The 72,089-nt window shown below is 37.7% G+C and overlaps 2 protein-coding genes and 1 non-coding gene across 3 annotated transcripts; all 3 read right to left on the reverse strand.

Moving 5' to 3' along the window:
* Positions 1-16,494: 16,494 nt before the first annotated feature.
* On the reverse strand, positions 16,495-18,842 carry LOC141635035 (uncharacterized). The gene is made up of 2 exons (XM_074446694.1): positions 18,600-18,842; positions 16,495-17,133 (listed from the first exon to the last, which is right to left on the reverse strand). The coding sequence occupies exons 1-2, from the start codon at positions 18,840-18,842 to the stop codon at positions 16,495-16,497; spliced, it is 882 nt and encodes a 293-aa protein (XP_074302795.1).
* Positions 18,843-19,867: 1,025 nt separating this feature from the next.
* LOC141635051 (uncharacterized) lies at positions 19,868-24,058 on the reverse strand. The gene is made up of 2 exons (XM_074446695.1): positions 23,891-24,058; positions 19,868-20,554 (listed from the first exon to the last, which is right to left on the reverse strand). Exons 1-2 carry the CDS (start codon positions 24,056-24,058, stop codon positions 19,868-19,870), a joined length of 855 nt encoding a protein of 284 aa, XP_074302796.1.
* A 20,452-nt stretch (positions 24,059-44,510) lies between these two features.
* Positions 44,511-44,617, reverse strand: LOC141645600 (small nucleolar RNA R71). The gene has a single exon (XR_012545078.1). It is a non-coding gene; the product is annotated as a small nucleolar RNA R71 (small nucleolar RNA).
* Between the last annotated feature and the right edge of the window lie 27,472 nt (positions 44,618-72,089).

Below are 72,089 nucleotides of genomic sequence, written 5' to 3' on the forward strand. Positions count from 1 at the left end.
GACATGTAACATATAGACAATTGACAAAAATAATATGGACACCATATTATGTAAAGTGCCGAAAATAAGAGGAGGAATAGACTTAATATTGTGTTTGTATTTTAATAAGAAAACATAATGATTAAAAAGAAGTCTAGCCATGCAAGCCTATGAACATTGTTAAGAGCAACAAGTCCATGCATTGGCTTCCCTTTCCTTCTCCTCTTACACGGTTTTGGGAAGAAAAAATGCATCATTGTTTTTCTTATATTTTTTACCCAATAATATACAAAATGTTGTAGATTATTATTCATTCTATTCCATCATCAAATATAGAGATTTCTAGTGAGATAAAATCCTCTCTTCTTCTCTCATAATAACCGAAATATATAAGAGTTTTATATTTATTTTTGGTTCAATTTTCTACATTGATTAATATTATAACTAGTATTGTAATATTAATTAAAATTAAGAGGAGCCTTGGGTATTAAGCATAGGGAGAGATCTTACACTTAGATCTTCATTCTTCCATTGGAATAAGCTCAAGAACAAAAGAGAAAGGTGATCTCTTTTGTGCCCTAATAACCGAAATTCACTATGTAAGGACATGATTTCTCCTCTATTTATATTATTGTTTGCTTGCATAAGATCCGTTTTAATTTTATGACAAATTAGTTTAGATATATATGAGTATGTCAATATGTATAAAGATCTACATTTCTTTCAATCGGTATCAAGAGCCACGGTTGTTTGCATGCAAATTGGTTAAAAGTTTTTCCGAGTTATATGAATAACAAAATAAAACTTGTAAAATTTGTGTTATTATGATATATCACGAAATAATTACATGCATGTTAATATTTCTGGTCCTAAAGTGTTTTAGGATATTTTGGTTAATTTTTCGGATTTTTATTGTTCATATTTTAGAATAATGGCATTTAAATGTGATTTTATGAGTAAAAATGTCATTTTTGGTCGAAAATTAGCTATACTTCGAATTTTCACTTGGTTTTTGGATATGTTGTTACATATATTATTTTGAGATAACCTGCAAATTTTCATAATTTTTGGACTTGTTATGCTCGAAAAATGAATTTTTCATCATTAAATTCGGATTTAAGAGAAAAATAGGTTAATATGAGTTAAATTTCGAATCTGGTCATAGAAAATTAATATGTTGTCACATGAAATTTTACAAGATGTGTGTAAAATAATTGGCTATAAAGAAGTCTTTTAGCATGATTTATGAATTTTTGAAGAAAAATGGCATAAATAGTGACATTATTAGTTGAAAATTAATAAAACATAATCTATGACTTAGGAAAAACGTCTAATGTTGCATTTTATTATAATTTTTCAGATCTAAAATTGAAAAGTTAATGAAAATAATTTTTCCTTGTTTTTATGATTATTTTATTAAATATCGATAAACCGCAACATTGTTTTTCCGGAAAAATTTCGAAATTTTTAACCTAAGATTTTGAAAATTATGAGTGTCATGGAATTTTTCCAGAATGTTCATGAATTTAAATTTCAAATTTTGAATTTATTTGAAATTTTGTGATTTATTTGAAGTCTAATAGCTTAATTTTTGTAATTTTGGTCCATTTATGAACAATTTAAGTAAATAAAAGTTAATTATGGTCAAATTATTAGTGAAGACTATATTTTGAGTCCTAAGAGGTTAGGGTAATTAACTTATGCATAAATATGAGTTTATGTATTTTTGTGATTATAAAATGTTGAAATCACGCAAATCCGTAAAAATCGAGTAATATACGATATTGGCTAATTAAAAGGCGATTTAGCATAAAATTGAGCATGTTCATACATAATATAATGCTGCATTTTCTTTATGATTGTCATAATTTTAATTTATGTAATTTTGAATTATGTAATTTTACTTAGTATGGCCTTAGATTTTAATTGGTATTTCCCGAAATGTATGGGAATATCGATTCGGTTGTAATTTTTATTGTGATCTCGTATCACCGTTTTGTAATTTAATAGATTTATTTTATTTTAGTTACAAATGTATAATAGGAAATTATGTAATTTATTATGTAATTTTATTCATTCCGGAGTTCCTAAAGATGGATTTCTTCAAGAATGGCGATACATAAAGACGGTGTTACCTCGAGATGCGTGCCACAACCGAAGTTCAAGGGACCAATGGAGTTGGTTTCCGAATATGTAATAGATTAATAGTTTTTCTATTTTAGGAAAGGCCATACTAGGATTTATTTATTTTTATGCTTGCATTTTATTTTATGTCACATGCATCGCTAAATCGCCATAACTAAACATGCATTGTCTTTTTATCGAGTTTATCGACCGTGTCAATTCAAATTATCGTAGTTCACCGCTTTAGTTCACTTAAAACGTGATAGATAATAAATTGACATGACCTCTCGCTAAAACTATCAATTGAGACATAGCCTTACCAAATAGTAGAAACCATGAAAACCTATTTCGTGAGGGAGTGCACTCGGCCACACCGGGGTACAAACCTTGTTACGTAGGGGAAGTGGGTGATGAATGTTAATCCACCGAATTCATGTTGATGAGGGATGTATCGGCCCCACCGTGCCCAAGTTAATGTGGGTTTGGATAATGGACACATTTATTCGAAATTTGGATTGAACTCAACAAAAGTATTTGATAAGGGATGTATCGGCCCCACCGTGCCCTTGTCGATGTGTTTTGGGCTATAGATAATTGTTAATGTAATATTATCGACCAAGAGTTCTAAAAGTAGAATCGATTAAACGTTAATCCACCGAGTTATATTGATAAAGGATGTATCGGCCCCACCGTGCCTAAGTCGATATGAATTTGGGTCTTGGAATCATTTATCTAGTTGGGTAGAGGTCACTAGAAAAATGCATAAAACTTGTTTAAATCATACATTTTTACGAGTATAATTAAAAACGACATTTGTTTTACTCCTTATATTTTGTTTTGTAGACCACTTCTTATTCATAACAAATGGCAACACCAACTCCTAATGCTACACCACTCGCTACTTCATCTTGGCTCCGATCCTTCATGGATCGATGTAAACTTGAAAAGAATGGGTCAAATTTCTCCGAGTGGGATGCCCAACTCAAATTAGCCGCCGAAGGTGACGACAAGCTTCGTTACCTTACCGAGGCCTCTCCACCCGAACCCTCCACTAGGTCCACCGCGGCCACTAGGGAAGCCTATGAGGCTTACCAAAAGGAGTCCGCCGCAATGAAAAATGTATTAATATTTGCGATGGAGGCGGAACTCCAAATGAGAGCCTTCAAAATGGGCAATGCTAATGAGATTTACTCCAAACTTGTGACCATGTTTTCACAAACTCCGCGGATCGTCCAATATGAGGCGGCCGCGGCATTCTTTGATCTCGACTTCAAAGAGGGCCAAAAGGTTAGCCCTCATGTGCTCAAACTCATGGAGCTTGTCGAGACCTTGAAAATTCAAAAGGTTGAAATCCCCAAAGAACTCATCGTAGATAGGATTCTACACTCCTTGTCCAAAGTCAAGGCATATGTACAATTCCGGGTGAATTTCAACATGCAAGACAAGGATGTGTCTCTTGAGGAGTTGCACAAGTTACTTGTGCAAGCCGAGAGGGACATGGGGTTAAATGTGAACCCTCCCAAGGATGTGCTTAACATAAGCACAAAGAGTAAGGGGAAGTTCAAGAAGAATGGGAGAAAGGGCAAGAAGCAAGCTCCCACATTCACCAAAGCTAAGTCTTGTGAAGCTAGCACCTCCAAAGTCAAGAAGGGTCCTCTTGATAAGTGCCATTATTGTAATGGCATGGGACATTGGAAAAGGAATTGTTCCAAGTACCTTGGTGATATCAAAGCTGGAAAGATCACTCCAAAGAGGTAAATGACTAACCTTCTTTTATGTTTCTAAATTCAACTATGGTATTATGATGCAAAGTTGTGATAATGTATCTCCCTTTTTATTGTAAATAGGGCCGCCACCAAGCAAAGACAAAGGAAAAGAAAAGCAAGCATAAGAAACCATGAAGAAGCTAAGGATAGCTTTTATGGAGCTTTGTTTTTCATTGTCTTATTTTAAGTTATGTTTTGAATTTTAGAACTTTAAGTTTCCGTGTTCGACATGGAAAGGTATTTTGGATAATGGTTTGTATTTTGGATGATAGTGACTTGGTTTGCAACCCAAGTCACCCGTTTTATCATTTATCCTTTATGTTCTAAAATTTCATCTTTAAATGCTTGCGTTTTGAAACATAAAATTATTCACTTAAAAGTGATCCAATAGACAATTATAATGACGGGTTTCATTATATGTCCACATGCTTAAGGCTTGTGTATGATCATTTATAAAGTGATTTTGAGTCTATGAACTCTCTTAAGGTATGTCAATCACCAAGTACACATATGAATTAAAATTAGTCTACCTATGAGGTAGTTCTCCTTATAATTCAACATCATTAATTTGTGACTCATATGCTATCTTTGAATGATTAGTGTATTTATTCTAAAGATAGAGTGGGAGAAAAATGAGTAACACGACACACAAGACAAGATTAAAATTGTGTACTTGTGTAAATGAAGATCTACGCAAGAGAGAATGATTTGAATAAAGGTATATCTAATTACATAGTATGTCAAATAGATGAGATCTATAGTCTCAAGTTAGTTCTATGTGACTAAAGAGACCAAGTGTAGTTATCATAAGAGAATTTTCTCAAGTTAACTACACGAGGAGACCAAAAGAAAGTTTTGGAAGATTAATGACTAATGAAAAGTCTTAACGAGTTTTTGACTAAGTTTATGAAGCATTTGACCAATAGTTTCAATCATGAGTTTTACTTAAGAGCCTAAATGAATCAAAGTAACATACTAGTTATGATCAAGATTAAGTTGCAAAGATTGATATTCCGATATCTTCAATAGCCAACGTTTTAACCACGCAAATGTCATTGCTTAACCTCGCTAGGAAATGGTTAATCCTCCTTCCGAAAGAGTATTCCGAAGGAAGTATTCTAAATTTTGTTTATATTTGAATAATGACATTACTACACTTCATTATGACATAAGTGTGTTAAAGATTTAAAATCTCTTTCCGTAAGGTTAAGGTGAGACCACTTCAAAATAGGCATTTTGAAAGGATATGATGGGAACATATATGGTTTTATCCTAGTAACTTGGCAAGGCAATTTATATTCTTGAAAAATTTTGATTGAGAAGTCAATTTCGAAATATGTTGAATTGAGTGGGAGTTAGGATATTCTCATGTGAAGACATGGAATTTAGTGGGAGTTATCATCTTTTGAATCTTTACGACTCATTACTCATTAAAGAATGACGAGCTAATACCTTCCTTCATAAAGGAAGATTTGAGTTTTCAATTCTGGATGAAAATGGACAATGATGAATCCAATTATATCATGGGATGCTGGATTAGTATTAAAGAGATACACATCGTATCAACATATACATAGGTTATTCATATGAATGAAAATGGGATTACCATTAGCAGTCATGGTAGTTCATTGAACCTGAGAACTGTTGATCTCATGATTATTAGTTACTAATGTTTCCGCCATTAGAATAATCATGCACATGTCCAATTTTGAATCATATGCATAAGAGCATGATAATTGGTTGGTGAGCCATAATAGAAACGTCATGAATTCTCGAGTAGAATCCGATGAGCGATTTCAGTGATTGACGGAATGTTCCATTGTGTGTTAAGAGGTTGCACATATTGTAGAAAATCCGAGCACATATGAGGATTTATGAGAATCCCAAATATTTCAAGCCTAGAAAGAGAAATGAGAAGTTTTGGAAAGATGCTTGGTTGAATAAGAAGTTATTCAAAAACAATCTTTCCTAGTTAAGCTAGGACTTGTGAGAAGTGCTAAGCTAATAATCTTGTCAATTGTTACAAGATTCTACAAAACATATACCTAGTGCATTGTGTGTGGATGGAATACTTGATCGGTACAAGTTGTATTATTCATCGCAAATTCGTTCGTTATGAGATGATCGATAAGAAAGTTCTTTCAAGTTAAAGAACCAAAACCAAGGTCGAGAACCTTGATGTGTACTTGGTAAAATTCATGGTATGAGAACATGAATGTGAAGGAAATTGCAAGTGTAAGAAGTTTGAACACATGGACACATGAGATGTTAAACTTCTATTGCAGTCAATAAGTGTTTACACTTATGATAAGCATCACAAGGTTGTAATATGATATTGACTACCCGAGTGTGATGTCGACATTTGTCGTTTGAGTTATTATTAACTCACTTTGAACATTGTTATATCCAAACGGGTTGTAGAGACAATTGAACCCCGTTATGAACATGGATTAACATTGTTTTTGCCCATAGTTACTTATATGAGGTGACGTCTCGAAGTGACTAGACTGTTAGGAACATTTTGTCGGGCCTAATGACCGCTTATAGAGTTCTGGCAAATTTATATAGCCTGGTCGTGGCGAGAGCTACTATAGTATTCAAAATGAGTCGATTCTTTTGACTAAAGGCTATTTACCTAAGATGGCACAGTTTCAGATTAACTTTGATTTGTGTTACTACGACCTTCGTAAATGGGGTCAAATGGGCATATTTTGGGTTATGATGGCTGTGGCTAGTCGAAGGGAATGAGTGCGATAGGAATTGTCCATCCCTAGTCAGGGTTATAACAATATCTCAGGGCCACTCGAGGAGTAATGAACTGGAAATGCGTGGCCACGCTCGGAAGATATCCAGAGTGGATAAATCCGGTCAATCAGTTATTCTCCAGATCGAGGAAACCACTCTGGATATGATCACTTGCAAGTACGACCTGAAAGACACCTTGCATTGAGTGGGAGATAGTAATAGGACAAGAGAATTGGTGACGCACACTTGTCGAGGACAAGTGGGAGATTGTTGGAATATGTGTCCTCCGACAATAATGCAATCACGACTGTTGATCATGATGATCACATGTTTAAGTCTCATTAAAATGAATACAATTGGGAAGTAATATTGTTACTGTCAACTGGTCAACATATATCGGTAATGATTGGCTTACTAGAGTTTGACATTACTGTCGTGTGACGGTGGTGATCAGTTGACCCCCTAGGTCATACCTAAAGGGCGACACTCTTAATTGATTATTTAATTAATCGTATAATGTTACGAGTTAATTAAATTACTTGAAAATTGACGGACGATTTTGGAAGTAAAATTTACGTATCATATTGAAATGTGATTAAATATGATACGGTCTGAGTAATTGAATTGTGTCATTACTCGGATGAAATAATTGTTTAATGTAACAATTAAATTGAATGAATTGTTATAAATACAATCAGTTGTAATTTATAATTGGTAAAATATTTTGGTACAAGTAATTATGATATTACTAAGTCGGTTTTGTATATGACGTGTTTTTATTAATACGTTGATTTTTAATAAGTTAAAAATACATAACAAATATATGTGACATGTGACATGCAACATATAGACAATTGACAAAAATAATATGGACACCATATTATGTAAAGTGCCGAAAATAAGAGGAGGAATAGACTTAATATTGTGTTTGTATTTTAATAAGAAAACATAATGATTAAAAAGAAGTCTAGCCATGCAAGCCTATGAACATTGTTAAGAGCAACAAGTCCATGCATTGGCTTCCCTTTCCTTCTCCTCTTACACGGTTTTGGGAAGAAAAAAATGCATCATTGTTTTTCTTATATTTTTTACCCAATAATATACAAAATGTTGTAGATTATTATTCATTCTATTCCATCATCAAATATAGAGATTTCTAGTGAGATAAAATCCTCTCTTCTTCTCTCATAATAACCGAAATATATAAGAGTTTTATATTTATTTTTGGTTCAATTTTCTACATTGATTAATATTATAACTAGTATTGTAATATTAATTAAAATTAAGAGGAGCCTTGGGTATTAAGCATAGGGAGAGATCTTACACTTAGATCTTCATTCTTCCATTGGAATAAGCTCAAGAACAAAAGAGAAAGGTGATCTCTTTTGTGCCCTAATAACCGAAATTCACTATGTAAGGACATGATTTCTCCTCTATTTATATTATTGTTTGCTTGCATAAGATCCGTTTTAATTTTATGACAAATTAGTTTAGATATATATGAGTATGTCAATATGTATAAAGATCTACATTTCTTTCACCTAATAGGTCAGCAGCGCGCATTCCAACACCTTTGAAGGAAATACGAGTCATTTTACCGATGAGACATGATTCACACGTGCCAAATGATTGAAAATCAAAGGCCGAGATAGCTCCATTCTTGATGAGCTGTTTAACGCGTTTCTCATTAATGTGTCCCATACGGCAGTGCCATAGATATGTTTGATCTTTGTCACCATCCTTTAACTTTTTATTCATTACGTGTAATATTTCGGTGGTCTGATCTAAAACATAAATTCCATTCATGGAGACTGCCTTGCCGTAAATCATATCGTGTAATGAGAAAATGCAAGTATTATTCTCTATTACAAATGAAAAACCAAGTTTGTCAAGTGCAGAAACTGAAATAATGTTTTTGGAAAGACTAGGTACATAATAGCAGTCATATAATGATAACTCAAATCCGCTAGGAAGCTGGATCACATATGTCCCCCTCGAGACGGCAGCCACTCGTGCTCCATTCCCGACACGCAGGTCCACCTCACCCTTTACGAGGGGTTCGATGTTTCGGAGCCCCTGCACATGATTACACAGATGAGAACCACAACCAGTATCAAGTACCCAAGTTCCGTAACTTGCGTGGTTAATCTCAATCATATGAATAAAAGTAGAAGAAGAAGAAGACATACCAACAGGTTTAACACGACCTGCCTTTAAGTCCTCATGGTATACGGGACATGTACGCCACCAATGCCCAGTCTTGTGGCAATGGTGACACTCCATGTTACCATCCTTGCTCTTTGTCGCGCCTGATGAGTTGCTCGACTCACCAGGACCACTCTTACCTGAACCCGACTTCTTAAACTTCGCCTTACCTACTGGTAGGTCTGCTTTAGCTTTTCCCTTACCCTTGCCTTTGTTTGACACAACGAGAACATCCTGTTTCATGCTCCCACTGAACTTCATGTCCTTCTCGGTCTGTACGAGAAGGGAGTGCAGTTCATGGGGAGTTTTCTTCAAATCATTCATATAGTAATTCGCTCTAAAGAGCGCAAAACCATCGTGGAGTGAATGAAGCATGCGGTCGATCACAATGTTCTCGCTGATCTTACAATTAAAGGTCTCCAGCTTCTCGACATTCTCAATCATGCTGAGAATGTGTGGGCTAACTGGTTGGCCCTTCTGGAGTCTCGCATCAAAGAAGCGAGTGGTATGCTCATAGGTCACGACTCTCGGTGCTTTCGAGAATTCCTTAGTGAGCGTGGTGAAAATCTTGTTTGCACCATGGGCTATGAAGCGTTTCTGCAAATTAGGTTCCATTGCAAAAATGAGCACGTTTTTAATCGCACCCGCTTCCATACAGAAATCATTAAACTTGGTGATTTCAGCAGCTCTAGCCGTGGGACCTGGGTTTGCCGGGATGGGCTCTAATAGATATTTGAGCTTCCCGTCAGCAGCGGCAGCATTCCGTAATGCCGCCTCCCAGTCCGCGAAGTTTGATCCATCATTCTTCAGTCGAGTAGACTGATTCATCTGATTCATGAAGATCCGAAGCCAGGACTCACGGTCCAATGTGGCACTTGGCATTGGGTTATCAGTAGAACCAGCCATTTGTTTTTAGCAGTTTAAAAGTTCGTGTTCTACACTGAAAAAGAAAGAAAAACAAAAACGAAATAAGCAACTCATCGAGGTGATTTAAGTCTATTTAATTTATATTAACGTGTAGACTCAAGCACTTGCATAATTGATCTCCCTCAAGAACAATACAAGTGATCCCAAGACTCAACTTCTGTAAATTGATAAGCCAACTGTTTAGCTAATTCTTCCGTAAGAACTCTTGGTCGATAGATTTCCGTAAATCCTATCTATAGTCCACCATGATCACAGGATCGTACGAGTGACCATAGTGTTGAGATAAAATAGGTCAATCGGTTCCAACTTACCCGACGTAGAAGGGGTCATATTATGCCTACCGACGAAGAAGGGACTCATTGGAGTTTGACCTATAAAGACCGTTCTCAATTTCGGTTTATACGAGGAAGATCCCATCAACTAAATTATAATTCATATTAAGTGAACGAATAACTAGCGTCTGCGTGAATGAATTAATTTGGGTGATGGCTTAATAACATGTGACATAAGAATGTCAAAGAAAACTAACTCGTGACCTCTATATGTGTTAGTTTTCATGCAATAAATAGGTGGTTTGGTTTTAGGCGGAATATGATGCATATTATCGTTAAAAAAAAATAAATAAGAAGAATGCAATACGTAAATAAAAATTTCCTAGTGTGGCCTATCCTAATAAAAAGGACATAAAACAACTTTGGAATCCACCGTTGGACCCGAGAAGCTTGTCTTGATGTTCCATCTTGATCCATGTAGCGGGAGTGAGCATCCGGTCTCCATCTTTGGTCTTCTCAAAAATTACAATTAAAATTACAAAATATAAACCTATTTACATTCTAATTAAAAACTGTAATTACAAGTGAAAAATCCAAAACGGAGATACGAGATCTCAAAATACAACCAAGACCGTGTTCCATCATTACGGTAACACGTTCTACTAAGGCCACACTAAGTTACAACTATTTGTAAAATAAATAAATACGTAATATAAAGCATTCACAGCATTCAAATCAACGATAAAAGAAAATGCATCAACTAAATTAAATTTATTCGTGACATAATTCCGTAATTATGTTAAATTATCCAAACCACCTTTTAATGATTAAAATTCATGTGATAAAACCGCTTCTATCAATTTAATTTTAATCTAATACAATCCGTTACTTTAAATACGCTTTAAAATAACTTAATGGTACGTGTGTGAACCGTTTCACAATCATAGCGAGTGTACAATATCCGTATAATGTACATTTTATGGCCAAAAGAGAATTTTTTTTAGACAAAAAGAGTAAAATTCAAAGCTGCCAAAACAAAATCCCTCGATCCAGGGACAAAAGTGCTCGATCGAGGAACTAAAGGGCTCGATCGACTGAACTGCTAGTCGATCGAGAGGTGTGCTAATCGGGAAGTACTCGATCGACGTAAGGCGGTGGTCGATCGAGGACTTTATCAAGAATCGCTCGATCGAGTACGAGGACTCTCGATCGATCGAGCGGGGGGTTTTAAAGTGGTCGATCGAGTACAAAGCAAGGACTCGATCGAGTAACAACAAGACAGAAAAAGCTCTCGATCGAGTAGAAATCCACTCGATCGAGACCAAACAAGTTCTGAAAACCAAAACCCTCGTGAAAACAGATTTTACGATACAAAACCAATTTCAATTTGATCTAAAACGCATAAAATCAATTCAACAATTGACAAAACTTGACATGTTGCTATAATCTCCGTATAAAATAACAACATGTAAAAGAACAAATCGAAAAACAAACCAAAACATCCGTGTAAATACATGTCACGGTTTCAAAAGATTTCAGCCGTGTAAACTGGACACGGTTTTCGAGACAAGGAAAAAAACGCAGCAACAAAAAATTTCGTGATAAAAAAAAAACTTGCTGCCTCACGGTTTTCAAGCAAAAATTATCAATCCAATTCCGTTTAATGAAAAACACATAGAAAATTTACGTGGCCTCGCTCTGATACCACTTGTAAGGTTATATCCGTATAAGACCCTTTGAATTTAAGGATTATAACGTAAATTTAATACGTGATTATAGTCATAAAACGAAAACATGAGAAAGACAATAAAGCATTAGAAATAACCTCCGGTCCTAGTGCAATTCGGCAATGAGAGATCAAAGTAGACCTCCTCCTAATTGTTGAACACAAGATCGTCTGAGAAATGCCCGTGTGCTAGAAATGCTCTCTAATTGACTTGCAATATCGAGAGAGCTATTGTGAGGTTTTTCTGATGTGAGATCTAGAGATTTCAGAGAAAAATGTTCTGAAAACCCTAATTTTTTTGAGAAAAATGATTAGGTCACACAAGAAAGAGAAGGCTCTCCTTTTTGTTCTTCTAATTCGGCCAAGCCGAGTCCATGGGGAGGAAATGGGCTTTTCCATTTCCTCTTCATTTTAACTCGTAGTCCGAACCAAAATGACTAAATGTATATGACGCGGTTTTTATAAATCGTCATCGGTTATCGGCTATTAAAACATCAACTAATAACACGGGTTAGTTGAGGTATTAATACATGTCCGACAAAGACGATATTGTATAATTTATTCAATATACATTAATTAAATATAATCGTTTATATTTAATTTACGAATTAACTGTTCAATTCGCCTTAGCCCATTTTATTTAATCCGTATTAAATATAATATCTCAACATCACATTTTTGACTAATTACTAGTCAAATGACTCGGACTAACTGGTTAGTCAAAATTGGCATCTACATGACTGTATTTTCATACTGTCACGTCTCTCAAACGCATCCTATAGGTGTGACTTTTAGGGACCAGTTGATCACCGCCATCTGTATGACAATAACGTCAAACTTATCTAGCAAGCCAACCGTTATTGATAAACGTGGATCAACTGATAATAATACCAAAAGTATGCCCTTTGATCCTTTTAGAGATTTATAAGTCCTTGCACTAACTGTTAAGGACACCAACCCCAACAATTTACATATGATTAAGGTCATAAAAACAATAAACCATAGATGAGACGGAATTAAGATGAATTAATTACATGGATAAACGATTAATGGATAAAACTAATTAAACAAATTATTTAGGTTAAATACGATGGATACGATGAACTAACGATGAATATGATAAATAACAGGTGAGAATATATCAATGATCGAATTCCAGAGACTCAATATGAATGAATCGAACCTCCAAAACCCGGATTGAATTTAATGACGAAAACCCGCAAATATCGATTACTTGGGATTTCAGTCGAATTTAACAATGAATTATACGTATTAATGATGAATAATATACATGTGAAATTATTATGCTATTATGTCAAGAATTAAAGAACAAACGAAAACAAATAACAAAAGTTGACGAATTACAGAGGACGAAGGAAGAAGAAAGGAAGCAGGAACTACGGCAGCCTCATGAAGAGGCACAGCAGGCACTGCGCTCCTTCGAAGAGGCGCAGCAGTTGCTGCGTCCTTTCTCGACAGTCACCTTCTGTTAATCCGTAAAAAAGGTTTTAAACGAGGTTTTATAAATCGGTTTTAATAAGTATTTTCGACATGAACCTTACACTAATGATACAATAAGAAAATAACAATAAATAAAAGAGAGATTATACACCCTCAGACTTACATGTTTGACGAAACGAGATGAACTAAGTTATCGATTAGTGATGCTCGACGCGAATGTAACGAAAGTGCCCTCGTAAGAGGAAAACGATTAGATTAATTAAGTTGATTGTTGTGGAGTTGGTCAAATTGGTCGGTCATGCAAATGAGGCTGGTACTCAGAAGGATCCGAGCTTACGTGGTCGAATGTTCAAGCACGTAGGCGCCAAAAGTAAGAACAAAGGTCTAGAATGCAAAGGGAGAAGAGAAGGGCGGACACTCGCGTGAGAAATATGAGGAGCGAAGGCTCCTATTTATACTAATCACGTGAAGGAATAGGGTTTTCGGAGATACTTTGGAAGTGAATCTCGGAAAGATATGAAAAAGATGCGAAAAATACGCAAAAAAGGACATGGGAAGAGGCTCAACAAGCACTGCGTCTCTTGGAAGAGGCGCAACACCTGTTGCGTCTGTTCCCAAGTGGTTTCCTCCTGCGGAAGAAAGATTTTCGTGTTTAAATTATGGAATAAAGAGATAATTTGGTTTTCCTTAATATTTTGTGTGAATATTACGGGAAATTGTTTTCCAAAGAATAAAGATTGTGAAATATTTATTAAAATATGGAATAGAAATATCCGGAACATTCCAGAATATTCCGACTCGGGATTTAGCGGTTATTAGAAAATGAAGACGGTTTTAGGCCCGGACTCCAAATGTACTCTAATTACTTTCAAAACGACCGTATCGGCACGTAGATGACAAATAAGAGGTAGACATTAATATTTGAGCAATCACTTGACGACAAACTTACGAACTGTCACAAATCGTTCCGCGTACCAAACATGCGGCCCAATCATCACCGGGTGGCTTGCGGGAGGTGCAGAAATGAGGTATCTACAATATGTTAAGTATTTAAATATTACCTGAATGTTTTGAGGATGTTTGCAGCACCTGATTGGAATTTTGATCCTCTTGATGAGGAGTCTGTTGCGAGCATAGAGGCTTTCCTGGCTCTTCCTGAGGAAGAGAGAACTTGGCCTGGTAGTTTGGGAAGAGATTTGTTGTCCCGGTATATGAGGCATAAGCTAAGTGTAATTAAGGCGCCTAAAGGCAAGCTTACCTCTTCTGCTCTTTCCTGTACGTCCTCTTTGTATTCTTATGCAGATTGTTTTCTTTCTACTATTCGTTTCCTGTTGTTTATGCGTGTTTATTTTTGTCTATCCAGTATATAGATCTTCTACTATACTGGCTAGCTTTAGTGCTGCTGATTTGAAGGTTGGGGTTGCTAAAATTTCTGAGCAATCTAGGACCTAGGAGGCTACTGGTAGTGGGAGTGATAAGACTCTCAACATTCTAGTTTCTGATGCTCAAGTTCATAAGGAGCCGCCCCAGCTTGTGCCTCCTGAAGTCGTCCAGGCGTCCAAAAGGAGAAAAGAGGCTGTTATTACTGAAGAGGCGGAAGAAGAAGGGGAACCTATTCAGGCTCAGCCGATTAAGAGCATCAGGGGAGTGCCTGCTCAGTTTGGTGATATGGAAGCTCCCCTGGCACAGATAAATGATTTTTCTGCCAATATAAGCGGCCAGCTGTTAGCTGATGATGTTGTTGAATCTTCTACCAAGGTTGTGGCTCACCCGTCCTCTCTTATGGCGAATGTTGGTGCTCTTACCTCTCAGGCCAAAGAGGATTGTTGTAAAGGGGTTATATATATATATTTTTTTTTTTGTATTGCCATTTGCTTTAAGTTTGGTCAATAAGTTTCACTTTTCCCTCCTCAGGGTTTGGATGCTGGGTTGATCAGTGCTTGCCAACTTAAGGATGCCCGGGCCAAGATTAGTAGCTTGGCGGAGAAGTTGGACATGGTTAACCACGAGTTGCATTTGTCCAGGGGTAATGAGTCAGTACTTCAGTCCCAGCTTAGGTCAGCCAGGGAGGCATCTAGGGCTACTCAGGCTTGCGAGGTGGCAGTAAAAAATGCTGAGAGGGCAGCCAGGAAAGAGCTCGAAGTTATAAAAGAGGAGCTTGAAACTGTAAAAAGAGAATTGGTTGCTGAGAAGCAGGCTATGCAGGATCAGCTGAAGAAAAATGAAGATCTTGGTGCTGAAAAGGAGTTGGTGGAGGCACGACTTGCTGATACTACCCAATATTTCTTTGGTAAAGGTCGGGTTGATGGTATGAGAGATCCTGAGTCTGATAGGGCTAGGTGGGACCCGGATCAGGACGATACAGCTTTGGATACCAAATATCCTGACTTAGCCAACTTGGGGCATGAAGAGGAAGTGGGTTCTCCTCCTTCTAAGGAGAAGTCTGTTGATCAGGAAATGGTGGAGGGCTGTGGATCAGTTTCTGATTCGAAACCCGTTTAGATTTCTATTTTTGGTTTGACCCATCCAGGGGGGGTGTCCCTGAGATGAATATTTATTACTCTTGAATATTTTGGTAAGTAGGTCCCATCCAGGGGGTAGTCCCTGGATTGAATATTTTGGTGGTTGGTCAGCTATGTCTGATTAACCTTTAAATAATCAGTATTTTGTAATTTTCTGGTATTTGTGTTTTGTGTTTTTGGGATGTGTTTGGGTAAGGTGTTCTTGTAGTGCTTGTATTTGTACTGGATCAGGCCAGTTAATCGGCTGGATCAAGCCAGGTTCCTTGCGCTGGATGTGGCCAGGTTCTTATGCTGGATCAGGCCAGGCTTTTATGTTATGGGTGGGGTATTTACCTGTCTGGAGGGCTTACGACCCATGCCTGTCTGGAGGCCTTATGACCCATTTATGACAAACAAATTAGGGAGAGTATTCCCTAGCTTGTTTATTCAGACTGAGCTCAGTATTTTAAGGCCTATTTTGCAACTGAAAGTTGGGTGTTTTTTGCATATGAGTAATGTATATGCTAGTGGAGTGGCCCTCAATCTTGAAAATTTGTTTAAGTTAAGTGTGAACTAGATGAATCCACTGTTTAAGTAAACAAATATTCGAGATTCTATTTGGTAAAAGAAAAATGAGAGAATTTCATATTAACAAATAATCAGGCGTATAACAAGAAGAAACATGTAGGATATTTATTCATATAACGGCAAGTATCATACATGTAATTGCATATCAGGCCGGGCAAAAAGGTAAAGTAAAGATTTTTACCTGGGCTGAGTAATGCATTTTATATATGAAATAATTTTAAGTGTGCAATATTCCAGGCTCTTGGGATCATCTCGCCATCCAGGGTTTGTAGCCTGTAAGCGCCCTGACCGACGATTGAGTCGATCAGGTAGAGACCTTTCCAGGTTGGAGCCAGTTTGCCTGCGTTTTTCTCTTTAATATTCTCAAAGACTTTTCTGAGAACAAGGTCTCCTATTCTGAATACTCTGGCTTTAACAGTCTTGTTGTAACTTTTGGCCTTTGTTTGCTGATAGGCTGCCATTCTAATGTTGGATGCATCTCTTAATTCTTCTGTTAAGTTCAGACTATCCTCCATCAGGGGAGCGGTGTCTGCTACTGTGTTCAGGCTACATCTGGCTGATGGAATATCAATCTCTGCTAGGATCACTGCTTCACATCCATAGACCAGGGAGTACGGGGTTTGGCCTGTAGATGTTTTAGGCGTAGTCCGGTCAGCCCAGAGGACCAAGGGGAGTTCTTCAGCCCATCTGCCTTTTTTTCTTTTTAGCTTTTTCTTCAGGTAACTAATTATTACTTTGTTGCTGGATGCCTGACCATTAGCTTTTGGATAGCCTGGTGTGGATGTTACCAGGTTAATATTCCATTGTGCGCAAAAAGCCGTTGTTCTTTTTCCCACAAACTATGTGCCATTGTCACACACTATTTCTGAGGGTATCCCATATCTACATATGATGTTGTGTTTGATGAATGATATGACATATTTCTCTTTGACTTGCCTGTATGAATTTGCTTCTATCCATTTGGAGAAGCAGTCAGTCACTGCTAGCATGAAGACTTTCTGTCCAGGTGCTTGAGGTAATTTTCCTACTATATCCATGCCCCATTTCATGAACGGCCAGAGGACAGAGATTGAATGTAGTTCCTCAGACGGCTGATGGATGTATGGTCCATGAATTTGGCAGGCTTTGCATTTAGAACTGAATTCCAGGCAGTCGGCCCTCAGTGTAGGCCAAAAGTAGCCTTTTCTGAGTACCTTGCTTGCTAAACTTCTGCCACCTTTATGGTTGCCACAATGTCCTTCGTGGATTTCTGATAGTATCTGTTCAGCTTCTTGTGGTTCCAGGCATCTGAGGTATGGTCCAGCCTGTGATTTCTTAAAAAGCACATTGTTAATGATGGTGTATGAAGCAACTTTAATCTTAAGTGCTCTGGCATCTTGTTTGTTTATGGGTAGAATTCCTTGTTGAAGCCAATCGTAATAGGGTTTTGTCCATGAGTTAGCAACATATATTGGAAAGGTTTCATCTTGTTTATTTATTGCAGGTTCCAAAAAATGTATGATGGGGATTTATCAAAATCAGGGGGACTGAAATTAGATCCTAGGCCGGCTAGGGCATCGGCCTGGGTATTCAAGTCCCTGGGTATTTGATCAATATTAAAATTACGAAATTTACTTTTTAAATTTTGGACAACTTCTAAATAGAGCATCATTTTTTAGTCCTTTGCGGTATAAACTCCATTTACTTGATTTGAAATGAGAAGGGAATCAGTACGTACCTTTAAATTTTGTACACCAAGGTCAATACATACCTTTAACCCAGCTATTAGGGCTTCATATTCAACTTCATTGTTGGTGGCTTCAAATGCACAACTTATAGCCTGTACTATCTTATCCCCCTGTGGCGATTTTAGTACTACGCCCAGAATAGTACCCCTCATATTGGCTGCACCGTCGACAAACAAGGTCCATTCTAGGTCTGTCTGGTCATTAGGCAGTCTGTTTACTTCTTTTATTAGGTTAGGTTCATGGGCGGGACTGAAATCAGCCACAAAATCTGCTAATGCTTGTGACTTAATTGCTGTCCTGGGTTTAAAGATTATGTTGTAGGTGCTGAGCTGGACTAACCATTTGCACATTCGTCCGGACAGTTCTGGTTTTCTAAGTACAAATTTAATAGGGAGGTTGGTCCTGACTATTATAGGATGGCTTTCAAAATAGGGCCTTAATTTAGTACAACTCAGAATTAAAGCTAAAACATACTTTTCAAGTAGACCATACCTCATTTCTGCATCTAGTAGACTTTTACTTACGTAATAGACAGGGTGTTGTTGTCCGTCCATTTCTTTGACAAGGACTGCACTGACCGCAATCTCAGTGACTGACAAGTATACCGTCAGGGGTTCATCTTTGACTGGCTTTTCCAGCAAAGGTGGAGAAGATAGATATGCTTTCAGCTCTTCAAAGGCTGACTGGTGGTCAGGAGTCCACTGGAAGTCTTTATTTTTCCTGAGCAGGTTGTAAAACGATTTCCACCTTTCTGATGATCTTGAAATGAACCTGTTCAGGGCAGCTACTCTTCCTGTTAATTTTTGTATATCCTTGACCATTTTTGGTGGTTCCAGCTCCAGGATATAGCTTTGATCTGTTCAGGACTAGCTTCTATTCCTCTTTTGGTCACCATATAACCCAAGAACTTGCCCGATGAGACTCCGAAATGGGACTTTTGTGGATTTAGCTTCATGTTGAATTTTTCCAGTATTTGGATGCCACTTCCAGGTCTTTGACATGGTCTTCTGTTTTTTTTTATTTGACTACCATGTCATCAATGTAGACTTCCATGGTGTCTCCAATTTGATCTTTTGAACATCATGTTGACTAATCTTTGATAAGTTGCACCTGTATTTTTCAATCCAAAAGGCATGGCAGTATAGCAATATACTCCTCTTTTGGTAATGAAGGCTGTACTTTCCTAATCCGGGGGATGCATCTTTATTTGATTGAATCCACTTGAAGCATCCATGAATGTTAACATCTCGTGGCCTGCGGTGGCATCTACCATTGCATTAATATGCGGCAGGGGAAATGGATATTTTGGGCAGGCCTTGTTCAAGTCGGTGTAGTCCACGCAGACTCTCCATTTGCCATTCTTCCTTCGGACAACTACCACATTGGCTATCCACTCGGGGTACATTACTTCCCTGATCATTCCCATGTCCAATAGCTTCTCGACTTCTTGATTGATGATTTCATTTCTTTCTGCAGCAAATTTTCTTCTTTTTTGTTGTACATGCTTAAATGATTTGACAATATTTAACTTATGAGTTATAATATCAGCTTCTATACCAGTCATGTCAAAATGTGACCAAGTAAAACAAGACATCTTAGTTTTGAGAAAGCTGACCAGATTGGGCCTGACTGAGTCAGGTGCGTCGGATCCCACGAGTACCTTCCTGTCAGGGTATTCTTAGTCTAGAGTGACCTCTCCTGTTTCCATCTGTGATTGGGCTATATACTCATTCCTGACAGGGGACTTTAGTTGCTATGCAAGGGACTTACCTGACTTTGAAGGTTTCAAAGCCTGAGTGAACCATTCCTGAGCTGCTTTCTGTTCTCCCCTGATGGTGGTTATCCCTCATTCAGTCGGTATCTTTACGCATTGGTGATATGTTGATAGGATGTCTTTGACGTTGTGGATCCATGGTCTACCCAGGATTACGTTGTATGAGGATAGACAATCCATTACTCTGAATCTTTCATAGGAAGCTATGCCTTCTACATAGGTTGGCAAGTTAATTTCTCCCAGGGTGTTCTTTGTTTCTCCGCTGAACCCAATCAGGACACTAGATTTCTTGATGATTTTTTCCTCATCTATTTTCATGGCTTTAAGGACGTCCAGCATCACTAAGTTGATTGAACTGCCTCCGTCTATCAGGATTATTGACACCTTAGCTGTACCAATTTGCATGGTAATAACCAGGCTGTCATGGTGCAGGTCTGGTACTCCCTTAAAGTCTGAGTCATTAAAGGTAACATCGGGTAATAATTTAGAGCTAGAAGGGGGTTGAAGTTTAGACTCCCTGGCAATTCTCTTAGCGGCTGAGCTGGTTAAGCCACAGATTTCTGAGCCTCTGTTTATGAATTTGACTTCGTAGATGGGGGGAGGAGGAGGAGGATCCCTGCTGTTTCCCGGATCTCTCTTGCCTGTTCCTTCATCTTTGCCTCTGGGCTGTTGGATTAGATCTTTCAGATAACCTTTCTTTAGGAGGTAAGCCACTTGTTTCCTGAGCTGAATGCACTCTTCTATGGTATGTCCCATGTCCTGGTGAAAGTCACACCATCTTCAAGGATCTTTCCTGGGGTTGTGTGGACGCGGGCCCACGGGAGTCGCTCGGGAGAAAAGCGAGCAAGCTTTGCATTTGTGGAGTCGCCACCAATTTATTGTGTAAAATTGGAAACCGTTCGAATACCTCATGTCATATCAAGACATAAACTAGTGACATGAACACCAAGAACTTGTTACCCTTAGCATTCTATGTGTAGAATAACTCTCGTGGATGCCAATGAACACGGATGTTCTCAGAGATCTGGAGTAAGGGGTGAGGGTACGTATTAGGAAGCTCTTTTGATCGAACACCTAATCCCGCCCACCTCGATAGCGACCTCTGCTAATGATTAGGGAAAATCATCTATACTTGATATGTTGAAGGTTATATACATGCAATGCAACATCCATTAGATTAATCTTAGCATGTGAGAATTAACTAAGTTGGTAAACACGTAATTTAACATGCATTAAGTCGAGGTAGGAATTTAGGTTAATTGCATGTGAGAGCATACAAACAATATGATAATAAAGAAATACAATAAAGAAAATTACAACGGGTTAATTGATTTACGTCGAAAATACACTTAAAATGGATAGTTTTAGAAAAGAAAGGAAAAATAAATAAACGAACAGATTATTGGGTGATAATACGAGTAATAGTTAATTAACACGTAAACTAATAAACTAGGTCGAGGCAACAACGGAAGTTCAGAGGCAGAACTCAACCCGGAACAGGTGCAGCAGAGCTGCGTCCTTTGGAAGAGGCGCAGTGCTCACTGCGTCTGTTCATGAGTTGAATTCTGGCTGTAAAGCCGAAATCGCATATCGTTAATATTCATTGGTGATTTAAATGATCGATTAATAATTTTTGACTCGGACAAAAGTAGTTTAATGAATTATTTACATGCAAATGGTCATAAAAACAATAAAACATGAGATAAAACTAACCAGAACAAATTAATTGCAAGATTAATTACAAGGTTAATTACAAATCAAACTAGCTACTATAAATTAATTAGGTTATTAACGCTAAACTACTGATGACAATGACGATAACAGATGAAAATATACCAAAGATGAATTTTAGAGACTTGATATTGATGAATCAAATCTCTAAAACCCGGATTGATTTTAATGACGAAAACCCGCAAATATGAATTACTTGGGATTTAAGTCGGGAATTAAAAGATGATAAATTACTAATAAATTATATGCTAAAAATTATCATGTTAATGAAATAAGAACAAGCAAAGACGAAGATAAAATAAACAGACGAATTAAACAAAAGACGAAGGAAGAAGAAGGAAAGCAGGAACTGCGGCAGCCTCAGGAAGAGGCGCAGCAGGTGTTGCGTCCCTTCGAAGAGGCGCAACAGTTACTGCGTTCCTTCTCGACATCTGTCTCCCGTTAATCCGTAAAAAAGGGTTTGAATAAAGGTTTTGTACGTCGGTTTTGAATATATTTTCGACGTAAACCTTACAATAATGATTACAAAAATAAAGTACAATAGTAAAAGATGGGATTTATACCCTCAGACTTACATGTTTGACGAAACGAGATTGACTAAGTTAACGTTTAGTGATGCTCGACTCGAATGTACGGCGAAAGTGCCCTCTAAGAGGAAATTAAACAAGATTGATTAAGTTGATTGATGTGGAGTTGGTCAAATTGGTCGGTCATGCAAAACGAGGCTGGTACTCAGAAGGATTCGAGCAAACGTGGTCGAAAGTTCAAGCACGTAGACGCCAAAAAGCAAGAGCGTGGTCTTAGAATGCAAAGGGAGAAGAGAAGGGCGGACACTCGCGTGAGAAATATGAGGAACGAAGGTCCTTATTTATACTAATCACGGAATTAGGGTTTAGGAAAGGAGAGAAAGATCCGGAAACAACCTACTTAGAGTAAACACGGAAACTCGGACAAAAAGAAAGCCTGGAGAAAAGGCGCAGCAGGTGTTGTGTTCCTTGGAAGAGACGCAGCACTTGCTGCGTCCTTTCCCCAACGGTTTCCTCCTGCGCAAGAAAGCGCGTTTGACAGCCTGTCGTATTTTAGGCCTAACTTTCTCTACAAGACTCGGAATAAGGTGATTTTGGTGGTGTTGGAAAGATAAGAGAAATATATAGAACTTTCTATGAAATAGGCCTGACCCAAAAAAGTCGTTATCACCTCGTAAAACGGGCCTAAATATCGGGTTATCATTTTAGTTAAATGAAATGCACATTTTGTAATGTAAACTTTAAGTTTAGCCCAAAGAAGTGACATGGGACTCAAAATGAGACATAATCTCAACATTTATGACATCCTAAGCTAAGGTAGACAAGCGCATTGCCTTTGACTCGGGATTTGACGGTTTTAGGAAATGAAGACGGTTTTTGACCAGGACTCCAAATGAACTCTAATTACTGCCAAGACGACCGTAATGACACCTAGATGACGACCATGGGGTAGACACAAGTATTTGAGCTATAAATTAACGATAAACTTACGAAATGTCATAAATCGTTCCGTGTACCAAACATGCGGCCCAATCATCACCGGGTGTTTGGCGGGAGGTACAGAAATGAGGTATCTAGAGGATGTCCGATTTCTTAGGCCATCTAACTGTGTCTCCCAGGTTTTCCAGGCGTTTTATCAACCCTGCAGTATTTATAGAGAAGTTATATTCAAGAATAGTTGGTAGGTTAGAAATAGACCTGTCAAACGGGTCGGGCGGGTCGTGTCGGGTCCCGGGTCGGGTCAGAATACAGGTCGGGTCGAATGCGGGTCGGGTCAGATACGGGTCGGGTTATATGGGCCACGGGTCGGGTTAGGGTCAGAACACGGTTCAAGAAATAATTTATAATGTCTTTTTTAAATGATTTTTTTAATTTAAAAAATATTTTTTTAATTTAAAAAATATTTTTTTAAAAATGTAAATCATATTTAAAATTAATACTTTAATCATATTCAACGTTTACATTAATTATATTGACATGATTATTAAAATAAAGTTTTTTTAATAATTATTTTATTATTAAATATTATAAAAGTTATATAAAACTAACTTTTTAGTTGTTTTTGTAATTTTCAGTAATAAAAAAAATACTTTTTTAATTATTTTTTTCAAATATAATATATAAATATTAATATTTTAATAAAATTCTTGATTTACCTTTGACCCAACGGGTCGACCCGTTCGGGTCGGGTCTCGATCCTAAAATAACGGGTCATTTCGGGTTCGGGTCAAACGGGTCGCGGGTCGAAAAAACCGGGTTTGTAACCCTAAAAACGGGTCGGGTCGGGTCGAGTTTTCGGGCCGGGTCGAATTTTGACAGGTGTAGTTAGAAAGGTTACCTTTGCATTCCTGTGCCACGTTGACTTCAGACTGTTCAGGTCTAGAATAAGGTGCTGATCTGGACTTGTTTCCTTTTTGGTAGGAGCTTTTCCTGTTAGTGTTGCCATAGCTTTGCTTTCCTCCGCACGAGTTTGTTCTGAAATTGAGGTCTTCTTCCAGTCTGACATGCTCTAGGCAATGGACTGAACGGTGGCAAAAGTTGGGCAGGCCTTCTTGGTTAGATCGGCGTAGATGTCACTATCAAGCAGAACTCCTTGCCTGAAAGCTTCTACTGCTGTTTCCTCGTCGCATCTGGGGATGGCCACCTTCTCTTTGACAAATCTGGCCAGAAATTCTTTGAGGGGCTCATCTGGAAGCTGCTTTACTTTGAACAGGTTGCTGGGTCTCTTAGCCATGTCTCTGCTGCTTGCGAACTGTTGATCGAAGGCATTGACCAAGTCTGCGAAGTTCTTGATACTACCATTTGGGAGGTTGGTGAACCACTGCAACGCTGCTCCAGTCAAGGTAGTGCCAAAGCCTTTACACATGCAAACCTGCTTGAGTTCACTGGTATTGAGGCTGCTAACATTTTCTATTTGAATATGGCAACGTGGTTTTGTGAATCAGAGGTCCCATCATAAGTTCTCATAGATGGAACGATGAATTTCTTGGGGAGATCAATCTTTGCAATTTCATCTGCAAAGGGTGAGTCAACAAAGCTATCAATTTCCACTTCGGCTACAGGATATGGCACTCCGGGTATATTCTCTATCTTGATGTGGAGCTTCTGGATTTCTTGGAGCATGGCCATCATTATTGTTGCCTCAGTCTTATTTGATTCATTCTCAGAGGTGATGCGTGGATTAGAGGAGGCATCTTTCTCCGGGGTTCCAAAACTAGAGAAATCTAGATGATAGATGAAAATGGAGTTCCTGGCTCAACTCTGGTTTTGGAGCATGAAGCCTGATTCTCCAATTTCTTTTTCAGGCTGGACTCTGATTCTTTGAGCCTAGTGATCTCGGCCTCTGCCTGGGCTGCTTTTTCTTGTATTGTTTCCAATTCCTTGATTTTAGCCAAGGCAGCGGCTAATTGTTGTTCTGGGGTGAGTTCCACCATTTTATCGTGTGAATATTTAAATGGAAGATGATAAAGATATTTTTTTTTTGAAGACTAATGAACTAGATGCCCTACGGTGGGCGCCAATTGTTTTAGCAGGATTTTCCCTGGAAGGATCCGGCATGATTGTTGAGTAATAAGGGTATCTAGTTCTGTAAATTAGGAATAAAAGTATATATGAATGATAGGAAGAAATTAAGTATAAATAATGTTATTGTATTTCTTTGTTAGGCTGATTACAAGTTTGGCGTATACAGTTGAATATTTAGGAAAAAATAGGAAGTAAATTGTATATGAATGATGAATAAATTATCTCCTTTACAATTGTTAGATCATGCTATTTATTGTCTTCAAATATTAACGTTGGATGCAGCCTCAACGTTCCTCTTGACCGTTGGAGCTGCTAGCTGAAAAATAGGGCACATTTCCTATTAATCCGCTTGACTTAGTCTTACTCAACAAACTTTGGCTTGTCCTCTTTTGCACGATCTGGTACGTGAGAATAAGATGTTCTTGTAGTTTGACTTGGTCTTCCATGAGAATAGGACATGGGCATTTGCCTTTATGTAACCGTTTGTTGCTTGACAATTTGGTCTAGCCTGCTTGAGAGTTCTGCCAGGCTATTCTATGTTTTCCTTCCTTGCCATCAGGTCTTTCTTCCAAGGTTTAGTAGCTTGCTTACCCTGTAATATTTTTTACCTGTCAAACAATAATCAGATTTGTCCGGACCTTGGTTGCCCCAGTCAGCCTAATTATTCCAGGCTAGACTAAGATCGGTCCAGGCTAATTTGGGCTTAACAATAATAAACATGAACAATGATTAAGGAAATATTAATATGTAATTTTGTGGAATGATTGAGATTAATCTATTCAAATCTACTCCTAATGAAAGTTTAATCTAATCTAAAGAAGTTTAATCTAATCTAAGAGAACTTGGTTCAATTGATTATTACAAATGGAGTATATATAGTGGTACATCATTAGGTTAAGCAAGGGTAGATTAGTAAATAACAATGCTAAGTGTTGAATAGAGAATTACAAGTCCTGAGGGAAATGCGCGGATCCTAGGTTTGGGATGCTCATCCTGAGCTCGGGATGCACGGATCCTTGGGCAGTACCTTCTGAAATGGCAAAGCAGCTAGGGATTTGCGGATCCTGGGACAGCTTGTCTATTTGAACTCGGATTGTAAAACGGACGTCATTTCCTCATCCGGACTCCTACTGGAGTGATTCAAAAGCCTAAACCACTTGATTTTTCGAACCTGATTCATCTAGAATACTTTCAGAACCAATGGAGTAACTCTTGGTTTGGTTCCGAGCAATTTCTTCTTGTAATCGCTTCCTTCTCGTCATCCTTGCTTTTAAGCCCATGATCCTTCTATATACTCTTTATTCCTACATCCTTGGTCATCATTCTTGCCTCTTCTTCATACTAGTCCATCCAAAATCGTCAACAAGCTTCCAAATATGCATGGGAGACGGGAATTCCGTCTCATTATCTTCTTTCCTACAAGACATATACAATGCAATAGGAAAGCAAAATAGGAAGGAATTGACGGACAAAATGGTCATGAAATGCTATATTAGTATGCAAAATGGGTTCAATTAGGGGACTAAATGTGCGCAAATAAGGGTCACAACATGTGTGTTTTTATTGTGCCGCTAAATTTGAACATGTTTTATCCTCCCTTGATGATGTCAAGAGGGGGAAGTAGTTTAAACCATGCTTATGTGTGATCTTTTAACTCTAGGCTAACGTTCACCGTAATTATGTCTTAGCTACCATGGTTAGATATTTTACTTTAGCCAAGCATGTTGCACCCTTCGAATACCTTGATCATGTTTATAAATTATGTATATGTTGAAATGACCAAAGACCGACTAACCATGGGCTAAGGGGAAATATCACACATGTTTGAACTTGTCATCATCAAAGGGAGAATTTGTTAGAACACATTTGATTTATGATGCCAAGTCCCTTTGTTATTTGATTGTTTGCTTTTAGTTAAAAATGCTTAGTTATTGAAGCAATTATATGGACTCTCAATGATGGCTCAAGATGATCAAGATAAAGCAATCAAGAAGTCAAGACAATGATATTATCCTAGCCTTAGTCGAAAATTGTAAGAGTAAGTGTAAGATTCTCATTCTAGTCTAGTTATGGCAAAACCATGCAACAATACGCTGTACTGTAGTTTCTGATACTACCGTAAGGAGAAAGTTTTTATACGAAATGTTTAAGTGTCAAAATCTTTACAAATTTCATATTTTCAAAGATTTTACATTTGAATAATCCCAGCTTAAAAACAAATCTAAAAAATAAATTTGCAAGTTTCACATGTTGACTCCTCTAAAGTTGTGCCTTTACTTTTTACATAAACGGAAAGTTGATTTAGTTAAGTACTAAAGCACTCTTCCATTTGTGGTAAGTTGTCGCTTGTCAAATGTGTTGAAGTATTAAAACCTAAATAAGAAGCAAAGCAACCTGGTTGTTGCACTCACACGCAAAACCTAATACTTACAATCAAATAAGGCTAGTTATTTTTGTATGATTAATTAATTTTAAAGTATTTTCACCTCAAGATCACTTCTTCTACTATAAATAGAAAGCCTTAGCATCATTTATTTTTCAAGACTTTTTAAAGCATTTATAGTAAAACCTTGCAAATCATTTATGCATTTAAAACTTTGTTCTTTAAGTATTTGCAAAACATTTTTCAGATTTTAAAGTCTTCATTTATTTTTCGAAAAGTTGTAAACCTCCAAGTATCAGTTCGCTGTACTGTGACATAATGAGTTTGTTCCATGATTCTCGTGTTAAGTCTTAAATGTGATCTCCATGTTCATCAAGTGAACTCTCGAGATTCAAAGATTCTGTAACACCTTGAGATAGAACCCATAAACTCTTGAAGCGGAGTAGCTTTAAGTTTGAGTGCAACCGGAGTAGGTTGGCAAGTTATTTTCATTGTAAAGGGTTTAGTAAGTTTGAGTAAATTTCTAAACAAGCAATAAAATAACAGTTGGACGTAGGTCTCGGAGTAGAGGCTGAACCAATTTTTAAAATGTCGTTTGTTTGTTCATTTACTTTTATGTTCTTTCACTTTGCTATTTTTCGCTTATATCTAGCCAAGTTCTGTGTCACAGTCAGCTATACTGTGACATAAAAAGGTTGTACCATCTTGTGAACTTACATTCTATTAAGTTTCTCAGGGTTTGTATTTCAAGGTTTGTATTTCAAGGTTCTTTACTTTAGTTATCAATTAACTAAGTTAAGAACAAAATTTTTAAAAAGGTACACCTAATTCACCCCCTCCCCCTCTTAAGTGTTTATCGTTTCTAACTCTTCAATATGGACGGCTTGTTGGATGACTATCTGAAGCTATTTGGGGCAAACCGACTCGGAGCTAGTGGTTTTCAGTTACAAGGGATATTTGGAACTTGGAAGAGAGTATGATTCATATGAAGACTAATAGGATGATGTTGAAACTCGGGATGGAGATAGTTGATGCTCTTTTGGTGGGTATCAAATTCGGCCTAAATCAGATAGGGTTAAAAGGAGAAAAGAATCATCCAGGATTAGAAATAGTGGCTACGTTTTTACACAAGACTTGCTATTCTTGGTTATATAGGCTTATCTGAATATACTGAGAAAAACTCCGAAATCATGTAAATTAATCTTTTTTAAGAGTTCATCACTTGATGCTGTGGTGCGACTTCAGAGATGAAGTGAATGTTTTTAAATGGGAAATCGGAAGTTGACTTTGTTCATCATGTACCAATATAAGTTGAAAGATTGGCAAACAATATAATAATGGAGTACCCTTTCTTGAGCTATTGATGTCCTGTTCTATTTGGAAAAGTAGCCCGCTTTGGAGCATTTTGCATATATATGAGGGATTCCTCGTAAAAGATAGTTAGGAAAGACTTCTCTATAGATAAACATATTGAAGGAAGGCTCTTTATGTATATGTTTCCGCCAACACAAAAACTTAGGAGAGACCGCCTCTCAATAAATTAGTGAGAGAGGGCCCAATTAGTGATCTATTGGATCCGAATAATACCATATTATATTATAACATATTAATTCTTATTAATTTAATTTGTTAATTATTGCTAAATAACCCCCTAATTTTGCCAGTTACAAACTAGTTGAAAGACCTTCCTAATCTTGCTCCTCTAGCATATCTCCAATTTCCTAAAAACACTATAGAATATTTTTCCAAATCTTTCACATTCTTCTCCATATACATCTACTGTGAACTTCCATTTTAAATTTTTTATTCAATTTACAAGCAACACGGTTCATCATTTGTAATGGAAATCGATCAAGGTTTGTTTGTTATTTTGTCTACTTTGTATTATTGTGTATACTTTGTATTATTTGTAATGGAAATCGATCATTTCAGGCAACAATTTTTTTAAATTTAATAAAGCATTAAATTTCGATGGAGTAGATGAGATCCATAAAGAAACGGCGATGACTATGGAAGAATATGATAATTCGATAGAAGTAGAAGGTATTAATGAATGATTTATTTGTTAGGTTTAAAACATGTATTTAAAACTAATTTGTTTTCCTTGTAATTTGTAGCACTTGTGATGATGAAAAATATTGAAGATGATTCGATAGCGTCTAAGGAAGGTGATATCGCAATAATGGAGGATGATGATTAAGAATTATTTCGCCATATTTGGAATCAATTTTGTACCATTATTTCCTTATTACTTACCTACGTTCGTTATCTTTAATCACTTGTGTACCGTTGTTCCATTGTTACGTACCATTGTTCCCTTGTTATGGTTCTTTAACCTGAGTACTTTTTATCATGATGTAGGAGTGGTTGCAGATGGAATAGACATTAGTGGTTCATTAGCCGGGGCAAAACCTTTGAAGTGAGAAGGATTATACAAATTGTATGTCCAACATTCAAAATGTGTTGGATTCAGGGTAAAGAAATGGTTCACGCTTACAAACAAAGCTGTACCACAATTAGTATCGGAAAAATATTCCGCATGCTCATGTCAGGGGGATACAAATTCGGGTAAAAAATAAAAATCAATGAATAAAGATAAATAATCTACTACAAATGAAAGGAAACGCAAACAACGGACTACGCTAATAACTAAGAATGGATACGAAGCGAATATGAGAGCCAAGTTTAATATGGATTTCCATATATACGAAGTTATGACGCATGTAGTAGCTCATAATCATCCATTAACACCCGCAGAATGGCATCACCACCATCGCTCTGAAAGAGCAATACCGCCGGAGGAGGGTGAGGTTATACGAATTATGACTGAAACTAGACTTCCTCCTACTGCTCAATATTGAGATTTGGCTGCCACTTGCAGCGACAAACAAGACTAGTGGAAGAGGAGTTCGTTCAACTTCAGCTTATAGTGTAGTAGCATATACTCCTCCTCCACCTTTAGTATAGATTTGTTTGAGTCTCTTATAATCTACTTTGAACAACTTTCCCTATTTTTCCCAATATTCTACTTTGTGTGAACCAACTTAATAATTATAAGTCTAATTTAATATCCAATACACCGCTTATACTATAATCTAAGGTGCGAAACTTACATGCATCATAAGATAATTCATGTGTATACTTATATTGTACACACGATAATACAAGAGTATACTTTCGCTAATTTTACATAAGTTACAAAAAGTGGTACGTAATTTACATAAAGACGGTACAGTTACAAATATCAATAACAACTAACACTAGAAACAAGCAAGGGCTTATTATGGTACATTTCTTTGAAATGTGAGTACAATATTAGTGTTTAATTTCGATAAGTTTAATACATGCCCACCATGTTGTACGAATTACAATATTTGTCATGCGAACATTAACTAGTATGTTACGTGGAAATGCCAACAATGTTGTATCTAATTTCAAAGCTACGTGTCATAAGTACACCTTATTGTTACTTTTAAATATTATAATTACACATAAAATCTCATTGTCACATAGTACGAAACTAATATAAACTGGTACTGCTAATATTCTTTGACCGGTACAAAATTATCTTTCCGACATAAGCACAAAAATTACGCGAAGAAATATAGTCGCCAAAGTAAACTTGCATAACACTTTCAATGTGATGTCTGACAAAATGAAATATACGATAACAAAATAATCTAACTACATAATCAACCTAAAATTGTTTAAGTGTTTTCACCATTACATAAATAAGTGAAAGTCAATTCTTCTTTGTTGCTCCATTTTTCTTTGCTCCATTGACCTTTTTAGTTGGTTGAACATTAGTAGAGCTTCTCTTCCCCGAACATCCCATGTGTTACAAAGCTGATTTCCATTTTCTAAATATTTCCGTTCTTTCAACATATTGATCCTTACTATTTGAGCATTCCTCCTTTCCTGTCATTATAATCAATAACTAAAGGTATTAACTTAATCTACACACAATGCTTTGCATAAATTACAAATGCTAAAAGCATGAGTACAGAACAGCAACCTAGTGGTACTATATATATAACAAAGATACAAAACAATAAAGTAAAGGTACAAGATGTAAAGAATAGATACAAAGCAACAAATTAAAAGTACTACAAAACAAAGATACAATTAAGACAAATTAAGATACAAGTACAGAAATTATCAAAACAGTTACAAGACATAAAAAGATATACAAAAGAATATATTAAAGGTAAAATAAAACAACGATACAATTAAGCTATATTAATGCACAAGTATAGTATGTATCAGAACAGCTACAAGACGTAAAAAGAGATACAAAATAACTAACTAAAGGTACTACATAACGTTTCAATCAAGCTATATTAAGGTACAAATACAGAATTTATCAAAATAGTTACAAGATGTAAAGAAGAGATACAAAACAACAAATTAAAGTTACTACATAACAAATATACAATTAAGCTATATTAAGGTACAAGTACAGAATTTATCAAAACAGGTACAAGATGTACAGAAGAGATACAAAAGAACAAATTAAAGTTAAAATATAACAACGATACAATTAGGCTATATTAAGGTACAGATACAAAATGTATAAAAACATGTACAATATATAAGGAAGTGATACAAAACAACAACTTAAAGGTACTATTACAAGGTAATTATCGGCAATATCAAAAGCGACTATTGGGTACAAAATTACGGTACAAGTACAGAATACAAAAAACCTGGTACAACTTACAAGTACAAAATTTCGAAAAACGGGTACAAAATTCAAAAAATGTGAATACAGGTACAAACAATAAAAACATGAAATAGGAATCAACGAAAACTCGCATTCCACACAAAACCCCCCATAAGAGGTACAAAACAACTAATTAAAATCTCGTATTCCACACAAACACCCTACAATAAATAGAGCGCAAACAAATTACCGATTCATAAGCCAAACGAACAACAGATCCGAGTACCCTAATTAAATTTTAAACGTTGATGCAATAATACATGCAAAATTAAGCAAATATTGGGTACAAAATTATACATGCAATTTATAAATTTATTCAACAATATAGACGATAACAGTATACCGATTACGATTTTCACTCTCTGGGCTTAACAGGGCTCTTCCTAGTCATCTGCTTCCTCATTCTGAAAACTTAGATTTCAAATTTGTGAGAAAAAAATTTGGTTTATCATACGTTTGAAAGGAATAATGGTAAATGGAAATTTTGGGAATCTCAATTAGGGTAGGAGTGACTGTTGAGGATTTTGTGGGAAATAATCTTGTAATTAATTCTTTCCTTTTTTTCTCTCACAAATTTAATATAAATAGGAATTGTTTTTTCTCTCTCTCCTGATACCCAAATAACACAAAGTGGTATGTTTCACATTATTTAAGGGTCGTCTCTCACTATTTTATAGAGAGGCGGTCTCTCAGAAAACCTATTGGCCATTGCTTTTGATCTAGACTATGCTACTAGTCATGCTAGTATATACAGTATGTGCTAGTGCATACCTATTTTACTTATCATATTGACATTATTTTCTTAATAAAGTAAAGGGTCAGAAAACTTGAAATCAATTGTTTGTAATGAAATTCATAAATAAACTACCGCTTTTTTCGTAGTCTCTTGGTGACATTTCGTGTGAAATAGACTCTAAATATTTCTAAATCAATAGCGTATCTAATATAAGATTTATTTATAGACCCGAGTGCATTCCATGAAACGAGCCCAAGAAGCACTCGAAGAATGTGCATTGGCGGCCACTTACTTGATGTTTGAAACCAATTGGTGAGTCTTTTGGTGTATGAGCACAAGAGCCGAACTTGTAGTAATTAGACCATGCAATAAGAGGAGGAAATTGCCCAACAACTTCTACCTTAGACCTCATAAGAATAGTAGGCAAGCAAGGAAAGGATTGAACAAGTATACGTTTGTAAGCTATTTAAATGGAAAGATTGGCAAACAATAATGGAGTATACCTATCTGGATAAAGAATGTATTTAGCAATATAAAGAAGTGTATGTAGTAATTTAAAGAGTGTATCTAGCAAAATAAAGGTATGTATCTAGCAATTTAAAGGAGTGTATCTAGCTAGCTTTGAGTATGTATCTAGTACCTTATAGGAGTGTATCTAGGTAGCTAAGGGTATGTATCTAATAACTTGAAGAAGTGTATCTAATAAGGTATGAGCGCTTTGTTTACCCCTAATAAACCCACCTCACCTCTCCAACTCCCTCTTATTTTCCATCTTGTTCCCCAATTACGGACTACGGATTACTACTTATTATAAAAACATATAAAATTAAATTAAATAAAAAAAAGAATCTGCTGATTGTTGTAGTACTGTGAGACAAACAAATACACTGCAGATTCATTAACGGCTAAGTGTGGACAATGGGCCCACGGGGCGCTTGGGAGGAGAGAACAAGCGTTTGCATTTTGTGGAGTCGCCACCAATTTTTATGAGAAATTGGAACCGTTCGAATATCTCGTGTCATGTCAAGACACAAAGTAGAGACATGAACACCAAGAACTCGTTACCCTTAGCATTCTATGTCTAAAATGACTCTCGCGGATGCCAATGAACACGGATATTCACAGAGATCTGAAATAAGGGGTGAGGGTACGTATTAGGAAGCTCTTTTGATCGAACACCTAATCCCGCCCGCCTCGATAGCGTCCTCTACTAATGATTAGAGAAGTTATTCGTACTCGATATATCGTCGATTATATGCATGCAATGCAACATCCAAGTTTTAATCCTAGCATGTGAAGATTAGACTAAGTCGGTTAACACGTAATTTAGCATACAATTAATGTCGAAGTAGGATTTAATGCTCAATTACATGTGAAAACATATAAATGATACGAGAAATATGATAAATACAATAAATAGAATTACAATAATGAAAATTACAATAATTACAATGGGTTTATTGATTTATGTCGAAAATACCTCTAAAACGGATAATTTGAGAAAAAGAATAAAAGAAAGAATTAACGAACAGAATATTAGGCGATAATACGGATAATAGTTAATTATACGTAAGCTAATTAAACTAGGTCAAGGCAGAACGGAAGTTCGAGAGGTAAATCAACTGGAACAAGAAGCAAAGAGATCGCACCCTTTGGAAGACGCGCAGCAGATTCTTTGCGCTGCTGTTCAAGGGTGAGTTAAGGCCGTGGCCGGAGTTTTAATCGCAAATCGTTAATATTAATTGGTGAATTTAAGGGTTAATTACGATATTTGACTCGGATAGAAGTGATTTAATTCATTAATTACATGCTAATGAGTCATAAAAACAATAAAATACGAATGAGACGGATGTAAACGAATTATTTACATGAACAAAAGATTGATTAGCGACATGGGTGAACAAAATATGCTAAACATGATAAATAAATAACAAATTAAAGACGAATATGACAAAAGACAGATGAAAATATATCAAAGATCGAATCCCAGAAAGTCAATATGAACAAAGCGAATTTCTACAACCCGGATTGAATTTAATGACGAAAACCCGCAAATATTGGATTATAAGGGATCTAAGCCGAATTTAATGATGAATTAAACGTATTAATGATGATGATTTATATACATGCGAAATTATTATGCTATTGTATCGAAGAATTAAAGAAAACAAATGAAAACGAATAAGAGTTGACGAATTACAGAGGACGAAGGAAGAAGAAAGGAAGCAGGAACTGCGGCAGCCTCACGAAGAGGCGCAGCAGGAACTGCGCTCCTTCAAAGAGGCGCATCAGTTGCTGCGTCCTTTCTCGACGGTTTGTCTTCTGGAAATTCGTAAAAAAAGTTTAAAACATGGTTTTAGAAATCGGTTTTAATAAGTATTTTCGACATAAACATTACATTAGTGATACAAAAAGTAAATAACAATAAATAAAAGAGAGATTTACACCCTCAGACTTACATGTTTGACGAAACGAGATGAACTAAGTTTACGATTAGTGATGCTCGACTCGAACTATAATGTAACGAAAGTGCCCTCGTAAGAGGAAAACGATTAGATTAATTAAGTTGATTGATGTGGAGTTGGTCAAATTGGTCGGTCATGCAAACGAGGCTGGTACTCATAAGGATCCGAGCTTACGTGGTCGAATGTTCAAGCACGTAGACGCCAAAAAGTAAGAACAAAGGTCTAGAATGCAAAGGGAGAAGAGAAGGCAGGACACTCGCGTGAGAAATATGAGGAGCGAAGGCTCCTATTTATACTAAACACGTGAAGGAATAGGGTTTTCGGAGAGACTTTGGAAGTGAATCTCGGAAAGATATGAAAAAGATACGAAAAATACGCAGAAAAGGCCCTGGGAAGAGGCGCAGCAGTCACTGCGTCTCTTGGAAGAGGCGCAACACCTGATGCGTCTGTTCCCAAGTGGTTTCCTCCTGCGGAAGAAAGATTTCCGTGTTTAAGTTATGGAATAACGGATTAATTTGGTTTTCCTTAATATTTTGTATGAATATTATGGGAAATTGTTTACCAAAGAATAAATATTGTGAAATATTTATAAAAAAATGGAATAGAAATATCCGGAACATTCCAGAACATTCTGACTCGGGATTTAGCGGTTATCAGAAAATGAAGACGATTTTTGACCCGGACTCCAAATGTACTCTAATTACTGCCAAAACGACCGTATCGGCACGTAGATGACAACTAAGAGGTAGACATCAGTGTTTGAGCAATCACTTGACGATAAACTTACGAACTGTCACAAATCGTTCCGCGTACCAAACATGCGGCCCAATCATCACCGGGTTGTTTGCGAGAGGTACAGAAATGAGGTATCTACAGAGCCCCCACTTTGACTAAGGCTTGGACAAGGCGAAAGTCAAAGTATAGCCATCAGGTCAATCGAAGATTACAACCTGACGACTATGGCGACGCGAGGCGGTTCAAGGGGTCTGAACCAAGGACCTGTCGTCGGGAACATTTTTGAGTCTGTCGAATATCGGGGAGGGTCATTTAAAGTCCATTAGACTACGTAAGGAAGCTCGCCAGCCATAAGAAGAGACCATACCTGAGATACCCCTGAGTGAAACGAGACTGAAGACGCTTCGGCAAAACTCTTTGGTCTGAAGATAACTTGGTATCCGAAGGCAATAGGGGGTCACAAGGATCCTGAAGGAATCTCTTAATACTTCTGAAGGTGCATAGGAGCTAAAGGGTAAGACCTAAGGGGTAACTAAGGCTTGGGTGTAGGAATTCTACGGGTTTGGGAACCTAAAGCGCTAGGTGTACGAACCTAAAAGGACGGCTGGTATGGGAACTTCCGGAGAAGAAAACCTTTATCGTAATCCGTGAGGAAACAAGAAATATTGTGAATAGCAGGACACAAGCGGGAACTCCTGGTAGAAATCTGCTTGGGTCGTCTTCAAACAAACTTCAGAAGAACGTGGGGTCGATGTTGATCTCCATGTCTCGAGAGGAAGTGACTATCGGTCGTGAACTCTCGTTGGGGAACATAATCGGGAACTTATTTCCATGTCTTGAGAGGGATTGTCGATCCGCTTACTCTCGCTCGGGGAAATATAATGAAGGTGTGTCGAAACACCTGTGAAGGAATAATTGCTCGTTGTGACAAACAAGGTCTTGGAAGCGATAAATAATGTATAATAGTCTGCAGTTGGCTTAGAAATGCGGGTCTGAACGAAGAATGATCGTCAAACGGACCAAATAGGCGATGTAACACCAAGGAAGAGGCGCACCAAATATGGGCCCACAAAATAACGAACTCATAACGAATTTTTGAAAACTCGTATGGAGGGAACACCAGGAAGAGGCGCAGCAAGAGCTGTGTCTCTTGGAAGAGGCGCAACGCCTACTGCGTCTATTCCTGAGTGTGTCTTTTCTGCGTAAAAACGCGATAAACAGAGGGTTTAATTTCATTTGTTCGAAATACAATTCCTCAATTTCTCTCTCAAATCTTAACTATTTCCGCTAAAATTTGATCCAAAAGCTTTCATTCATCATGACTAATCAAGGTATGTATATCATTCTTGCATCAATCTTCTGTATTTGCTCAATTTGGATCGAAAAAATTAGGGTTTTCAACCCAATTAACTCGAAATTTTTTTAACTTTTCCCCCAAATGGATTTGCCTTGTAAAATTGGTATTAGAAACGGATAATTGGTAATATAAGGAACATAACCATGTATTTGTTTCGAATTTTCGTGGAGTTTTGAGCATTTGAGTGAATTTGAGACGGTTTCACAGCTAAGCCGTAAATCGCTTCGAAAATAGCCTTAGGATCGCCTATTTGCGATGAAACTTGATATTTGGGATCCTTGAATGGTGGGTAAACTTCCTACCATATCGGAATTTTGGTTTGTGACGGCTTTTTCAGGACACTTTTCTAGGGCATAATCGCCGTTATAACGAAATGCTGCCGAAATTTCGACTCGAACCCGGAACTAGGCTTCAACTTAGACTTGACTTGACCCTAGTTACCACATGAGTGATCGGGTTTGTGAGAATATGGCCAAAGATGGCGAGAAAAGAGCGATTTCAGGGCTTCCGAAGGCTCGAAAATCCCTTAACTAAGGCTTGTCGTCACGTGACGCGGCCTATATTTACTTTAACGTTGCAGATGATGAGGCTTCTAATTCTGGGAGAGCTCCCATGGAGATAGACACAGCTGTTGACCCTTCTCGTGCCATCGAGGAGGCTTTGGAGGAGGCTTTCGCCGCTGTGGTGACGGCTGCTGAGGACGAGGTCCACGAGGAGGAGGTTGTTGAGGAGGAGGAGGCCCCGAGATGGGCCAACGTCGGACGAGGAGGTCGTCAGCTGAGGGGAGCGCCCGCGTGGGCTGAGATCTGGGACAGCAGGCACTTGCTTTGGGCTGCGGAGGGTCACCTGTCTTACAGGACGGTGAAGAGCTTGGTGATCTTGAATTCATTACTCATCAAATCACCTTCTTATTTATTCGATTTCATTTGCTCATATCTTATCCAACACTCGTTCAAAACTAAAGATAGCTTTTGTCACAATAGGAGGCCGGGAATATCAGGTCGTTCTCGGGTTACACGACGGTGATGAAGTGCTACGAGCGGCTGTCGGCGGAGGAGCGCGCCATGATCGAGCGTGGAGCGTTTGGTGCCTTGGTGCAGGCTTGGAGGGATATCACGAAGAGGAAGCTGCGGGCTAACCTTAGCCTGGTCCGCGCTTTCTTGGACCGATTCTGGGATGCGACTTCCACTTTTCACATGCCTTTTAGTGAGGTGGGAGTCACGTTGGAGGATTACGGCATGATTTGGTCCGTGTGGGGACCGAGGTGGTGGAGTGGCGGAGAGCCGCCATGAGGATGGACTCGGCCGAGGCTAGGAGGTTGATCGGCTGAAACTTGTCGCCGAAGGTATTCTGATGCCCGGTTTGGTGCCCAGTTCTTATGTCCGAGACTACTTCGCGGGGAAGACCCCGGCGCTGGTGACGATTGATGGGAGAGAGACGGCTCCTCCTCCCTGTACAGCTGAGCAGAGGGCTCGTTTGTGGCTTTGGTGGTTTCTGTCTTCGATCTACCTCGGAGACAAGGGAGAGAGGCTGTCGACGAAGCTTCTTCCTTTCCTTTCTGACCTGAGCTCCCTAGGGCGTTGGGACTGGGTCACTGCTGGTTTTGCGCTCCTCATCCGCTTCATGAGGGTCATGGTTCATCCGGAGTTGATGGAGAAGGGGACTTCTACTGGTGCTGTCGGCCCTGGACTACTGCTGGAGGTATGAACCTTCATTTGGATTAAAATCAATCCTTTTCCTTATCAAATTACGAAAGATCGTCATTGACTATCTCGCTTTACAGGCGTGGGTGTACTCCTACTTCCGAGCCTCTCGCCCAAGAGGACGGAGCCGCTGGAGAAGGCCTATCCCGTGGTAAGGGATTGGGTGATGTGCAGGACGAGGAGCAAGCGTTCCTCTCACGGTGTTTACCGGCGGGACGTGAACGCTCTTCAGCTGGACAGCGTGAGCATCTCACTTATATTCCTTTGGCTTCTACATTGCTTTTATTCGATCATAAGAATGATTCCTTGTTTGTCTTGTCCCAGTGGGTGCCCAGGCCTTGGGTGAAGTACGCTGGAGCGCCTCCTTTTGTGGCTGAGGCCCTTCGACCTAGGAGCTCGAGCCGGCTGCTGCTGAGGACGTCGATGGGTCCTGTGTGGTACTTGGGCGAGCACTTGGCTCGTCAGTGCTCTCGGGATGTGTTGATGGTTCCCATCGATCCTCCTAGGACGATGTTCAGGGAGCCTTCTGAGGCTGAGAGGGACGCCGACTTGGCTGGCGTTGGTGGTGACGCCCTCCTTTTTCCTGGTAAGGACTACTCGGCGTTCCTCTACGGGAGGTTGGCGTACTGGTCAGTGGTGGTGAGCATCTTTACTCTTCTTTATTCTTGATTGATTTTGAAAATACGATAAAAGATCATCGATTAATGAGAAACATTTGACTTTGCAGGAGGTTGAGGCGGCGGGCATCGAGCCCCCAGAGTACCCCGAGACCCTCGAGTACACTGACACGACCGGGAGGACAACGATCTTCGAGCTACGTGAGTTTGACGTGGCTGTGACGGATGCTGGCTTGGACGACTGGCAGCATTTGATTCGGAGGGTGAGCCTCTAATTTGCATGATTTATATGTAAGAACACATTTGGTTGAACTTATTCGATTGTTGAGAACTTCTTTTTGAGAAGGCAGGTTGCGCCGTCTCGGTTTGTGGCGTTATGGAGGGTGGCCAACTAGCTACGAGCTACTGTCGTCGAGGCACTTGTCGGCGGTCGAGGTCGTCAGGTATGAACCTTGTGCCTATTTCATTTTTGAACTTTGATTTTCCAAACTTCTCTTGTAATTGCTTGAAATGATTGACATGAGCTAATTTTGTTGTTTGCAGGGGGACCGTGAGCCGGAGCGAGAGTTGGCCCAGTCTCGGGAGGAGACAGCTCGCTTGTTGAGGGAGCTCGAGGTTCGTGATGCTGAGGTTGCTGCTCTCGAGGTGAGAGTTGCGGAGCTGGAGGGCGACCGACAGTAGTTTTTGCTTTGTTGTTTGTTTTGCACATTTGTACATTTTGGACCTTCATTTTGGATATTTTGGACTTGCTTGGGGCTCGAGCCCCCAGTTTGGTGTACATTTCCCTTTTTGTTGTATATATGATGGCCTGAGTGCCTTTGCTGCTGGGTTGCGTTGCTTGTACCTGCAGGTTAGCTTTGAACAGGTTTGGTAGATGACGGTTTATGCCGTCATGCTGCCGAAATTTACAAAGAAATCACATAGAACGTACATTTGTATATACACATGGCCTGAATTAGCGCAAAACGAATGACTCAAAAGGATGCAAAAATTTTGCCGGAAATGACCGGACGGTAGGGAGGGTTACCCCTAAAAAAAGAAAAAAATAGAAACCTATAAGTTAGAAATGGAATGATTAAAATGAAATGAAATAAATCTATAAATTAAATTATAATGAAAGTTATTTCCTAAAATGAATTACATTAAATGAAAATTGTTTCCTAAAATGAAAATGTACAAGTGTGGTAAAATGACGAAAATGGTGATATTGCCTCGAAATGCGTGCCCACGGAATTAGGAAACATGGAATATGGTAATTTTCACGTATTTACCAAAATAATAACCCGTATGAATAGGAAATTATTCGTCAAGGAATTTAGGAAAGATCCAACGCGGAAAATCACAGAAACCTTGTTGAGGAAGAGGCGCAGCATGAGCTGCGTCCCTTTGAAGAGGCGCAGCAGGTGCTGCGCCTGTTCCCAGGTGCATCTGCTCTGGCAGATTTTAGGAAACAGAATTTAGTATAAATAGAGACGTCGATGGAGGTTTTATTCACACAATTCTTCCGTCTCTTCTTCGTCTTATTACATAAAATTCTCAATATAAGCACTCATCATGAATACTTTGGAGATTCGCCTAAAAGAGTGGACCAACGAGTTTTCCAACATGGAGAAGCACGATATGGGCGCCTATAATCTTGGATCTTTATTGAGTTTGAAGCTCATCAAGGTTGTCAAACCATTCATGGATGCTTGTCTTGATTACTGGGACCCGAATTATCATGTTTTTGCTTTCCCCGGAGGCGACATTTGCCCATTTCCTGAAGAAATTGCTGCGATTGGTGGGTGGGACCCAGAACACTTGCCTGCGATTCCTTTTACTTCGCAAGGGTATAAGAGAAAATTTAGAGACTTGCTTGGATTGACTAGAATTGAGGTGGACCGTTTAGTGACCTCGAAAGGAGTGCGAATGTTGGACTTCATTGACCGATTCATTAACAGGGCCGACCCCACCGTTTCTTATGTTGCTAGGCGAAGGGCATTTGGATTTTGCTTGTTGCATGTGTATGTCCTCCAAGGGCATGTTGATGAAGACTTGAGAGGCGATCCCCGTCTTCTGGGCGTAGTTGAGCAAATGGAGCTGCGCAGGAGCCCAGCTTGTTTATGCTTAGGAGAGATCCTATTGGGCTTGGATAATAGGAAAGCCAATCGCGACCTACCGTATTTGGGGAGTCCCATTATTCTGCAGGTAAAAGAACATTTTCTTTTCTTTTTTTTTTCGTTTTTTTTTTATATCTAATACCCGCTTTTGGTAGGTTTGGCTTATGGAGCGCCTTCGATTGATCGAGCCCCCAGTTCATGTTCCTTCTTATCATATGATGTGACCATAATTGGCGCATATTTAGCCCCCGAATTACCATTGTTTCCATGCTTTTTAGTGCCTATTTGGGTCATTTCTTATCTTTAGTTCTTTGTTTTGCATATTCTTTGAGATTTTGATCCCTTGGTAGGAAAGGAGTAAGAATCTTGCATTTTCATGGCAAAACGAGGCTAAATTGATCGTATTCAATGACCAAGCATCAAGGAGAGACAAGACTAGAAGGCCTTTGTACATAGTATAGTAGAAGAGCATTATTGAGAAAGGATCCTTGAGTCCCCAAGGAAATCCCCAAGGAATTCATGAAGAAAAGGGAAGAAAAGAAGAAGAAAAGATGCTCGGATTCCCCTCGGATTCCCCCTCGCCAATCCGAGCGTCTTGACCAAGAATCCGCTCGGATTCTCCAGCCCAGATCCGGCCGTCCCGACGCCCATCCGCACGGATTTCAGTACAGCACGTTTTCATTCTTCAAGCCACGATAAGAGAAGCCCTTCTCTCGGAGAATACCGGAGTCTCCTTGCTCAACTTAAAAAGTGTAATTACTAGTTTAGCCCTTAGTTAACCCTAATGCATCCTCCCTAATTTTCACTATAAATACCCCATTAGTCTAATTAGAGGAGCATGTTCTTCTTATCAATAATTAGAGTAGTTAATATCAATCAAATCTCTCTTTAATATTGTAATCAAGTATTAATCAAGTTTTAATCCAAGTTTTAGTTCTTTAATCTCTCTCTTGTTCTTACTTTATTTTGGGTAATTAGAAGATTATTGGGTTTATTGGGAGATTGACAACCTTCCATCAATCATCAAGTTCTTCTATTATTCTTTGCATCATTATTTTGGAATCATTAGTAGGTATAATCTCTTAATCCCTTTTTAATTATTGCTAATTACTTTCATTTATTCATCATGTTTCATTATGTTAGTATGATTGACAACCTTTCTAGCATGATCAATATGATAATGAGTGAGTAGTCTCTTAGCTAGGGTTTAATGGGTGATTAGGGAAACCAACATGGGGAATGATTCATGCTTAAATTAATATGCTTTCATATCTTATTTGCTTGCTTGTTTTGATCTTAATACATGCACATGTTATGTTTGATGAAATGCTAAGCCTATGAATCCTTGCATTTACTATCATCTTCTATCCTTTCAACTTGACTTGTAAGATATAACCCAACTCGAGTCTTGTTAGACCATGCATGTGTTGAGTAGGAAAGATTAAGTCGACTTGTAGGTGTTGTACAATCTAATCGATTCGGCTCCGGGACCCAAACTTTCCTAGGATTGTAAGATATAACCCAACTCAATCCATCACAATAATAATTGCTTGCTTATAATTTGAGAACATGTTTGTATGATCATATCCCATGAATCCCCTATGAACCCATGACACCCTAGTGCCTTTAATCAATTGTTCACACCCCTTATTTTATTCATCTTGCTAGTTTATTTTCATTGTTATTTTAGTTTAGTAACCTTCTACATCAACCCAATTTGTGACACCCCTTAGACACTACTAGTTACAATAGAATTCTCATTTCAATACCCGTCCCTTGGGATCCGACCTTTACTTGCCTCTTTACTAATTGTAGAGTTGTTTGTGAAGTATAAATTGTGTTTTGTATCGACCATTGACCAACGACCACATATGCTTAATTTGTGAACACCAAATGGCCTCGATCAAAAATGGCGCCGTTGCCGGGGACGGTGTTTAATTGATTTAAGATTTCTTTTATTGTTTTTAGTTGTGTCTTTTTCACCTCGGGGAAGTAAAACTCCTCAAGGTTTGTTCTAATTGTTTTCGAGTTGTTTGATATTTTGCATGTCTAGAAGGTTACAAAGAAATTTGTTACCTTTTGACCGTGAAATCGAAAGAACCTTGACGAATAATAGGAGACTTGTTAGGAGGAATTTGGGAGGTGTTGGTGAAGTTGTTCAACCCACTAGTGAGTTTGTCAATCCTTTCGCAATAGAAGGAGAAGAGAACCCATTAAACAATACCACACAAAATCCACCTACAATGCCTAAATTCTCGTCACACTCTATACCCACCGAGGAGGATTTACCAAATGGTACTCCTACCCCACAACATCTTACCGGAAACTTTATTGCCAAGTCCGCCTTCATCCAACTAGTTGAGAGGAGCCAATTCGGGGGAATGCCTAGTGAGGACCCTCATTCTCATATGGAAACCTTTTGCGATTATTGTGAAGCTATCTCTCAAACGGGCGTGACTCAAGACCAAATAAGATGGGTCTTATTTCCTTTTTCGTTAATCGGCACCGCAAAGCAATGGTTGAAGGGCCTTGATAAGGCCACCCTTGGGATAGATTCTTGGAAGAAGCTAGCTCTAGCTTTCTACAAAAAATTCTACCCACCGGAAAAGACTAACATGCTAAGAGCTCAAATTACGGGTTTTAAGCAAAGGGATGAAGAATCTTTGTATGAAGCTTGGGAGCGGTTCAAAGGTATTTGTCGCTCATGTCCTCACCATGGACTTAGCGAATGGTTTTTAGTGCAACAATTTTGGAATGGTTTATATGAAGATTCAAGGAACATTCTCAATATGGGATCAAATGGAATGTTCACCGAAGTTGATGACAATCAAACATGGAACAAGATTGAGGAAATGGCGGTCCATAATTCACAATATAGTAGACCTCGCAAGGCTACTAGAGGAGGAAAGTATGAAGTGGACACCGTTACTCAATTGGGTGCTCAACTTAGTGCTCACATTGACACAATCAACTTGAAGTTTGAACAAGCTATGGCTAGACTTGAGGAAAACTCAAAATCATCAAAGCATCATGTCAATGCCATGACGGCATCCTCATCAATCCCAAGTGGGATATGTGAGAATTGTGGAACCTTGGGTCATGACTCAAGTGAGTGTAGGGGAACAACCGAACAAGTTAATGCTTTCCAAGCTTACAAAAGTGGTACCCCTTATTCCAACTTTTACAATGAAAACACCAAGTTTCATCCAAATCTCTCATACAAAAGCCAAAATGTTCAAAACCCTCAAACAACATACACTCCACAACCCATGAGAAATCAAAATCAAAGACCCTTTTACAATCAAAACCAAAGTTACCAAAATCAAAATCCATACAATCACCAAAATGACCAAGGTTTTGATGTCCAAAAAGCGGTCCTCCAAATGCAAAAGAATCAACAAGAATTTTTCACTCAAATGCAAAAAGATAGCCAAGCAAAAGACACCACCATCAACAACATTCTAGCTCACACCAAGATGTTGGAAACACAATTGACTCAACTAGCATCTTCAAGCTCACAAAGACAAAAGGGGCAATTACCACCTCAAAGTAATCCCCCTAGACATGAAACGGTTAGTGCCATTCACTTGAGAAGTGGTACAAGATATGAAGCACCGAAGGAGCAAGTTGAGGATGAAGTTGTGAAAGCTAGTGAAAAGGAAGAAATTGTGCAAAGCCCCAAAGAAGGGGAATCATCAAAAGAAGAAAGTTCAAAGAAAAATGAAGACAAAGCCAAAGAGAAGGAGCCCATTGTGATTAGACTTCCTTTTCCAAGTCGTCAAGCCAAGCCCAAATTTGATGATCAACTTGGAAAGTTCATGGAAATTGTGAAGAACTTAGAAGTCTCAATTCCTTTCACGGAATTAATCAATCACGTTCCGGCCTATGCAAAGTACATGAAAGATATCCTCACAAAGAAGAAGTCGATCCAGAAACTTGAGACTATCGCCTTCACTAAGGTGAGTAGTGCAATACTTCAAGGGAGTTCACCTCCAAAGTTAAAGGATCCGGGAAGCTTCTCAATACCGTGTACCATTGGCGACACAACGATCAACAAAGCCTTATGTGATCTAGGGGCTAGTGTGAGTGTCATGCCGTACTCGGTGAGTAAAAGGTTGAGAATGGGAGAGCTTAAATGCACCAATATCACTCTTCAAATGGCCGATAGATCGACGAAGACACCATTAGGGATATGGGAAGATGTCCCCGTGCGAATTGGGAAGTTTTTCATCCCGGTAGACTTTGTCATTGTTGATATGGAGGAAGATTCCAACATTCCAATCATCTTAGGAAGACCTTTCCTACACACCGCGGGTGCGGTGATTGATGTGAAACATGGAGAGCTCACTCTAGAAGTGGGAGATGAAAGCATAACTTTTAATCTTGACAAGACCATGAGAGCTCCTCGTTTGCATGAGCCATGTTTCATGATTGATCATTATAGCCGAAAAGATGAAAGGAAGAAATCGGAACTCCAATGGAGAAAGAAAATTGAAGATGCTCCATTCAAAGAGCAAGTGAATTGTGACAAGGAGAGCTTGCAAAGCTCATCAAAATCAACCAAGGAAGAAGATGATGGCCTCATTGGCCAAGAGAAGAAATTAGGAGAGTTGTCTCCATCTAAGCAAGAGATTTTCAATGATCAACTCAATGAAGTTTGTGGTCTTTGGGACGACGAATTTGAAGGGATCTTTAATCCCTACATTGGGCAAGCCATCGATCATGATCAACAACAAGGGCCACGGTCTATTGAGGACCTCTACCATAACAATGAACAAGCTTTTGATTACTTCTTCAAGGTGTTGAGCAACATCAACAACACCTTGAACATGCCCCCTTGACATCTCATCAAGAATGAGAGTTTGGTGGAGTCCTCCCTAAACCACCACTTGTAAATATTTCTAACTCCCTAACTTACTTTTCAATTTTTGTATTGCATTTTTTGTCATTTTTTGGATTTTATTTACTTTGATCAAAATAATTGTCATGAAAAGAGAGAAGTGAGGGAGGGATTAACAATTTCAATTGATGTGTAGTGCTTTACCTTAGTGTGGGGATGGCAATTGCCTAGGCTATTCATGCCTTAGTAGTGCCCCCACAATGAAGAACACAAGATTTGAAAGAAAGAAAGAAAGAAGGATAAGGGAATGCGTTTGTGCACGGATGGAACTGAATCCGTGTACACAAGGACCAATCCGAGCGGATTTCTGGAAAGACGCCCGTCTCACAGAATCCGTCCGTCTCTTGGAGAAGACGCCCGTCTCAAAGCTGAAGAAAAACAAAGAAAAATCTCTGGATAGAAATCCGTCCGTCCTGCACAAAATCCGCCCGTCCCACAAAAAGAATCCGAGCGGATTCCCCAGAATCCGCCCGTCTCTAGGCGGGATTTTGAAAATTTTGAAGCTGTAGAATCCGCACGGATTGCGCCCAATCCGCACGGATTGTCCCTGCGTTTTGAAATTGCCGAGTTCTTTAAATACCCATCCCACCTTCATTCATTCATTCATAAACACTACCCATAACATCAAAACCCTCATCCTCTCCATCTCAAAAACAAAAACCCTCAACAAAACTCACCAAAATCAAATCAAACCATCCTTCAAACAACAAATCAATCACTCCATCTTCAATAACAATCAAAACCAAGCACAAAATATTCACCCTTTGAGTCGATTTTTGATTTCATAAAGGCAAAGCCTTTCACCTTCAAATCGATTTGGGCATTCTACAAATTGAAGATTTTTGACTCTTTACTTGGTTAGTTCATCAAATGGCAAGAACAAAGGGAGCAACAAAGGCAACAAAGGCACCAAAAGCAAAGGCTCTCTCTCAAAGGCAAAAAGCTCTACAAACAAAGAAAGCTTTGGCAATGGTGGTAGCAACACCAAGCTTGGAAGTGCAACAACAACAACAAATTTCTATGGAAGCATCACCTTCTACTCCGGTAATTAATCAACTCTTGCATTATCCGAAGGTAACTTTCATCTCCGATACCCATAGAAATACATTTGTCAAGTTTGCTATGAAACAAATCCAATCCACCAAATTCATATGTCAAGATGCCTTAGAGAAGTTGGGTGTTCTTGAACAAACAAGAGTCTTTTTCAATGCCATGGGTTTGAAGAAATTGTTTGAAATGAAGGAAGTAACATACCCCTCCCTTGTCTTGGAATTCTTAAGTTCTTTAAAAGTGACAAAAGTTGAGAATAGGGAAAATATTGAGTTTCGTCTAGCTAACACTAGTAGACGCATTACCTTTCCGGAATTGGGTGAAATTTTGGGTCTTAGCGATGAATATAAATATTATAAGCAATATGGGAAGTATGACCCCGAGCCTCTTTGGGAGGCAATCTCCGGGAAGAAATTTGAAAATTTTCATGCTTGTCGTGCTCTTTTGGTCCATCATCCGGGCATAAGAATATGGCACAAAGTTGTGGGAAATACCATAATTGCTAGGAAAGACACCAATCATTTCACGGGACTCGATTTTATTCTCCTTGAATCAACTTTGAATATTGGAAGAATTCACACCAAGCCTTACAATTCTTTGAGGCTATTGGTTGATAGATGGCTCCATGTAGATAGTGGGAAGAAGGGTCAAACCGTTATTGTTAATGGCGGCCTTGTCACGGTCCTAGCCAAGCACTTTGATCCTAATTTCAATAAGGATAGCAAGTACAAGGCAAAGGAAGGTGGCCATCTTATTGATATGTCCATCTTGATTAACAAGTTTAAGTGGGTTGCTCACAATCCCTTTGACACCAAGTATGGGTGGCTTACTAGTGAGGCTCGATCATTCACTTTACCCGCAAAGATTTGCCGTCTTAGTGTCCACCGGACCAACTATTTACTTCCCCTATCCAAGGAAGCCGAGTACATCATTCAACAACAAAAGGGTGATCATGAAACTCCCTCCTCTTCCATTGTCATACCGCCTTACCCCTATGAATATGAAGAGTTCAAACCGCAAGGAGTTGAAATTGGGAAAGACTATGTAACTCTTCTTATGCAAGCCATGCACAAGCAAGCTTATGAAGATCGGAAGAATGCTTATTTGGCTCAATATCCTCCCCTCTTACATCTAGCTAGGCAAGGACTCCTTGATCCATCTTGTCCTTTGCCTAGTTGGGCGGATAAAGAAGCCTTATTTCCGGGTGCATCTAGGGACGTGGTGGAAGACAATGAGGTTGTTGGAAATGGTGAAGAATTTGATGATAACATTGAGGAAGAAGCAAGTGGAGATGAAGAAGGAGATGGTGAAGGAGATGGTGAAGATGATGATGAAGAAAGCAAAGAAGAAAGTGCCAAGGAAAGTGGCAATGTGACCACTTCTCATGAGGGAAGTGGTGATGATGATAGCATGATGGAAGACTAGCCTTGGAGACTCCTACACTCCCATGGTTTGTCTATATCTCTTTGTATTTTATTTTCATTTTGATCATTGTTGGTTTAGTCCTAGCAACATCAAAGGACTCACACCTCGGTACCATTGAGGTGTTCTTTATTGTTCCCATTTTTGAAAATCCAAAATGACAATCTAATTTCATGCATAGCATAGTGTGTGCATGAACTATACCCATCCTTGACATTAGCAATAGTGTCTCATTTGGTTTGGGGAAATTAATGCATACACAACGGGAGGTAATCTAAATTATCCTCTCCATCATAACAAAAACCATGCATCATGTAGTGTAGCTTAGTGTAGAATTGCATTTAGTATAGAAATCATGCATCATTTTGCATAATTTCCATCATTTTGGCCATTGAGGACAATGCCCATATTAGTGTGGGGATGGGAATTCTAACACTTAACTTTTATTCAAAAACCATAAAAATTGAAAAATTTCAAAACACAAAAAAATTGAAAAAATTAAAAAACCAAAAACAAGTTCATTTCATTTGTATATATTGTTTTGTATATATTGTGTTTGTTTCATCCTTGTTCACTTTGATCGACTACGCCACATCCGAGACATGAGGATATTGAAGACCGCATGGTATGATCTTTCCAATCTCCTTTTTCCTCTTTATGTTAATGACTATGTGGCTTTATTTTGATTGATGCGGTAAAAACAATGTGAACTTAGGACTTGCATTTAGTTTATATGGCATATTGGTTGGTAGAATCATTTGCATTAGGATGTTTATATGTTAGTTGCATCATGGCATGTAGTTTGCATGTTAGAAAAATTTTGCGAAACCGTCTATTTGGGAAGCTTGACAAGTGTATATAGGCCCTAGTAGATGCTTTTTATTCTTAAGACTTTGCTTGTTAGAATGCTTGTAAAACACCCTAGGATGTGTCATGCTAGTATCCTTTGACCCATGGTTTATGGCCTAGTCAAGAGTACCTTGTGGTGTGATAACTCCTTGGCTACCGTTTATTCCAAGGTGACCCTTGAAACCATGCATACTTCTATCATTCATCCATGTTCTACCACATTTTTGTCATCAAAGGGAATGGGCACAAAAACAAAAAGAAATTGTTCAAATTTGAGTTCAATGAAATGAAAAGTGAAAGAAAGTTTGCAAAAATGCATCAAATGAAAAGAGGAGCAAAAATAGAACTCCTATGCTTCAAATACAAGGCACCCTCGTTACTAATTGGGGTGACTTTGAAAATGTTCAAAAAGAAATGCAAAAAAGTTGTCAAGTGTTGAAATGCCAAAAACCAAAAAGAAATGGCAAAAAGAAAGTGTTCTCAAATGTCAAATGCCACAAGAAATTGGGGGGAAAAAAACAAAAACAAAAGCAAACTCCCAAAATGAAACTCAATTACTATCGATCCCTTTATCCATCATATCCATTTTTGTGCATGGTAGAGAGGGGACGACCCTTCTTCTTGTCTAGGCAAGAGGGGGAATTCCGCGATCCTCCAGTGTTTCTAACACCATAGGGAGTCTACTCTTGACAAAAGCATTTAACGATTGAGGACAAAGGTACCCTAGCTTGACACCTTTTGGAGGTGATTTATTGGTATCCTTCTAGGCTTAGTAGTTTGAACAAATTGCATCTATGAAGGATTGTGTACCCTTGAATTGCTTCCCTTGTAGATAATTTCCGCCACTTAGATGAGGAAAGTGGCTATTCTTTTTGTAGATGCATCCATTATGTGTTTTTGTGTGCTTAATGTTTGGATGTGTCGCCATTTTGGCAAGACCCACCTTGCCTTGCAAGAAGGCATCCTACCTCATGGTTGTCTTGTTGTGAGTTGAAGGGGCGGAGTGAGACCCGCTAATTGTCTCATATCGGCTATTATTATTAGGTTAGGTTAGTATTGGTCCTAGTCTTTGTCACCTCTTTACTCGGGACGAGCAAAGGTTCGGTTTAGGGATATTTGATGTGACCATAATTGGCGCATATTTAGCCCCCGAATTACCATTGTTTCCATGCTTTTTAGTGCCTATTTGGGTCATTTCTTATCTTTAGTTCTTTGTTTTGCATATTCTTTGAGATTTTGATCCCTTGGTAGGAAAGGAGTAAGAATCTTGCATTTTCATGGCAAAACGAGGCTAAATTGATCGTATTCAATGACCAAGCATCAAGGAGAGACAAGACTAGAAGGCCTTTGTACATAGTATAGTAGAAGAGCATTGTTGAGAAAGGATCCTTGAGTCCCCAAGGAAATCCCCAAGGAATTCATGAAGAAAAGGGAAGAAAAGATGCTGCCAGACAATCCGAACGGATTGTACACAATCCGTCCGTCCGCCAAGCCCAATCCGAGCGTCCCTCAAAGGAATCCGCTCGGATTCCCCCTCGCCAATCCGAGCGTCTTGACCAAGAATCCGCTCGGATTCTCCAGCCCAGATCCGGCCGTCCCGACGCCCATCCGCACGGATTTCAGTACAACACGTTTTCATTCTTCAAGCCACGATAAGAGAAGCCCTTCTCTCGGAGAATACCGGAGTCTCCTTGCTCAACTTAAAAAGTGTAATTACTAGTTTAGCCCTTAGTTAACCCTAATGCATCCTCCCTAATTTTCACTATAAATACCCCATTAGTCTAATTAGAGGAGCATGTTCTTCTTATCAATAATTAGAGTAGTTAATATCAATCAAATCTCTCTTTAATATTGTAATCAAGTATTAATCAAGTTTTAATCCAAGTTTTAGTTCTTTAATCTCTCTCTTGTTCTTACTTTATTTTGGGTAATTAGAAGATTATTGGGTTTATTGGGAGATTGACAACCTTCCATCAATCATCAAGTTCTTCTATTATTCTTTGCATCATTATTTTGGAATCATTAGTAGGTATAATCTCTTAATCCCTTTTTAATTATTGCTAATTACTTTCATTTATTCATCATGTTTCATTATGTTAGTATGATTGACAACCTTTCTAGCATGATCAATATGATAATGAGTGAGTAGTCTCTTAGCTAGGGTTTAATGGGTGATTAGGGGAAACCAACATGGGGAATGATTCATGCTTAAATTAATATGCTTTCATATCTTATTTGCTTGCTTGTTTTGATCTTAATACATGCACATGTTATGTTTGATGAAATGCTAAGCCTATGAATCCTTGCATTTACTATCATATTCTATCCTTTCAACTTGACTTGTAAGACATAACCCAACTCGAGTCTTGTTAGACCATGCATGTGTTGAGTAGGAAAGATTAAGTCGACTTGTAGGTGTTGTACAATCTAATCGATTCGGCTCCGGGACCCAAACTTTCCTAGGATTGTAAGATATAACCCAACTCAATCCATCACAACAATAATTGCTTGCTTATAATTTGAGAACATGTTTGTATGATCATATCCTATGAATCCCCTATGAACCCATGACACCCTAGTGCCTTTAATCAATTGTTCACACCCCTTATTTTATTCATCTTGCTAGTTTATTTTCATTGTTATTTTAGTTTAGTAACCTTCTACATCAACCCAATTTGTGACACCCCTTAGACACTACTAGTTACAATAGAATTCTCATTTCAATACCCGTCCCTTGGGATCCGACCTTTACTTGCCTCTTTACTAATTGTAGAGTTGTTTATGAAGTATAAATTGTGTTTTGTATCGACCATTGACCAACGACCACATATGCTTAATTTGTGATCACCAAATGGCCTCGATCATCATACTCGTTCGATTGCAATGAGGACCAGGCGTTACATGGTGGACTTCACTCGAGTTTGCAATTATTGGGAAAACAAATTGAAGAGTGATGATGGCTCCTTGATTAGGTGGATTGTACCATGGTGGCACCTCAAATCTGTCACTGGAGTGTCTTCCTTGGATCCTACTCGATCTGTGCGCATTCCTGGCTTGGAATTCATGGTATGCATCTTCCCGGAAAGGCTGATGAGACAGGTTGGACTAAAGCAGACAATCCCGAAGCTTGACACCGTCCCGCAGACTGCCGTGGCGCTTACTACTGAGAGTCGAAGGGAGTGGGCCATTAAATGGGCCCAAAGAAACGTGTGGTTCTTGAACGTCTCTGCTAATGCCTTATGGGTGTCGGATTCCTATCTGCGATGGAGGAAAGCTACTACTCCGGAAGAGCGCGAGAGATTGAGGAAACGCGAGCCCGTTGACTACAAGGTACGCGAGGTGGAAAAAGAGAAAGAGAAGCATCTGACTGAGGGAGATGAAGAAGCCGGGTTCCGAGTTGTTCATCCTTCGAAGAAACCAAAGACCTCTCCTGCCGTGGAAATGGTGGTTAATAAGAATGGGAAAGCAAGGCCTCGAGAAAGACCGTTGGTGATTAGGTCTGAAGTGGTTCAAGAGCGTCCGGCTCGAGGTCGTGACAAGAAATATGACAAGAATGACAAGGGCAAAGAGAAGATGGAGGAATAGCCCAAGTCTTTATTATTATTTATTATTATTATTATTGTTGTAATAAAAAGGTGGGATTTTTTAGAATCCTAGCCTATTTTTATTTTTATTATGTAGCGTATTATTATTAGAAAATAAATGAAATAAAAAAGGTTAATTGGTTTTGAAACCGCTGTGATTTTCCATTTATTATTCTTGTCGAATTCCAAATGCAATGCAAATGTCCTTCTATTTATATTTTGAAATAATGGGTTGTATCCTGTGAAGGATTGCCTACGTATTCATTTAGAAAATGAAATCAAACCCTTGCGCGTAGTTCGAGTAAATGTAAAAGAATAATTGTTCTAAGCAAGAGCTTGTAATGAACTTGGAAAAATAAGTATGAGCTTTTTGCTTATTCTGAAGGTGCAGTTTAGTTTATTCGATGATATGAGGATGACAAATTTTGTCAAAATGCAAGAGCAGAGTGACATTAGCTTATTTCAGCTTGGCCAGGGGCCGTCTATTTAGTGCCACAAGAGCGACACGTAAGGTTACGCGAGGCGCGTTTTGTTCCTATTCTAGGCATAATACTGTTTTAGTTGGTCGAGGTTTGTCGGGTTGGAAAACTCATTCCCATCTAGGTCTGTGATTCTAACCATGCCCCCTGGAAGTATGGACTTGAATAGAAATGGCCCGGCCCAATTAGGTTTGAATTTTCCCCGTGGGTCGACAGGTAAAAGAGCTCTAACCGATTTGAGTACTAAGTCTCCTTCCTTGATGTTTCTTGGCTTAACCCTTTTGTTGAAGGCTCGTTTGATACGTGCTTGATATGTTTGGACATTATGCAAGGCGCGTAGCCTACGTTCATCCAGGAGGATGAGTTCTTCATATCTATCCCTCTTCCAATCGGCTTCCGGGATTTGACTCTCGAGTAAGATACGCAAGGATGGTATTTCTAGCTCAACTGGTTGTACAGCTTCCATGCCGTAGGTCAAATAGAAAGGAGTGGCCCAAGTGGGCGTCCTAACAGATGTGCGATATCCCCACAAAGCAAAGGGTATCTTGCTTGGCCAATCTTGATAGTTGTCAATCATTTTCTTGAGAATCATGACAGCGTTCTTGTTTGCCGCCTCTACCTCTGTGGTCTATAGGGCGAAGAGTGGTGATGTCTAATTTTGTACTTGGCTAGCAATTACTCCGTCTCAGCTTGGAAATGTGATCCATTATCACTAATGATCTCATGTGGGCAACCATATTGACAGATAATGTTGTTTTGTATGAACTTTGCCACGTTTTTGGCCGTAAGACTAGTGTAGGAAGCCGCTTCTACCCATTTGGTGAAATAGTCGATTGCCACTAGGATGAAACAGTGACTGTTGGAAATGTGTCCTCAACAATAGTGCGATCACATGATTTAAATATCATTATTAAATCTCATTTTAAAGAATACAATTGGGAAGTAATTTTGTTACTGTCAACTGGTCAACATATATCGGTAATGATTGGCTGACTAGAGTTTGACATTACTGTCGTGTGACGGTGGTGATCAGTTGACCCCCTAGGTCATACCTAAAGGGCAATACACTTAATTGATTATTTAATTAATCGTATAATGTTACGAGTTAATTAAATTACTTGAAAAATTGACGGACGATTTTGGAAGTAAAATTTACGTATCAAATTGAAATGTGATTAAATGAGATACGGTCTGAGTAATTGAATTGTATCATTACTCGGATGAAATTGTTGTTTAAAGAAACGATTGGATTTGAATGAATCATTATAAATGCGATTTATAAGTTGGTAAAATTTTGGTACTAGTAATTATGACATTACTAAGTCGATTTTTGTATGTGACGTATTTTGACAATACGTTGATTTTTAATATGTTAAAAATACATAACAAATTTATGTGACATGTAACATGTGACATATTGACAATTGACAAAATAATATGGAATCCATATTATACAAATGTGCCGAAAATTTGGAGGAAGATTAGGATTAATATTGTGTTTACAATTAGTGGTAAACATAATGATTATATTAGGAGAGTAGGCATGCAACCCTATTTACCTTGTGAAGGCAAACTAATGCATGCATTGGGTCTTTCTCTTCCCCTCTCCTCTCCTCTTACACGGTTGAAAAGAAAAAGGGCAAAGTGTTTTGTCTTTTAATTTTTAACATACACTACATGCAAGAGTGCATTATTCATTCATATTATTATTACACTTCTAAAAGCATCAAGTTTTAGAAAGATAAAATCCTCTAAAAATCCCTCTCTCTCAACCGGTTTTTGAGAACCCAAAACAAACATTTTGGTTCAATTTTTCTACAAATTAATATTATACTAGTACTTATAATATTAATTAGATTAAGTGTTAAGCCTTGGGTATAAAGCTTGGGGAGAGATCTTATTCTTAGATCTTGTTCATCCATTGGAATAGCTCAAGAACAAGAAGAGAAAGGTGATCTCTCTTGTGCCCAATATAGCCGAAATATTGAATGTAAGGACATTATTTCTCTTCTTTTATATTAATGTTTGCATGCATAAAATCCGTTTTAATTTTATGACAAAATTAATTAGACATATATGAGTATGTTAAATATGTATAAAGATCTACATTATTTCAATCGGTATCAGAGAGCCACGGTTGTTTGCATGCAAATTGGTTAAAAGTTTTTCCGAGTTATATGAATAACAAAATAAAACTTGAAAAATTTGTGTTATTATGATATATCACGAAATAATTACATGCATGTTAATATTTCTGGTCCTAAAGTGTTTTAGGATATTTTGGTTAATTTTTCGGATTTTTATTGTTCATATTTAATAATAATGACATTTAAATGTGATTTTATGAGTAAAAATGTCATTTTTGGTCGAAAATTAGCTATACTTCGAATTTTCACTTGGTTTTTGGATATGTTGTCACATATATTATTTTGAGATAACCTGTAAATTTTCATAATTTTTGGACTTGTTATGCTCGAAAAATGAATTTTTCATCATTAAATTCGGATTTAAGAGAAAAATAGGTTAATATGAGTTAAATTTCGAATCTGGTCATAGAAAATTTATATGTTGTCACATGCAATTTTACAAGATGTGTGTAAAATAATTGGCTATAAAGAAGTTTTTTAGCATGATTTATGAATTTTTGAAGAAAAATGGCATAAATAGTGACATTATTAGTTGAAAAATTAATAAAACATAATCTATGACTTAGGAAAAACGTCTAATGTTGCATTTTATTATATTTTTTCAGATCTAAAATTGAAAAGTTAATGAAAATAATTTTTCCATGTTTTTATGATTATTTTATTAAATATCGATAAACCGCAACATTGTTTTTCCGGAAAAATTTCGAAATTTTTAACCTAAGATTTTGAACATTATGAGTGTCATGGAATTTTTCCAGAATGTTCATGCATTTAAATTTCAAATTTTGAATTTATTTGAAATTTTTGGATTTATTTGAAGTTTAATAGCTTATTTTTGTAATTTTTGTCCATTTATGAACAATTTTGTAAATAAAAGTTAATTATGGTCAAATTACTAGTGGAGACTATATTTTGAGTCCTAAGAGGTTAGGGTAATTAACTTATGCATAAATATGAGTTTATGTATTTTTGTGATTATAAAATGTTGAAATCACGCAAAAAAAAAAACCGAGTAATATACGATATTGGCTAATTAAAAGGCGATTTAGCATAAAAATTGAGCATGTTCATACATAATTTAATGCTGCATTTTCTTTATGATTGTCATAATTTTAATTTATGTAATTTTGAATTATGTAATTTTACTTAGTATGGCCTTAGATTTTAATTGGTATTTCCCGAAATGTATGGGAATATCGATTCGGTTGTAATTTTTATTGTGATCTCGTATCACCGTTTTGTAATATTTAATAGATTTATTTTATTCTAGTTACAAATGTATAATAGGAAATTATGTAATTTATTATGTAATTTTATTCATTCCGGAGTTCCTAAAGACGGATTTCTTCAAGAATGGCGATACATAAAGACGGTGTTACCTCGAGATGCGTGCCACAACCGAAGTTCAAGGGACCAATGGAGTTGGTTTCCGAATATGTAATAGATTAATAGTTTTTCTATTTTAGGAAAGGCCATACTAGGATTTATTTATCTTTATGCTTGCATTTTATTTTATGTCACATGCATCGCTAAATCGCCATAACTAAACATGCATTGTCTTATTTTATCGAGTTTATCGACCGTGTCAATTCGAATTATCGTAGTTCACCGCTTTAGTTCACTTAAAACGTGATAGATAATAAATTGACATGACCTCTCGCTAAAACAAACAATTGAGACATAGCCTTACCAAATAGTAGAAACCATGAAAACCTATTTCGCGAGGGAGTGCACTCGGCCCTACCGGGGTACAAACCTTGTTACGTAGGGGAAGTGGGTGATGAGTGTTAATCCACCGAGTTCATGTTAATAAGGGTTTCATCGGCCATACCGTGCCCAAGTTGATGTGGATTTGGATAATGGACACATTTATTCGAAATTTGGATTGAGCTCAACGGAAGTATTCGCGACCGTAGTTGCATGTGTTCCGGGCTATAGATAAATATTAGAGTAAATTTATCGACCAAGAGTTCTAAAAGTAGAATCGATTAAAACGTTAATCCACCGAGTTATATTGATAAGGGTTTCATCGGCCATACCGTGCCTAAGTCGATATGAATTTGGGTCTTGGAATCATTTATTATAGTTGGGTAGAGGTCACTATATAAATGTTCATATCTTGTTAAATTTGCAAGTATGATTTAAAAAGACAAATGTTAATATTTCCTTTCCTCCATATTTGTAGTGCATTACAATGAATCCAACAAATGCTACCGCACCAATTACTATTGAGTCATATCACCATGTTCTTGACGACGTATGCTCCAACAATAATTTCGATACAACTAGAGAACTTCATTTCGGGATAGGTTCGGATGGAAACCTTAATTTCATCACCACTTCTAAACCACCCACTACTACTAGACCACGTGTGAGTCCGTCTCAGGAAGACTACCTCACACGATCTATAGGGTCTTTATCTCTGGAAGATAAGGATGCCAAAGCTAGTGGGAGCTCTAGCAATCAAGTTCTTGCTTCCAAGGGTAAAAGGTTCAAGAAGAAAGGGAAGAAAGTCAAAAACTTCAAGCAAGTTAATGATGAGTGCCATTATTGCTATGGCATGGGACATTGGCTAAGGAATTGCCCTATGTATTTGCGAAATATAAGGGAGGGACTCATTACTCCAAAAGGTACAATTCCTAAAGAAATTTATGTTATTGATATAAATTATACTTCCACTACGACATGGGTACTTGATACCGGTTGTGGTTCTCACCTTTGTAATCATTTACAGGGTTTAAGAGATGTGGAGAAGCTTAGCAAGGGAGATGTGGATCTTCGACTTGGAAATGGAGCTCGGGTAGCGGCCGAATCCAAAGGAACTTATGTTCTAGCTTTGCCAAACGGTTTTGAGTTGTATTTGCATAATTGTTTTTATGTTCCTACGCTCTCTAAAAACATTATTTCAATCGCCATGCTAGACATGGACGGTTTTTGTTTTGTCATTAAGAACAATCGTTGCTCTATTTCTAGGAATGATTTGGTTATTGGCCAAGCTTCTTCCATTAATGGCATTTACATTTTAGAGACCTCAAATCCGACAAATGATATTTATAACATTCAATCAAAGAAACTCAAAACAAGTGACCCAAGTGAAGCGTTCATTTGGCATTGTCGATTAGGTCACATAAACGAGAATCGCATCAAAAGATTAATTTCTACTAATGTGATTACACCATTTGATTATCAATCATTTGGTACATGCGAATATTGCCTACTTGGCAAGATGACTCGTAATCCTTTTAGTGGTAAAGGGACACGAGCTAGTGAGCTATTGGGATCATACACACCGATGTATGTGGACCAATGAGTATCACCGCTCGTGGTAATTATGACTACTTTATAACCTTCACCGATGACTTAAGTAGACATGGGCATGTCTATTTGATGAAACATAAGAGTGAAGCATTTGAGAAATTCAAGGAATTTCAAAACAAAGTAGAGAACCAATTGAACAAAAAGGTAAAAGCACTACGTTCCGATCGTGGTGGTGAATACCTAAGCCTTGAATTTGATTCACACTTGAAAGGTTGTGGTATTATATCACAACTTTCTCCACCGGAACACCACAACTCAATGGTGTTGCCGAAAGGAGGAATCGAACCCTACTTGATATGGTTCGATCCATGATGAGCCAAACCGAGTTACCGAACTCGTTTTGGGGATTTGCGCTTCAAACCGCAATTAGATCTTTGAACAATAGTCCCACTAAATCCACCGAAAAGACTCCATATGAGATGTGGACGGGAAAAGTTCCTAATATATCCTATATGAGGATTTGGGGATGTGATGCTTACGTCAAGACTAAAGCCGACAATAAGCTTGCCCCAAGATCCGAAAAATGCACCTTTGTAGGTTACCCCTCGCATTGTCGAGGATACTACTTCTATAAACCTCAAGAAAACAAAGTGTTTGTGTCTAGTGAGGCTGTCTTCTTAGAAAGTCAGTTTATTTCTAAGAGACAGAGTGGGAGAAATTTTGAACTTGATGAAGTTCAAGAGCCACAAACCGAGGTAGAGACGCAAGAAGATGTTCCTTCGTCATCTAACGCGGTTGTACCTCCTCCACTAAGAAGGACGGGCCGAGTAATTCGCCATCCCGATCGATATGTGGGACTTATCGAGGAAGATGGAACACTCGATGTGTTGCTTATGGAAAGTGACGAGCCCGCCACCTACAAGGCCGCAATCTCTAGTCCTAATTCCAACTTATGGCTTGAAGCCATGAAGTCCGAAATGGATTCTATGCTTGAAAACCAAGTTTGGGACTTGGTAGATTTGCCTAAAGGGGCAAGACCCCTTCAATGCAAATGGATATTCAAAGTCAAGAATGGCATAGAAGGACATGACGATGTCTACAAAGCTAGGCTAGTGGCAAAAGGATTTACCCAAGTCCAAGGTCTCCATTATGATGAGACCTTCGCCCCCGTAGCCATGCTAAGATCCATACGGATTTTGTTAGCGATCGCCGCATTTCATGATTATGAAATTTGGCAAATGGATGTCAAAACCGCTTTTCTAAATGGGCATTTAGAAAAGGAGGTGTACATGATACAACCCGAAGGTTTTGTTGATTCTAAAAATCCTAACAAAGTGTGCAAGCTTAAGAGATCCATTTATGGTCTTAAGCAAGCATCTAGAAGTTGGAATCATCGATTCAATCATGTTATAAAGGAAAATGGTTTCACTCGAAATGTTGAGGAACCATGTTTATACATGAAATTTAGTGGGAGCAATGTTGTGTTCCTAATCTTGTATGTCGATGACATACTACTCATTGGAAATGATATTCCAATGTTGTCTTCTGTTAAGAAGTGGTTAGGTAACCACTTCCAAATGAAGGATTTAGGAGAGGCACAACGCATATTAGGTATCCGGATCTATAGAGATAGACCCAAGAGGATATTGGCACTAAGTCAAGAGTCTTATGTTGATAAGATTCTTCGACGATTCAGCATGGACAAATCCAAAAGGGGTTTGGTACCTATGGTAACCGGAACGATATTGAGCAAGACTCAATGTCCCTCCGAACCCCATGATGTTGAACGCATGAAATTGATCCCTTATGCTTCCGCTGTTGGATCAATCATGTATGCCATGATATGCACACGTCCTGATGTCTCGTATGCCTTGAGCATGACGAGTAGATATCAAGGAAATCCAGGTGAGGGTCACTGGATTGCTGTCAAGAACATCCTTAAGTACTTGAGAAGAACTAAGGACTCTATCCTTGTGTTTGGAGGAGACACTGAGTTGCGTGTTACTGGATACACGGACTCAAGTTTTCAAACAGATAGAGATGACATGAAATCACAAGCTGGTTTTGTTTTCATGCTCAATGGTGGTGCCGTAAGTAGTGGAGAAGCTTCAAGGAAGTCAGAATCGGATTCAACAACGGAGGCTGAGTACATTGCAGCATCAGAGGCTGCTAAGGAAGCTATGTGGATCAAGCAATTCACGGAAGGTCTAAAAGTAGTACCTACCGCCGATGATCCCATCACTCTCTATTGTGATAATAGTGGGACGATCTTCCAAGCTAAGGAGCCAAAGTCTAGTAATAGATCTAGACATGTACTTAGAAAGTATCATGTAATAAGAGATTTCATTGAAAGAAAGGAAATTGCGATTTGTAAGGTTGGGACGGATGACAACATAGCCGATCCGCTCACCAAGCCTTTATCGCAGGCTAAGCATGATGGACATGTTACGTCCATGGGACTTAAACGTGTACCAAGTTTTTGTTAGATTTTGAAATGAAATAAAAGTGTTGTTTTTGTTCATGTTCATAATCTCATTTGTCTTTTATCTTTATTTTGTACTTTGTTACATCCAAACGGGTTGTAGAGACAATTGAACCCCGTTAAAGTGAACACGGATTAACATAGTATTTGCCCATAGTCACTTGTATGAGGTGACGTCTCGAAGTGACTATAGTGTGAGGCGATTGATGGCAAGTTCAAGTGCCATAGAGTCATGTGAGATGGCTAGTCGATCACATAGGCAGACTGTTAGGAACATTTTGTCGGGCCTAATGACCGCTTATAGAGTTCTAGCAAATTTATATAGCCTGGTCGTGGCAAGAGCTACTATAGTGTTCTAATGAGTCGATTCTTTTGACTAGAGACTATTCTCCTAAGATGGCACAGTTTCAGATTAACTTTGATTTGTGTTACTACGACCTTCGTAAATGGGGTCAAATGGGCATATTTTGGGTTATGATGGCTGTGGCTAGTCGAAGGGAATGAGTGCGATAGGAATTGTCCACCCCTAGTCGGGGTTATAACAATATCTCGGGGCCACTCGAGGAGTAATGAATTGGAAATGCGTGGCCACGCTCGGAAGGTATCCAGAGTGGATAAATCCGGTCAATCGGTTATTCTCGGATCGAGGAAACCACTCTCGATATGATCACTTGCAAGTACGACCTGAAAGACACCTTGCATTGAGTGGGAGATAGTAATAGGACAAGAGAATTGGTGACGCACACTTGTCGAGGACAAGTGGGAGATTGTTGGGAAATGTGTCCTCAACAATAGTGCGATCACATGATTTAAATATCATTATTAAATCTCATTTTAATGAATACAATTGGGAAGTAATTTTATTCTTTGTCAATGGTCAACATATATCGGTAATGATTGGTGACTAGAGTTTGACATTCGTCGTGTGACGGTGGTGATCGATTGACCCCTAGGTCATACCTAAAGGGCAATACACTTAATTGATTATTTAATTAATCGTATAATGTTACGAGTTAATTAAATTACTTGAAAAATTGATGGACGATTTTGGAAGTAAAATTTACGTATCAAATTGAAATGTGATTAAATGAGATACGGTCTGAGTAATTGAATTGTATCATTACTCGGATGAAATTGTTGTTTAAAGAAACGATTGGATTTGAATGAATCATTATAAATGCGATTTATAAGTTGGTAAAATTTTGGTACTAGTAATTATGACATTACTAAGTCGATTTTTGTATGTGACGTATTTTGACAATACGTTGATTTTTAATATGTTAAAAATACATAACAAATTTATGTGACATGTAACATGTGACATATTGACAATTGACAAAATAATATGGAATCCATATTATACAAATGTGCCGAAAATTTGGAGGAAGATTAGGATTAATATTGTGTTTACAATTAGTGGTAAACATAATGATTATATTAGGAGAGTAGGCATGCAACCCTATTTACCTTGTGAAGGCAAACTAATGCATGCATTGGGTCTTTCTCTTCCCCTCTCCTCTCCTCTTACACGGTTGAAAAGAAAAAGGGCAAAGTGTTTTGTCTTTTAATTTTTAACATACACTACATGCAAGAGTGCATTATTCATTCATATTATTATTACACTTCTAAAAGCATCAAGTTTTAGAAAGATAAAATCCTCTAAAAATCCCTCTCTCTCAACCGGTTTTTGAGAACCCAAAACAAACATTTTGGTTCAATTTTTCTACAAATTAATATTATACTAGTACTTATAATATTAATTAGATTAAGTGTTAAGCCTTGGGTATAAAGCTTGGGGAGAGATCTTATTCTTAGATCTTGTTCATCCATTGGAATAGCTCAAAACAAGAAGAGAAAGGTGATCTCTCTTGTGCCCAATATAGCCGAAATATTGAATGTAAGGACATTATTTCTCTTCTTTTATATTAATGTTTGCATGCATAAAATCCCTTTTAATTTTATGACAAAATTAATTAGACATATATGAGTATGTTAAATATGTATAAAGATCTACATTATTTCAGTGACCTCCTGTTCCGGCTGGGGTTATCTTCCCGATTATATCAATTCCCCAAGCAGAAAATGGCCAAGGAGATGTCATTGTATAGAGCAATGAAGGAGGGACATGTTGTACATTCCCGAAGATTTGGCAATTGTGGCTATGTTTTACATATTTGATGCAATCGGATTCCATTGTGGTCCAATAATACCCCAAACGTGTGATTTTCTTTGCCATCATGGGCCCACTCATGTGAGGACCGCATTCTCCATCATGGACTTCTTCCATCACTTTCCGTGCCGGTAAATGATCAAGGCAAAGTAGGATTACACCAAGAGGTGTTCTTTTGTATATCTCTCCTTGCATTAGAATGTATTGGGAAGCTAGTAGGCGTATAGCACGTTGTCCCCTTTTGTCCATATCCGGTGGATAGGTACCTTTGAGCTTGAAATCTAGGATTGCTTGAAACCAGGGTTCCTGTGCGATTTCCTCTTCGTCGGTGATTTGGTGGACATAAGCTGGCTCTGACCGTCGTTCGATGCATAAGGGCATTTGCACCATGTCATCTGGCATATTAATCGAAGATGAAAGTTTTGCAAGAGCATCTGCAAATTGATTTTCTTCCCGAGGTAGGTGTAGATAGGTCACGTGATAAAAGAATTGGGCAACTTGGTCTATTCTAGCTTGATAAGGTGCTAGGCTTTCACTTCGGATTTTCCAAGATCCCGTAATTTGATTGATGATCAGAGATGAATCCCCATGTACTTGGAGGTTTTTGATGCCTAAGCTCACTGCCGCTTGTAGTCCAATGAGACAAGCTTCGTATTCTGCAGCATTGTTTGTCACCTCGAAGTCGAGTTTGACAGAGATTGGTGTATGCTCGCCTTCAGGAGAAATGAGCAACACTCCTATTCCAAATCCTCTTAAGTTTGATGCTCCATCAAAGTAAAGGTCCCAGGAGTCTATATCGATTTGGAGTATATCCTCGTCTGGAAATGACCAAGTGTCTATTGTTTGTGCATCATTGATGGGATTCTCTGCAAAGAATTCGGCAACGGCGCGCCCTTTTAGAACTTTCAGAGGCACGTATTTGAGGTCGAATTCTGAGAGCATCAAAGTCCATCTTGCTAGGCGTCCGTTGAGGACGGTTTTTTCGAAGAGGTATTTGACTGGGTCCATTTTGGAGTATATTTTGACGGAGTAGCTAAGCATGTAATGACGTAGCTTCTTCGTTGCCCACACAAGAGCGAGGCATGTCTTTTCGAGTTGCGAGTATTTGCACTCGTACTCCAGGAACTTCTTACTAAGGTAGTAGATAGCCCTTTCTTCCGTTCCTACGGTTTGAGCTAGCATGGCTCCCATGGCTGTTTCGGTTACTGTGAGATACAAACCAAGAGGTTGATCTCGTTGAGGTGGCATGAGCACTGGTGGTTTAGCCAATATCTCGTTGATTCGGTCAAATGCCTTTTGACAGTCATCATTCCACATGGTGTGATCCGTTTTCTTGAGCTTCTTGAAGATAGGTTCACAAATCATGGTGAGTTTCGATATGAATCGACTTATATATTGCACTTTTCCCAGGAATCCTCTGACTTCTTTTTCTGTTTGAGGTTGTGGCATTTCGATCAGAGCCTTGATCTTGGAAGGGTCTACTTCTATACCTCGTTGGCTAACGACGTATCCCAGGAGTTTGCCAGATGTTACTCCGAATGCGCACTTCTGAGGATTGAGCCTCATGTTGTACTTTCGTAGTCTTGCGAAGAATTTGCGAAGGTTCGCAATATGCCCCTCTCTATCCTTGGACTTGACAAGCATGTCGTCTACGTATACCTCAACTTCTTTATGCATCATGTCATGTAAGAGCGTTGTTGCGGTGCGTTGATATGTAGCTCCGGCGTTGATTAACCCAAATGGTGTTGGAGTTAGTGTCCTCCACAATAGTGCGTTAACATAATAAATCTCATTAATGGAATATCATCTGATATTTATTTATTTGATGCTCGTCAGTTGATTAACGTAAATCGATAACGGTTGGCTGATTAGAGTTTGACGTTATTGTCGTGAGACGGCGGTGATCAACTGACCCCTTTCGGTCACACCTAAAGGAACGAACCCCAATAGACAACTAATTAATTGTATGAGATACAATTTATTTAGTCTCTTGATTTATAGACTAAGAGGTTAGTCGATTATTTTTAGAGAGATTTCGAGTTGCGAACTCGAGGAGCGACAGTTGTTATTTAATTATGCGATAATTGAATAATAAGGTTTGGGAAACGGGTTTTAGTTAATTAACTGTTAATTTACTAAAATTGTACTAATTAATTAATGTGATTAATATTAGTACGTAAATAATATGTGTAGTGGTACACGTATATTTACGGAGTGAATTGGACGAATTAATTATGGAAGTATTTAAACATGATACGATGTTTAAAATAAAAATTACACGGATTTGTGCGACAAATATAAGAACCAACATGGACCCGTAAATGGTCAAGTGGACCGTGTAAAATAAGAGTAGTGGATGATTACTCACATAATCATTTCACTTTACTAGATTCTCTTCCATAAGTTGTCATGTTATCATTATGCATGTCATAATAAATTGGACAAAAATAAATCAAGTCCATAACAACACTCCATCCTCCCTTCCAACCGTGAACCTACCTAACACACAACACTTTGGTGTTGTTCATTTTTTCTATTCTACAAACAACCTTTTTGCATGTGAAAAAAATCTAGTGCGTTCATCTCTCTAAAAATAATAAAACCCATTATTTACTAAGTTGTTAGTAAACATATAATTACTAAGATTGTTAGTAATATTCACATAATATCAAGGGTACAATATTAATAAGTTCGAGTTCAATACTTGTTAATATTTTTGGGTTGGTTCTTGGGTGCAACAAGAAAGAGATCTTCTATTTTGAAGATTTGCAAGGAGGATCTTCCATTGGTATAAGCTCAAGAACAAGCTAGTTAGGTGAACTAGTTTGTGCCCTTTTTACCACAAATTCAATGTAAGGAATTTGTTCTTTCCTTTTATGCTTTCATATTAGCATGCATGTTACATAGATCACCTAAATGATAATTTATGAGATAAATTAATTTTATTAGAGAGTCTAATATGGATCTATGATCTTTCAAGTGGTATCAGAGCTTAGGCTTGTAATTTGCATGTTGATTTTAAGCATTTTAATGAATTATGAGATAATTAGTAAAAACTCAAAAATTGTGTTAGAAGAGGTTTTAGCACGAAATTTTTGGGACATGCATACCTACTGATCTCAAAAGGTTTTTAGAATTTTTTGGTGATTTTTGAAGTTATTTTGCTATTTTTAATGATTTTTGGTAGAAAACCGAGTTAAAATGTCGCATTTTAGTGAAAAATTGACTAAAATTAGTTAAATGTTGATTCGGTGCATGGAGTTTTTATGGTAGTTTATGCAGGTTTTCTACTGATTGTATGCAAAAAGTTGAAGGTCAGCTCGGATTTTTGCATGTTTATTGATTTTTTGAGTAAAAAGTCGATAAAAGTCAAATTAATTAATCATAATTTCAAAATTTTTGATTCTGCCCATGATAAATTTATGTACATTTAAGAATATTATTTAAATGTCAAAAGTGATTTTGCATGTGTGTTTTCACTTTGATTTGATGTTTATTGGTTTTAGTGGTTAAAAACCGATAAATATCGATATTTTTCTTCACAAAATTTATCCGGAATTTTTGGGCATTTTTTATGACTTTTTGGTCTTCTTGGGAGTGTTCCAGAATACTAAAAAAATTTGTTTAATTTTTTTGGGTAATGTTACAATTATTTTGGATTTTTTACTTAAATATTATGATTTTACCGATTAAATTAGCAAAATATCACCAAATCAAACTAATTATTTATCATAAAATTAGTGAGGACTAATTTTGAGGTTCAAAACAGTTTGGACAATTAGTTTGGACATAAATGAGATTTAAGAGTTGATTATTGATTTTTACATGTTAAAAATCGATTAAATCCACAAAAACCGAGATGGATACCAACGAATGATAGATAGGGCGATTTTGGCATCATATTTACAGCATTTTAAGCATATTTATTTAAGTTGAATGAATGATTGTCATTTATTTAAAGTATTTATTTTTTTGTACCTAGTATGGCCTAGTTAATTTTAATCGTTATTACCCGAAATGAATGGGAATATCGATTTGTTTGTAATTAAATACGATCTCGTATCGTCTGTTTGTAATTAATTAATAGTTTTATTTATTTTATTAATTAATGTATAATAGGAATAGCTATGCAATTCATTTGTAATAGTTATTTAACCGGCGGCCATACTGTTTGTAATTAATTAATAGTTTTATTTTTTTGTACCTAGTATGGCCTAGTTGGTTTCCAAAATGTAATAGACTAGTTTTTATTAACTAGGTGGCCATACTTGGATTTATTCATATGCTTACATGTTTGCTTGTTTTATTTTCGCGCATGCCAAAATCGCCATTCACATGCATTTTATTTTCGCGATTGTCAATTCACGTCATTTACATTTGCCGACTTAGTTCACTTAAAGGGAATTCATGACTAAATTGACAAGATCTCTCACATAACTAAAATTGAGATTAGCCTTACCAATTAGTAACACCTATGAATCTCTTGTTCATTAGAGCCACGCTCGCCCAAGCGGGGTGTTCTATTTTTACCTTGAGTAAGTAGGGTGGTAAGCGGTTATCACACGCCAAAATTGGTTGGACTCAACGGGATATAAGACGGTCTTGTGTTCCGGGGCTAGTAGATGGATTTAAAGAAATTCGTCGACCAAGAGTTCTAGAGGTAGAATTAGTCAACGTGACTTACCGAATTTACACAATTATGGGATGTTTCGCCCAAGCGATGCCTATTTTTGTCTAAAGACGGATCTTGGAATCATTTATATAATTTAGTGGGAGGTCATTATATAAATGCTAAAACTTGTTGAACATGTTTTCACAAGTATTTTAAAACATTGAATGTTAATTTTTCCTATTTTTGTTCTTTAACGTATTTACTATGACATCGCGCACTTCATCCTCTATTTATTATTATACTCGTTTCGTTCTTTCATTGGAAGCGGTTTCTTTGAAGGAATTCGGTAGCAATGATTGGTAACATGATTTACTAATTCACCTACATAAGCTTACAACAATTATTGCAATTATTATACAACTTAACATCCATACATATTTAAAAAGGGGGTTTTCATGTTGCAAACTCATATTACGAGTTTAAAAGGGAGTCAAATTTTATCAAGAGAGTCTTGATTTCGAAAGTGACACCTCCGTCATGATGATGACATATTAATTTTAATTACTCAAGAGTAATTCAAAAAGTTTGCGAAAAGAGTTTTCAAAAACACTTATAATACTCCAATATGATACCGTCAAATGGCTCACTTCGAGAAAGGCCAAATCGATTGTTTATGCGCTATCGAGTTTAGGCATATGATAACAATTGAACGGTTAGGTAGTCCAATTTCGGAAGAAGTTGAGATTTTGCCACATGTTTCACTCACTTTATAGTAATTCACTCTTACTAAGTGTATAAAATATCACAAATGACATGAAGAGAGGTCTTCATGAGATTCATTTTTGCTTGATTGAAGCAAAGAGGAATGTGAAAGTGAGTGGGAGTTAAAAAGAATCAACCCTAGATGTATGCGATAGAACAAAGTTGAAAGAGACATCTACTCAATGGATAGGCTAGTTCCACTATCTTGGTATGACATACTAAGTATGGGTCATTTCTTTGTAAAGAAGTTTACATGAATTGACAAAACGTAAGACGTCTAGCATAGGACATTTTTGTATCGAAATGGTGCTAGAGTAGCAATGATTTCGATGAGGACAAATGTACCTAAATTTGGTTTTAAAAGAATGTAATCATCTATGTTAATACATAGAAGGCATCACTCATGTGATTTAAAACAAAAGGTTGCACCTACTCCTATGATAACTTGGTGGTTTGTTTAGACCATACAAGTTAGAGGAATTTTACATTCTTCACGAAAACTAAATATTAAAACTATCTTGTAGATTTTAAAGTCTCTAATCTGGTGAACCCTATTGATCAAACCTCAAGTAAATTCGTTTCAAACGAGTAAACGAAAAGCACATTGAACAACCATTTGATTGTGAGTCTTATGGTATGTGTTCATGTATTATGTTTTTCTTTTGCGGAAAAGAAACACAATAGTGAGGTGATCGACCATATACATACGAATGTGTAAGGCCGATAGTTGGTAATATACATACTTGGTTACTTTTACCGTAATGTTAAGTAGATATGAAAACCTCATATCTATTTAAAAAGACATAAAAGTGATTTTTGAAACGTGGAATATTTTCAAAATGAAGTAGTAAACCAAAAGCACTTCAATATCAAGATGTTGATCGGAAGTTTCAAAGTATTGACTTTGAAGATCAAATGGGTAATATCAAGTAATGACCTTGATAATCACTAAGAAGATTGTGAACCAGTTCACATAATACCTTCTCCTTGGGACACCATAGAGTATGGTGTAGTCAAGTATATAAACCGAACTTTATGAGATATAGTTTGAGGTTTTTCGCAACTTTGTAAGCTATTTTCTCACTAAAAGTTTAAAACCCGACTATAATAGCCTTAATGACTCCATATGAGATATGGGTAGCGAGGGTCCCTAACTTGTCATTATTATACATTTGGGACTATAAATGTTTATGTTCAGAACCAATTTATGTATTTGTGAGGGTTATCCAAAATTGAACCACTTGGTTTTTACTCCTCCAAAACGAGAACAAAGAGTTTGTGGCTCGTAATGCTGTCTTTCTAGAAAGATTTTCATTTTCTGGAAGACAGAGTGGGAGAAATTTTGAACTTGCGGAAGTCCAAGACCCACAAACTGAGTACAATGCAAGAAGACGTTCTTTATTGTGGCTCGGTGGTTATAAGGAGATAATTTTGCGATAATATTGTGTTACTTTTCAAAAGTGACGAATCTTAAACCCACATTAAAGGCTTTTCTATAGTATGAACTCTATATGATGGCGTGTCACCATGCAATTCGAATTGATCTCCTTGCACACGATGCGATAAGGAAGGAAACACGATATGTTTTTGAGACTTGACTTAAGGTGAATACTTTGGTTGGTTACCTTGATCTTGTCATAAATGTTACATAAGATGTTTAAAATTTGGTCTTGTTATAGAGAGTTTGTGACAACCCAAATGCCTTTATCAATTCGTATGGTCTTAACAATATAGCCTCTCATGAGGATGAGTTTAGGCAAAAGGATAACGAAACTTTCTCCTTGGGAGAAGTTTCATCAATGCTAAGAAGCCTAGCATGCTTGAAAGATCCTTTTTGTGATCTATATACATCAAAGAGTTGGAACTTTGGGTTCAATCATGTAGTCTATCAAACGGTATTACTCGAGTGTCGAGATAACATGATGATACATGGAGTTTAATGGGAGCTAAAGTAAGTTTCTTAGTCTAAATATGTGCTTGACATATTAGTGACTATAAATGTAGCTAAGGTGATATTTCTTAGTCTAAATGTGTGTTTGACATATTAGTGACTAGAAATATTCTCAAGTGAATACTTGAGAGTAGCATGGCGCATCTTAAATATCCAGATCTAATGAGATAGATCTCCATGGATATTAGAATTATAGTCAAGAGACTTATGTGATAAATTTCTTGGCTCGTTCAAGTTGTTGAACAATTAATATGATCTCATGTGCTTCCGCTGCAGGATCTATTATATATGCTAAAAGCTTCTCTCATCTGGACTTATCATATTGAGAATATGAGAAGTCATTACCAATCATTTCCTAGTGAGGGTCACTAGATGATTATCATGAGCATCCTTGAGTACTTGAGAAGCACTGAGGATTTACTCTTGTAGTTTGGAGGAATTTATGAATTTTGTGTAAAAGGATTACACGGAAACATTCCTATGCTTATAAGATGTTATGGGCCTTGTTATGGAATGGTTAGCATGTAA

The sequence above is a fragment of the Silene latifolia genome, chromosome 2 (assembly GCF_048544455.1).
Source record: "Silene latifolia isolate original U9 population chromosome 2, ASM4854445v1, whole genome shotgun sequence".
Classification (NCBI taxonomy): domain Eukaryota; kingdom Viridiplantae; phylum Streptophyta; class Magnoliopsida; order Caryophyllales; family Caryophyllaceae; genus Silene; species Silene latifolia.

Coding starts and splice junctions, on each gene's coding strand:
- LOC141635035 (XM_074446694.1), bottom strand. CDS start 18,842: ATGGTCAAGGATATACAAAAATTAACAGGAAGAGTAGCTGCCCTGAAC. Junction 17,134..18,599: donor TGTCAGTCACTGAGATTGCG/GTCAGTGCAGTC, acceptor AATGGCACATAG/TTTGTGGGAAAAAGAACAAC.
- LOC141635051 (XM_074446695.1), bottom strand. CDS start 24,058: ATGTCAGACTGGAAGAAGACCTCAATTTCAGAACAAACTCGTGCGGAG. Junction 20,555..23,890: donor CGTGGCACAGGAATGCAAAG/GTAACCTTTCTA, acceptor GACTTTCACCAG/GACATGGGACATACCATAGA.